Below are 72,089 nucleotides of genomic sequence, written 5' to 3'. Positions count from 1 at the left end.
TTTGCTCTTTTAGCTAACGTGCCCAAGATTGTCGACTTGCCCTCTTTTCTTTTAAAAGAAATGCTTCCGCTGATTTTATAAATAAACTCTGAAATAAAAAGGATTTTCGAGCCTTTTAAACCATTTTAAAAAGGTTTACAAGTTCAAAATTTTGGGGCGTTACAATCGCCACCACCACACATATTGTGCTCCATCGCCAAATGTTGTTTCTTTTTAACACTTGGATGCATCGACTAAAGGGCACATTTAGTGTATATATATAGGTAGGTGCTTAATGAAATATGCTAAATGATACGTGATTGATGAATTTTTCTACTCTTCCGGTATTTTTTTTTTGCAGTTTCAACCCCATAAATGTGATGGGCATTATCGATTTACAAGGAGTCCACACTTCAATCATGTGTTTTCGATGAAAAAAATGATATTTGGAGCCTTGAAAATTTATAAAGATTTTGGACCCTTGATTTCAAATTTTATAAAAACCCACCCATGTGTCTGAATTAAACACTTGCTGGTCCCTATAAAATCAAGTACATAGATCACATCAATACAGTCAGAATTTAAAATTAAAATGAAAAAAAAAACCTGAAAACCCATTAAACATGTATAATTATACATATTTCATTAAGGACCTACCCCTCCCTCTATATATATAGGAAAACATTTGGGAAGGATGTCATTACATACAAGTGCTTCTGAATCTCAATGCACAAGTTGTTTTGTTTCAATCCAAAATCATGGATGGATTCAACAAGTTTAAAATAGTGGAAACTGGCTTTTGGATCATGTTTTTCAATGAAAAATGTGATTTTATGACAGAGAAAGTATCACATGTTTTAAGCAATCGATTTTATAGAAAATGATCGTACGACAAATATAATGTGTTTCTCGAAATGCTCCTAAATTTTTGTTGTTCTCTCCGTATTCAAAATCACAAATAGTCAACTTTGTTATGACCTTTTTAACCCTTGCTTTTGCAGAACTGGCGAAGTTTCTAGATATATCGCTCTGCTCCTCGAGTAATGCAAACTCCCACTTTTTAGGAGTTTAGCATGTTTTTTTAGAACATCATGAAGATCACATAAAATTATGTGTCTCGAACTTTGAAACATCGCACATATCTGACGAAGTTTGCACATATATCATGAAGTTTACATAAAATTATGTGTTTACTCTCAAACTTTGTAACATTGCATATACCTGACAAATTTTGCACATATATCATGAAGTTCACATAAAATTATGTGTAAACCTTGTGTTACTCTCAAACTTTGAAACATCACACATACCTGATGAAGTTTGCACATATGTCACGAAGTTCGCATAAAATTATGTGCGAAACAATTTAGTATAAAAACTTAAACACTACACCCCATGGCTCTTTTCGCATCATTTTTTAGGGTTCTTTATGGTCCCCAACCTGCTTCTCGGTGGTGATTTTTTTGCTCCTCGAGTATTCTAGAATCATTGACGATGATTTTTTTTGGTAAGCACACCTTTAATAGAACCATTTTTTTAAACACATTTTTTCCGTTTTTTTCGATGATTTATATGCTTCTATTATATCTACTAGTTTTGTTATTTATATGTTGCGAATTTTGTATAATAAACATGGTATATTGGGCACAATATTTATTTATTTATTTATTTATTATTTTCTTAATGATTTGAGTTTTTGTCATGTGTGTCTCTTGCTCACATACAACAACAACAACAACAACTACGCCTTCATCCCAAAACAATTGGGGTCAGCGATATGAACCAAAAAAGAAATTCATTTTGGGTCTTCCACATGAATCCTTTTCCTCCAATCATTTCTATCCAACGCCATGTCCTCGGTGAGGTTCAAAGCATTCATATCCTTTCCTATCATCTCCATCCAAGTCTTCCTAGGCCTACCCCGACCTCTTTTAACTAATATATTTTCCCATTTCTCCAACCTTCTAACTGGAGCATCATTAGGCCTTCGCCGAATATGTCCAAACCACCGTAAACGATTCTCTCGCATCTTATTTTCAATGGGTGCAACACCTACCTTCTTACGTATCTCTTCGTTCCGAATCTTATCTTTTATTGTATTTCCACACATCCATCTAAGCATCCGCATCTCAGCTACACTCATTTTTTGAATATGATGTCTCTTGGCAGCCCAACATTCCGTACCATATAGTAAAGCGGGTCTAATAGTCGTCCTATAAAACTTTCCCTTCAACCGCAATGGCATTCTACGATCGCACAGCACTCCAGTAGCACTTTTCCATTTCATCCACCCAACCTTTATCCTATGATTTACATCTCCATCAATTTCTCCATACTTTTGAATGATGGATCCCAAATATTTGAAATAATCATTCACCGGTATATCTTGCTCACCAAGCTTCACTACACTCCCATCACTACTTCGTTGCTTACTAAACCGACATTCCATATATTCAGTCTTACTCTTACTCAACTTAAAACCTCTAGCTTCCAATGTCTGTCTCCATAATTCTAACTTAGCATTAACCCCAGCTCTAGACTCATCAATCAAAACAATATCATCAGCAAACAACATACACCACGGTACATTTTCTTGAATTGATCTCGTAAGCTCATCCATCACTATCGCAAATAGGAAAGGGCTTAAAGCAGATCCTTGATGTAACCCAACCGTTATCGGGAAATTGGTTGTCACCCCTCCACAAGTGCGGACATTGGTTACTACTCCTTCATACATGCTTACTTATATTTTCTGTTTTGATATTATAGAAAATTCTTAATTTCTTTAATACAATATGCAAACTGAGAAAACTATGTTGAAGATGTCTACACTTGGATCATCTTCTACTGTTAGAACACTACAGAAAAAGCCAAAGAAGAAAAATTATGAACTAGGTCATCCTTTATACTATGAAACAAGGAGCTTGCTTGACACGTGGATAGAGAAGGAGACACATCCTATGCCAAGAGTCTGGATGTCTGACATTTTTCACGAAAAAGGCACCCTTCATAAACTCAAAAATATACGCTCAAACACTCAACAGGAAATACAAAAAAAGTTGGCCAAATAACAACTAGTTGTTTCATTGTGACCCATATCTAAGAAAGAATGTGTAGAAAAAGTTGAAGAGTTTGTAGCCATAATCTTGTTTCTCATCCTGGAAGCATCTAAAGAGGGAAGGGTGATTCAATGGTAACAAAGAGTGACCCATTGGCTCCCTCTGATGTTGTTGCAAACTTGATTGTCTAGACAGATAAGGTTGAAGATGTGGCCAGTTGTAGTGGTATTGGCAAGATGAGGATAAAGGCACCTCACTTGCACACATCTATGCAAGTTTGAGTAGTGCGAGGAGTGAAAGAAAATACATGGCCAAGATGTTGGTGTTGTTGAAGGTATGTATTTCGTCATTGTATAGTAAAACTTAAGATTTATACTCAAATATTATTTAACATTGTTGATGTAATATACTATATATTAATCCTTGTAGGTTTGAATATGGGAGCACATATCAAGTACAAAGTCTCAAATGTATAATTGTCTAAGTAGATTTCCATGTGTTGCAATATTTTATCGGTTATACAACGAAGAGATAACTGGTGAAAGATTGATGGGCCGTTAAATTGGACATGCCTAGTTTATAAAATTATTATACAAGTCGAGCAGGGTATATATAAGTTTTGTTGATGATTTTTCATATGTTCTTAAATATAATATGATATATGACTAACCATGAATTATTTAAACTTTTGTATGTAAAGTGGTGCCCTTATGAAAATGTGATGACGGAGGAGGAGAATGTCGATGTGGTTGAAGGGGCGAATGACATCATGAGGACGAATATTTGGTTGCATAACATTAATGAAATTGAGTGCCAAATGACCAACTAAGAAGTCCAACAGTTTGGGTTTGTTCAACAACCCCGTCTGCCTTGCCTCGTATCCAAATCTATCTCGCTGCACACAAAGGATCAAATGAAAGACTACCTCACTTTATTCCTCTCTGAAGTTAAAGAGTGGTTGAACAGTGATGAAGATATCAACTTGTTATCTATAATATATGTCACTAATGATGAGGATATAATTGTTATATCCCAGCTGGTTGCAGTCAGTCCCTCTGTAAAGAAGGTCATTGAGGAGAATGAGAAAGTTGGAGTGAAGCAGAGAAAGACTGATTCTACAATGAATACTCAATTAGTTCTTGCACTAGACAAAATCTACAAGCTGAAGGAGATGTTACAGACTCAAGCTAGCCTTCTCAAAAATGAAAATAAGGTCAATGAAGAGTTACGAGTGCATATAAAGCATCTATAACAATAATGACTGTGAAACCTTCAATTTTTTTTTTAAATTGTATATTTTTATACAAACAACATTGTGATTCATTATATGTTTTTAGGGTTGTAAAACATAAATTTGTTAAATGTTCATAATTTTAAATCTGTTAAATTTTAAGAGTATAATTGAGATTCATTGTATGTTTGTAAATGATTATGTAATTTTCAATTGAGCAGGTTTTGATTTTATAAATGATATGTTTTGTATGAATTGAGCAAGTTTTGATTCTAAAAAAATGAAGTCCACAACAAATATATGTGAAAAATCAAAGTCTGCAACAACAAATATATGAAAAAAATAAAGTTTATAACAAATATATTCAAAAAATGAAGTCTGCAACAAATATATGCAAAAAAATGAAGTTGGCTGACACATTGTGTGTCTTGGATGATATTGAACGGTTATGAGTGTATGAACTTCAACTAAATTATTTTGTTGTTCATTGACTATTACAACATATTATATTTGAATTTTAGCAAGTCTTTGTTGAATAATTTATTATATATATATATATATATATATATATATATATATATATTGTTTAGGACAAGGATATTGGTTTTTACAAAAAATTTATGTTGCATATTCGCACCTAAACATTGTTCCATGGTTGTTCGTAGGATGTCTGGTGTGAGTTTTATGAAAACACTTTTTAAAACAATATTTTTAATCAAAATTAAGTGAAAGTCAGACACCAAAAATATAAAAACTGGCTCGCACAAGTGGTGGAGTCTGGGTCAATCTCAGGGGACAGGAAGTACTTGTATTCAACACACAATCTAAACTACTCTTTATTGCCAAAAAGAAAAATTCAACTAATCAACGTAATAAAGAAATAGTGCAGCCCTCTGCAAAGGACTTTAAACAATAATTAACGGCCTTATTACAAACCCAATTAATTAAATAAATAAAAGCCTAAACTAAAAAGAAAAGAAAAGGCTTCAGTGTTTCGAGTCTTCTTGTCCATTCTTGATTGATTTGCTTTCATTTGTTCTTCCCTCTTTAGGTAATGGTTGTTTTCTTGAACTTTTGATTTTCTGAGGGCTCTCTATGGGCACTTCGAAGGGCTTGAGGGGACCTCAAAGGGTACTTCGAGGGCACAAAAAGGGCTTCACCGCACGTTCAATCGTTCCATGTAAAGAAGACCAAAACATAAAATGCAGCAGCGATGAAACTAAACTAAACAAAAACTAAGGTTAATTCACTAGAAATTCATCAAAAGAATTAAATTAAACTAAACACTAACTAAACTAGAAGACGAAATAGCCTAACTAACTAACAAACAGGAAACAAGAAAAGCACAGATGATTGTAAACAAATAACTAAACTAAAAATTACTCCAACAATTATTCTAGACTAGACGAATTAAAACTAGCAGAAAATTAAACATCTAATTGGTAAAACACTAAAGTATATTAACTATGCTCAAACCAAATTAATTAACTAAAACAACTAATAAAAATAAAACACATATGCTGTAAATACCAATGCAAAACACTAATAATGTGAATGGTAACAGAACTAGCTGGTCAATAAAACTTATAAATCTACCTTAAAGATAAACTAACAAATAAAACTATGCAACTATTATAAATCAAACTACATCAACTAAAAACAAAACACAGCTATGATAATTGAATATGTGAGCTATGTAAAGGCATTTGAAATAGTATATGGTCAATCACAATGGCAATCAACATTCAAGCTTATTCTATAAAACATAAAAAACGTGAATACCTAATCTATGAAAAGGAATTAACTTCAATACCTACAATGAATTTTGTACCTATCCTAGATAAAATAAATTAATTGCTAACCTATATGAAAATGTTATTTGCTAACCTATTAACTTAAGTAATAAAAAAAAAACTATAAGACAAAAGACACTACTACAGAATTTTTAATTCTGGAAACGTTAATTACCTACCATGTGAACTACCCACTAGTGCACGCGTGATATAAAGAGAATCAACGTTTTCATTAACGTCCACTACACTATGTGTGATTGGCGTTAATGAAAACAAACAGCTCACAACAGGCATGAATTAATCTACAGCAATATCGTGATTCATAAATCACGTTTTTATGCTCTTCAATAACTTGATCAGTCAGACTTGATGATGGATCTTGAAAACGCTGGCTCATGAAGGTGCATATCCACCCCACGCAACTGATTCACACAGCACACGTTATGCCTCTTATGGCGTGAACAATATCTGATTGTATTCTATCTTGTGCCTTGTATTGAAACGACGTGCACAAGCAACCACCCTAACTACAGAAATAAATCGACTATCTGCTAAAAAAATAAAGATTTTCACTACTCCTACCACAAAAAAATACAAGAGAAATAGCCGATGTTATATGCAATGCACATGAATGATTGTAATATGCTAAACTATGATAAAAAAAAATTTAAATGATGCTATATGTGATGAATACACAGAAAACTCAGAAACGTGTGCATGCAATGATCCTAAACTACGGAGATGGGGGAGAAGAAGCTCACCTTGCAGATCACCTCCGACGGACTGGTTGAGAGGAGAAAGTGGTTGATCCCAGTTGCATACACGCTGCCCTGGCGAAGACAAAGAAGTTGTCGATGACGAAAGTGTTCGAAGCTTGAAGAAAAAAGGGGAAGAAGAAGAAGGGGAGAACAAGGAGAGAAAAAAATTGGCAAAAGAGTGAGAGAGAGCAAGGGAGAGAAATAAGAGGGAGGGAAGAAGCAAGGGGAGCTTGAGGCTGCTGGAAAAAACGTGTTTTCAGCCCTCTTAATCCTATTTATAAGCCTAATTAGGTTAACAACTAGATTTTTAAAAGAGATATGATAAATTTCTAATAATTCCAAAAAGGTCTCTTCTTGAAAAACAAGTTTTTCAAAAGGGGTTTTCCCAAAAACTAATTAGAAATAATTAATTAAGTTCTAATCTAATCTAAATTATAAATGTTCTATCCAATAAAAATACTGAAAAACACAAGGCCGAATCAAAAAATCTGGTTTTTCCTGAAAATTGCGTTTCGAAGCAAATTCTAAAAAACAATGATAAAGGCAGGTTTTTAATACGATTTTATCATGGATCATGCATAAATAAAGATGAATAAAATACAAATATGTATGCATGATCAATGTCCACCAATTGTTCAATGAAATATCCCAATGACCCTGCTAATCCCAGTCGGGTTCAGTTGGACATTCGTTTCATTTTATTTTGTCATTGTTATCATCGATAATTTGTGCGCAACTCTCCCCTTGTTGGATGCTCAAAGCATTGTCTATCCATTTTTGTTGGTTATCATTCATGTGTCCAAATTCTAAGCTTTAATATCAGTCTGACATTGTGACTTAGTCGACCTATTTTGGATTCGATAACCAGAGCTACCAGTTGCCCTACATGTCGTGAGGAACAAGGTTTGATAATGCCTTGGATATTGAATTTACAGTTTGATTATTGGCTGAAGATTGTTCGTAAAACATACTTCGAATATTGGTCTAAGGTCGTTCAAATATCTTGTTATGTGCTTGATTACTAGATAAGTTCTTTCTTGTGAGCATATTGTCTTTAGTGCTTGTATCCTAGGTTATTCTCGTACCCAACCAACATCGGTTTGGTATTAGAGTGTAGGTTGTCGGGTTTCCTAATTTGTCACGGTCCAAACTTTGCCTCAATGCCGAGGGGTAGGCATGAATGGGGACCATATCAGGCGAGAGCTGCAAAGACAAATAGACACTCTCACGCAGCAACTGACCATGATGGAGGTTGCTTACGCACAACGGGAAGAGGAACAAGTTTGTACAACAAAGGGTGTCAGTCGCGCTTTATTCATCGTCATCATCGAAATGTCATCCTAGCCCAGTACGTAACACCAATTGGGCTGCAGGTATGAAATTGGAATTCTCTGAATTTTTTGGTTCTAGTATGCCTAAAGAGTTCTTAGATTGGATTAGCAATGTTAATGAGATTATGAACTTCAAGGAAGTCCCAAACCATAAGAGAGTTGATCTCATTGTCATTCGCCTCAAGGGCAGGGCAGCCGCTTGGTGGCGCTAGGTTAAGCACACCCAACACAACCAAGGGAAAGCCCTAATCTCGCAATGGCACACATGGAGCGTAAGCTCAAGGCATAATTAATTTTTGCTCCACAATTATCATTGAGAGCTCTATCAAAGGTACCAAAATTCAAAGCAAGGTACATGCAATGTAGATCAATACACTAACGAGTTTCATGAATTTGTGGTGTGTAACAATCTTATGGAAGATGAAGAGAAACTCGTCTCCAAATACATTGGTGATTTAAATTTCCAAATTCAAGACATGCTCAAATTTATTTATTGTTAGACAATTTATGAGGCACACCACCATGTCAAACATTGGAAAAAATCAGCACAAAGAAGGTCAGCTAGTAGGGCAGCCCCTATGGCTAAAGTTCCTAGCAGTTCACCTCCTGCACAGTCTAGCAAGCCAATCCCTCTTAGCTGACTTGCACAAGGTCCTACACAGGGTAAGCATCAAGCACAACTGAACACATCAGAAGCACATACAAGGCCTTCAATATCAAACACAAATATTAAATGCTATTGTTGTGGTGGTATGAGACACTGAGCATCGAAATGTCGATCAAAGGCATTGTTTGTGGATGAGGTTTAGGCATAACCATTGCAAGAAATTGAGGGCAAACCCATATATGATGAAGAAGTGGAGAAAGGGCCTACAAAAAAAATTCTATATACAAACCAAGGGGAAACATTGATCACCCGTCGAAACTGTTTATCACCCTGACAAGAATTAGGAGATAAATGGTTGAGAACTAACATTTTTCACTTTGCATGCACTATAATTGAAACAATTTGTAGGTTCATCATAGATTCAAGGTGTTATGAGAATGTCATTTCTGTAAAAGTTGTCTCCAAGTTGAAATTAGAAACCTGAAAGCATCCTAAGCCATATCAAACGTCATGGCTTCAAAAGAGTGTAAAAGTCAAGGTCACGTGTCCTTGTTTAGTAAAGTTTTATATAGAGAATACATACTTTGATCAAGTTTGGTGTCATGTTTTACTAATGGATACAAGTCATCTCATTTTAGGTAGGCCATGACAGATCCACTATTCATAATGGTTGGACCAGCACATACTCATTTGAGTACGAAGGTAAGAAAATTATGTTAGAACCCTCTAGAGACCAACCTACTGAATCATCTACACTAAATCCTAGCCCAACTAAACCACCTATTGCACTTCTAGCAAGCTATGAAATGGAAGAACCCTTATTTGAAGTGTGTTATTTTTGTTGGGTTTCTGATCATCTTTTACATTTATAGGTTGTATTTGTTGTATTAAACAAAGAACATGTTGATGTTGTACCAAACAAATATTTGTTCTTAGTTAATAAAATTTTACTCCTAGGTTATGCTATTTCAAATAAGAGTATTTATATAGGTCCAGTGAAAGTAGAGTCCCCTCAAGATTCACCTACTCTGACATTTCCTATATTTGTTGTCGAGGAAGAGGCTGCAGAGAAAATTCTATATATAGACTAAGGGGAAGCATTGATCACTCATCGAATTTGCTTAGCACCCTGACAAAAATTATGAGATAAATGGTTGAGAACTAACATATTTCACTTTGCATGCACTATAGATGAAAAAGGTTGTAGGTTCATCATAGATTTAGGGTGTTGTGAGAATGTCATTTCTATATAAGTTGTCTCCAAGTTGAAACTATTAACATGAAATTACCTAAGCCATATCAGATGTGAGAAAATGTGTAAAAAATGAGAAAAAAACTTATCATATCCTTAGGCTTGGTGGTTTCTATGGAAAATATCGCTAGATCGTATGTTCAGGTGGCAACGGCCAAGAAGTGAAAATAACCAAAGCGGCCACCCACATAAAAAAGTTAAAAAGAGTCAAAAGGGGCCACACGTTAAAAAAAGTGTGTGAAAATGAGAAAATTGAGAGGTTATTAGTTGGGGAAAGCCATAACAAGGTGAACTAACTTATATTTTCTTTTCTCAGGTGCATGAAAAATCCCCAAGGTACTTTTCTGTTTGGCGACTTATAGAGTTATAATCACTGTAAGACCCAATATGACAGCCTATCACTATGGTATTTAACTTTGAGCCCCTAAGATTAGTTATCTTTTTATCACTGTTGCAATCTAATAAGGAGGGTGATGGCCAATGCCAAGTCAGTTTTTCAACCTGAAATAATTTTAAAGGAAGATGGAAGGTTGAAATGACCATGTTTCAAAGTCAATCTGATCAGAAGTGTTTTGAACCAAGATAACTGAGGCATACTTGAGAACGCACGACTCACCTATTTTTCATAAAAAAAAACTCAAGGTTTAAAGAGTTCTTGAAAGATCAATCATTAAAGTTTGCATGATGCTTATTCATTTCCTGATATCTCATTCACATGTTACAAAGTTACATAACATTTATTCTCTCATTTATGCATTCATGAGTCAAGTAAAAGAGTAAAATACATAGTATGTCATACCGAAATCATGAATGCACACCAGTGTCATAATCATGTCATATTGAATTTGTACATCATGAAAAGTTGAAATCCTAGCCTACGAGGATCTTTATCAATAATATACCCCTAGCACTTGCCTATGTCTTTGACCTCACTAGCATCATAGTGCTCTTATCCTTCAACACTCGTAGCATATTGAGTGGTCCTCCGAACTGCTATGGCCCAATTTCTTCAATTTTTATTTATCAAAGAATCCTCCTTTGCAATGATTTCAAAAAGAAGTATTTCATAAAAGAGTTTTGAGTCTTTTGAAAAAAAAAGGGGGGTTGTACAAAAAAAAGAGGTTAAAGAAAAAGGATATAATCTTCTATATTATTGTCCTTAGATCTTTGGAACACCATTTTAAAATTATGTCATTCTATACGATCATCTTTCATACATATCTCATGACTATTTTGTCTTTTATGCATTATATCATGAAGCATCTGCTTGCATGCTACTAACACATTTTTCTTGCAGTTGACATAGCTAGCAACCCAATTGTTCTATTAGAAAACTTACTCAATCTTATCTTAGGATTATCCTGTAGATAGATGAACATTAGGTCTATAGGTAGTCTCATGGATTGATAGAGCAATCCAACACCCATTTGAATAGTGCATAACCATCTTTATCTCCAAGCGTTTCTATTGTATCCTAATATCTTTGTCATAAAAGTTTGTCTTTGTCTTTGTCTTTATCTTTTCAAGAAGGTTGTGTCTTTTGAAAAACTTGTTAATCATATTTTGTATAATCTTACGTGACAAAGGCACTTGTTTTGCCTTTCGTCTGACCTTAGTCAACAAAGACTTTTCGTTCACCAGACCGAGTTCAAGTAAAAGACTTAGTGTGAAATAAGGTATTAGCTTAGTCTTCAACCTAGTGTCGTACGGCCAAGACCTCTCTGCTATATAGAAAGACATCATAGAGAGACCCTTGTGTGAAGCTACGTGTATGCCTTAAGTTATGAAATGCATATTCTATTGTCATGTCATTGTCTTTCACTACACTTTTTTGAAAACCCTATTGTCAAAGTCAATATTTTGTATTTGAAAATTAGTGTGTTGACTTATTTGTTATCGACCAAGTTTTGCACACTCAATAACAAAGGAGGGCATCTGCAAACGCACTAATTTTGAACAAACAATTTTTTGAAAAATCTTTCTTTGAAAACAAGGTATTTCAAGATATTTTAAGTTAAAATTAAGTTCAAGTATATTTTTTACCTTCAAAATGATATTCTTGAGAGTTTTAAATATAATAGAATTAAACTGGAAAGTCTTATCTTTCAAATAAGACAAAAATCAGGTTGATCCAACATTTGAGTAATGAGTTATGATAAAAACAAGGTGACACGTCTGACCAAAATTCTATTTTTAAGTAGGCCCCACTTTGAGTGCACTTTTTTACCATAAATACTATAGAATTTGGTTTTGAACTTAAAAGATGGATTAAAATAAAAGATGCTAGTTTTTTAATGCATCAAATTGTGTGCCAATCTGGCACCTGAATACAAAGTTATGGTCAAAACAATTTAGCCTATTATAATGAGTTCGAAGTACAACCTGGTTTTAAAGGTTGAGATCCAAATTTTCTATATTCAATTTATAGGAAGCCTTTAGAAGTCCCATCCACGACCTTAGATCATTATCTTCCCAAAATCTCTATAAGCTACTTAGAAACTTTTCTCATTCTCTTAGTGATAAGTCATTCCTATTATAGGAAGCCTTTAGAAACTATTTAATGAACCAAGACTTTCTTCAAGAATACTAAAAACTCATCATGATATAAAAATCCTTAACCTCTAAACAAGGTAACTTCAGAAATTAACCTTACAGACATCAACCTATAAGATTGTGCCATGCAATATTTTTATCCAATTGGATTCAAGCTGATTCACAATAATTGGATCTAGACCTTTAGATCTCAAATCAATAAGATTAGGATCCATACCCATCTCAAAATCTATAAATAGGGATCCACCCCTCTATCCAGCCATCTAAAATTAGATCAAGGAAACCTTGTCACATTGAAAGCCTAAACCAACCTGAGTGTCCTCACTATGCCAAACTTGTTAGTCCACCTAGCCTAGTTCTTGGTCTGGTCTTAGGATCCATTCTACCAGGTCTAGACTTCCCTGAGCCTTTGCTCTGCATAGATGTTGAATCCGTCACTCATCGAAGTCATCTTAGAAGGGCTACCTAAGCTCATGGTGAGTTTACTTTCTTCTCATTTTTATTTTATTCATTTTATTTAATTTATTTAGAGTGTTTATCTCTAATTTCATATATTTATCTTTGTTTCATGTTTTTTTATTAACATTGGTGGTGCCCCACACCATCAACCTCACATTTTTTATAGGATTTGAGTATGAGATACGAGTCACCTTGCAAGTTGCAACCTAGTTATTGAGGATTTCAAGTTCTTGGTGCAGCTGATCCCTCCTCAGTGGAGACAGAAAGACACACAACTTAAAGTGCGAACCCTACATTTTTCTCGTTTTTTAAACTCTAGATCTGTTTTGAATTGAAAATCAGATTTACCTAATTTTCCATTTTCCAAATTTGGGGATTCACACAACTATGACCCTCAATGGTCATATACCACAAATGGACAAAATATAAGAGATTTTTCAAATAATTTTAGAAATTATATTTAATTTTATTTAAAAACAACTCAAATGATTTTTTAAATTATTTTGAAACTAATGTTTACAACATAATCATGGTAAATTTATTTTTAGTTAACCACTTTCCATAATTAAAGAATAACGCCAATAGAGGTCATAGTGACTGAAAACTTTTTGCTTCTCTCTCACCATATGGTAGTTGTAATCATTATGATGTCTTTATCATTTTATAATGAATTATAATTCTATGATCAGCCACATTTATTATATGAATCCAATGTGCAAATATCCTCCTTCTATGGGAGGAAGAAATAACGAAAATAACAGATGCTGCTTTCATAGTTGTAGGATCCATGAGCAACCTGAAAAGCATTAAAACTCTATGTTGATTCTTGCATCATGTATTTTGCTTTAAATATGCATTAATATCAACAAAATAAAGAAAGAATTAACCTAAATCTACTTTAATTAATACTAGTTGGAGTGCTTAAATTTTTTTATTGGCAAACTGGGGTTAGTCACACCCCTATCAGTTACAACTCAATAGCTCCACACATTACAAATCATTCATGGATGGAAACTAACAAATAAATTCCATTTTTTGGTATTACTGCAAATGAGTAAATGAAGAAAACCCAATAAAGGTAACCTCTCTCTCTCTCTCTCTCTCTCTCTCTATATATATATATATATATATATATATATATATATGTGTGTGTGTGTGTGTGTGTGTGTGTGTGTGTGTGTGTGAATATAAAAAGTCGATCAAGCTAGGTGTAGGACTTATCTCATCTAACAATGAATGACATCCATTCACCTTGGTTTGATGATTTATATTTTAGATAGCCCCACAAATTTGTTCAAAATCTCCATATAATTAACCATGTTATGAGTGCCCCTTACCTAATCATCTCTCTCTCTCATATGTGGGTGCTTCTATTGTGGTACTAAACTACCATAATTTAAAGTATAACACACTTGATTTACATAGATCTAACATCAAAAAACAAATCTAACCATTGGATCATATTTAGTATGTTGAAATTATTCTTTGCATGCATTAAAATTGAATCCTATATATATATATATATATATATATATATATATATATATATATATATATGGGTTAATATTGGCTACTAATGAAGGTATGGAACTAATAAGCTAGACATCATAGGTGCAAGTTGTATCAACTCAATATAACAACATAGATGTGTTCAGCATGGTTTGTTTGTTTTTTTCAAAAGTTTCTAATTTTTTGTAGATCAAATGTTACGGATGTGATCAACATGATTTGTTTAGTAAGAAACTCATTTTGAATCATGTGATTATGACAAGTAATTAGATTTTTAAAGGGGTCCAAAAATCAACGGCCCACAATGTGACAAAATTTCATATGTGTGTGTGTGTGGTTTTTTTCTTATAGATGAAGAATGAAATGATTCATATTTAGCCAGCACAAATTTGATCATGTTGAGGTCTATATCTGGCTGGTCCAATTCACTGGGCCAGATGCTGCCCTGTTTTTGTTCAAGATTGTACTTCGCATTCTCATAAGTTCCAAGGTCCAACTTCAAGTTTTCATCATGCACCTTGCAACTCCACTACTTAGCCATCAAATATCTTTTTGAGAGAGAACAAAACTTCCATTGATGATAGGAAGATGCAATATAAACAATAGCAAGTAACAATAGCAATTCAATATTTTTTTGAAATCGAAAGACCATCATTTACTAATTGGTTCGATGGTTAGAGAGAAGGTGGCTATGACTAGAGCGTGGATGATTCAACCTGATATTCTTTGCCAAATTCTTCCTCACCATAAGATTATTGTTTAAGTTTCTAGAAGAGGTGTGGCTAGCTATGTAAATATGTTGGGTTTCCCTCCTTATGGCACCCATCTATCTTGGAAATGGATATTCTGATAACTGATCATTTATGATATGATCATTAGATCGATGCACATTCATTATCGCGGCAAAATTCTCAAGCACGACACTTGATCTTCTCAAGGATGATTTTTTATATTCGCTGGATAGCGATTTGTGGAAGACCTCTCAGCTGAATGATGATTCAACTATTCAGAGTTTTGAGGATCGGCGATTTGTAGATGGCGATTTGTGGTTAGTGCTTCGTTGGATAGCGATTTGCGGCTTCGCTGGATAGCGATTTGTGCTTAACAATTTGTGATAAGGTGTTTAGGCGCACTGTAACTTGTGGATGACGTTTAGTCTTCCGCATTAAATGCGGGTCTCATTCTCTATTTATAGGGGATATAAGAGAGAGAAGAGGTGAGCGGGAATATAGCAGGAGAGAGTGTGAGATACAATTTTAGGGCACCAAAAGGGTGTGTTGTGAACAAAGGCAAGAAGTGTTGTTACACTTCTTTCAGGACAACTTCGTGAGACTGGTTTTTCATAACATTTGTTCTTTGTTCTTCAGTGAGGCATATCCTCTTTATTTATTTTGTTACACCTTCATGTGTTTGTAAGGACTTATGTTCTTTAGCCACTTTGTAAACTCTGTTTGAAAATAGTAGAAGGTGCTGACCTATTGGTCGCCGTGGACGTACCTCAGTTTGAGAGGAAACCATGTAAATCTTTGTGTGCTTTTGTTTTCGTTGTTGATATATTTTCTCCCATTGTCATCGATATCTTGTTTTCATCAGTTCACACTTGTGGGAAAGCCAAGATTTTTTTTTCTTCCAACATCTGGTATCAGAGTTTTGGTTCATTTAGTTTTAGTTCATTATATTTGTGTGTGAGTCATGGAAAGCAATGTCGGACGTATGATCTGTTTGAATAGCACAAACTGGATGACCTAAAAAACAAAAATGAAAGATCTCTTAGTTTGTAAGATTTGGATGGACTTATAGAGGGTGATAGCGGCAAACCAAAACAGATGGAAGATGATGAGTGAAAAAAGCTAGACAGGAAAGTTGTCAGTTTCATTCGGCAATGGATTAATGATAGTGTTTTTCATCACGTATCCACAGAAACTTTTGTGTATGGTCTTTGGACCAAACAGGAGAGTCTTTATGATAGAAAGATGACAGTGAATAAGGCCTTTCTATTTCAAAAGCTTGTGAACCTCAAATATAAAGAAGGAAGCTTTATTGCAGAGCATCTAAATGAGATCAAAAGCATTGTAAATTAGTTGGCTACAGTGAAAATAACTTTTGATGATGAGTTGCAAGCCTTGTTGCTTTTTAGTTTCCTTCATGAGAGTTGGGAAACCTTGGTGGTCACAGTTAATAACTCTGCACCTGATGGAACGGTAACGATGAGCCAAGTTACTAGCAGTCTGCTGAATAAAGAAACTAGGAGAAAATCATCAAATCCTTCTCTCTTCGAGGCACTTGTGATTGAAAATCGGGGGAGAAAGAGTAAGAGCAAGACTCTGCATTATCATGACAAATTGAGAGGTCACTCATACTCGAGTTCAAAGAAAGACATTGAGTGTTATTATTGCCACAAGAAAGGACACATGAAGCGGGAGTGTAGGAAGCTCAAGTTCAAGGAGCAGATTAAAGATAAAAGCTCAGAAGAAAAGCAAAGTGCCACAGCCGCAGTCACAGATGGAGAGCTCATGGTTATCTATGATGATACTAGCATCAATTTGATCGGTCAAGAGACTGATTGGGTAATTGATTCTGGAGCTTCATTTCATGTTACCTCACAGGCTGATTTCTTTACTTTCTATTTGCAAGGTGATTTTGAGAATGTCTGAATGAGAAATGAAGATATGTCAAAGATTGTTGGCATAGGTGACATTTGCTTGGAAACAAACGTTGGCTGCAAATTGTTGCTCAAAGATGTTAGGCATGTATCAGACATCTGACTAAATCTGATCTTTGTCGAAAAGTTGGATAATAAAGGCTACAACAACACCTTGATGGAAGGTGGAAGCTAACCAAAGGTTCTTTGGTGGTAGCAAGAGGAACAAAGACCTGCTCTCTCTATACTTTTCAAGCAAAGATTTGCAAGAGTGTTGTGAATGCTTTTTAGAATGACTCATCCACAGAGTTATGGCATAGAAGGCTCATACATATGAGCGAGAAAGGACTGCAAGTCTTGGTCAAGAAAGAGCTCCTAGCGGGGGCTAAAGGTACATCCTTGGAACCATGTGTTTATTGCTTTCATGGAAAACAAAATAGAGTATCATTTCATAGAAGCATTGCATCTAGAAAATCTCATGTTCTAGATCTGGTACATTTTGATGTGTGTGAACCTTTAAAGGTTAAGATACTTGGTGGTGTACTGTATTTTGTGACTTTCATTGATGACCACTCTAGAAAAGTATGGGCTTATACACTAAGAACTAAAGACCAAGTTTTAGATGTATTCAAGCATTTTCAAGCTATGGCTGAAAGAGAAACTGGTAGACAGTTGAAATATGTTCGCTCGGATAATGGTGGCGAATACATTGGGTCATTTGATCAGTATTGCATCAATCATGGCATCAAGCATGAAAGGACCATAAGGATGATACCTCAACAGAATGGGGTTGCTAAGAGAATGAATCACACCATTCTTGAGAGAGTCAGATGTTTGTTGTCACACTCAAAGTTGCCAAGATCCTTTTGGGGTGAGGCAACGAGGACAACAGTTGATCTTATCAACTTGTCTCATTCTTTTCCACTGAATGGAGATGCTCCAGAGAAAGTTTGGACAAGAGAAGAAGCTTCTTATGATCACTTAAGAGTGTTCGACTGCAGAGCATTTGTTCATATTCCAAAGGAAGAGAGGTCCAAGCTTGATCCAAAAGTCAAGCAATGCATATTCCTTGGCTATAACCATGAAGAATTTGGTTACAGACTGTATGACCCTATTGATAAAAAGGTTGTTAGAAGTCAAGATGTTTTCTTCTTGGAAGATCAGACCATTAAAGACATTGGTAAGTTTGAAGCATCAGAGTCCAGTATAGGAGATCTTGTTGATTTAGATCCCCTTGATGCACCGGTTGTTCATGATTTTGTGGAGGAGATGCCATCATCTCATAATGATGCATAGGAAGGAAATGTTGAGTCAGAGATTGAGGGAGAGCAGACACCCCAAGAGCCACTTCCTCAGACTCCGATTTGGAAGTCTACTAGAGAGAAACATCCATCCAGAAAATACTCATCAAGTGAGTATGTGTTGATTAGAGATCAAGGTGAGCCAGAAACTTTTCAAGAAGTTTTTGAGAATGAAAACGAATCTAAGTGGTTTAAAGCAATGAAAGATGAAATGAATTCATTGTATGAGAATCACACCTTTGATCTGGTAAAGCCACCTAAAGGGAAGAAGGCATTGAAGAACAAATGGGTCTTCAAGCAGAAGACTGATGGGAACAACTCTCAACCTAGATTCAAGGCATGACTTGTTGTGAAAGGTTTTGCTCAGAAGAAGGGAGTTGATTTTGATGAGATCTTCTCACGAGTTGTGAAGATGTCCTCCATCCGAACTGTGCTCGGTATAACAGCAAGCATGGACTTAGAAGTTGAGCAGCTTGATGTGAAGACTGCATTTCTGCATGGTGACTTGGAAGAAGAAATTTATATGAAGCAACCTAAGGGCTTTATTGTCAAGGGTGAATAACACCTTGTCTAGCAAACTGAAGAAGAGCTCGTATGGATTGAAGCAAGCACCAAGGCAGTGGTACAAAAAATTTGATTCTTTCACGACTGAGCATGAATATTCAAGAATTTGCACAGACCATTGTGTGTTTGTGAAGAAATTTCCAGATGGTAACTTTACCATTCGCTTGCTTTATGTTGATGATATGCTAATTGTGGGTCAAGACATCAATAGGATTAGCAAGCTGAAGTTAGAGTTGAGTGAGACTTTGGACATGAAGGATTTAGGTCTAGCAAAGCAGATTCTTGAGATGAAAATCGTTCATGACAGATCACATGGGCTGATCTGGTTATCTCAAGAGAATTATATCAAAAAGGTTCTTGAGAGGTTCAACATGGATAAAGCAAAGCCCGTTAATTGTCCTCTTCTAGGGTATTTCAAACTTAGCTCAAGTCAATGTCCTGCAAATGATAAAGAAAAAATTGAGATGCAGAAAGTTCTATGATTCGGCAGTAGGTTCTTTAATGTATGCTATGGTCTATACTCGAGCGAATATTGCTCATGTTGTTGAAGTTGTTAGTCGATTTATGTCAAATCCAGAGAAAGAACACTGGGCAACAGTGAAATGGATTCTAAGGTATCTCCAGGGCACTTTGAAGATGAGTTTGTGTTTTGAAAATGGTGAACCTATTCTCGATGGGTTCATAGATTTTGATATGGCTGGTGATGTCGATAGTAGAAAATCTACTTCCGGGTATTTGATTACTTTTGCAGGAGTAGCAGTTGCATGGCAGTCAAAATTGCAGAAATGTGTAGCTCTCTCCACCACAGAAGCTGAGTTCATCACCATTATAGAAGCAAGTAAGAAATTATTGTGGTTAAATAAATTCTTGCAAGAGTTGAGCTTAAAGCAAGAAAGGTATGTTCTTCATTGCGATAGCTAGAGTGCAATTCACTTGAACAAGAATTCTACAGTTCATTCAAGATCAAAACATATTAATGTTTGATACCATTGGATTCGAGATGTCTTGAATGACAAATTGTTGCAACTTGAGAAAGTTTACACTGATGATAATACATCATATATGTTGACTAAGGCATTGCCCAAGGACAAGCTTGAGAAATGTCGGTCTCTAGCAGGGATGGTCAAAGCCTTCACATAAGTCGGGAAGGGAGAGAATTGTTGGGTTTCCCTCCTTATCGGACCCATCTATCTTGGAAATGGATCTTCTGATAACTGATCATTTATGGTATAATCATTGGATTGATGCACATTAATTATCGCGGCAGAATTCCCAAGCATGAGGCTTGATCTTCTCAAGGACGATTTTTTATATTCACTGAATAGCGATTTGTAGAAGTTCTCTCAGCTGAATGACGATTCAGTTGTTTAGAGTTTTGAGGATCAGCAATTTGTCAATGACAATTTGTGATAAGGCATTTAGGTGCATTGTAACTTGTGGATGGCGTTTAGTCTTTCGCATTAAATGCGGGTCTCGTTCTCTATTTATAAGAGATATAAGAGAGAGAAGAGGTGAGCGGGAATATAGCAGGAGAGAATGTGATATACAATTTTAGGGCACCGAAAGGGTGTGTTGTGAACAAAGGCAAGAAGTGTTGTTACACTTCTTTCAGGATAGCTTCGTGAAGCTAGTTCTTCAGAGCATTTGTTATTTGTTCTTTAATGAGGTATATTCTCTTTGTTTATTTCGTTACATCTTTGTGTGTTTGTAAGGACTTATGTTCTTTGGCCACTTTGTAAACTATGCTTGAAAATAGTGGAAGGTACTGACCTATTAGTCATCGTGAACGTACCTCAGTTTTTGAGGAAACCACATAAATCTTTGTGTGCTTCTTTTGTTTTCGATATTGATATATTTTCTCCCATTGTCATCAATATATTGTTTCCATCATTTCACACTTATGGAAAAGCCAGGATTTTTTTTCTCCAACAAAATAGGCTGATTGAAGGGAGAGTAGCCCCATCGAAGGAGCCTTCTGCTTTGATTGATCTTTGCTATAGGTTCCCAAGATTTATATGTCATCGTATGGAGAAGGAAAATAACTACTTGGCTCTCAGTTTAGCTGGTCTTTGCTTTCTTGATTGTGATAGGATCTGGAAAGACAAACCACTTGAATGGTTTCCTGATCCCTATGCATTGTAATGAGCCTTGATCTGTAATCTGGTGGGGCCTGCCTAACACCAGGTCCCCAGCAAGACAATAAAAAAAAACAAAATCAAAGGATAAAATGCTTTCCACGTATAGAGCTAAATGTTTACAGCATCAACTTATTCTCAAAGTCATAATGCTGCCTACTCCATTGTCAGATAATTAGTCACATAGGTCGGTTAGGTTTTATTGAGCCATTGGTACATAGTGCTCACCAGGGGAAATCACATGCATGAGAGAGAGAGAGGTTAATATGATCTGTCACTTTTCCTTATTAGTCTTATGTTACTTTTTTTCATTAAGAAAAATAGATCTATCTAAGGAAAAACTTAACACAGGAACCAATCATTTTCTTTCCTTGAAAATAGCACTCCCTTTCTCCTGTTTTTAGTATCTATTTCCAAGTTAATTTCAATGCCAACTAAAATTAACTATTATGATAAATAGAGAAACCTGCTAGCGATCATTAGAGCTTATTCACACACACACACACACACACACAGAGAGAGAGAGAGAGCACCGGAGCCGTCCTAGTCGTTCAATGAAAGAAGCCTCATTTCGACATTAGTTATAGTTTGCTTCTTTTTGTACATGGAAGGATTTGCTTGATGTAGGGCTTTGTCTTCAGTCATAATTTTTAAATTAGAAACGAAACCAACATCTAATTTATCTCATACAAAGCACAGAAAGGGTTGCAAAAGCTTTTTCTTTTATAGAAGGCAAGCTGGCCAAGTTGAAGAAGGGCAGCGTAGATACTTTTGCAAATTTAAGCATAACATTTATATTCTTTCCACATGTTAAAGTACACCATCAATTATCTCCTTCCAAATTTTTCCCTCATGATTTTTGAGAGAGAGAGAGAGAGAGAGAGTCTTTCTCTTTCACCTGGCCTTCTGCGTATGTGTAAAAAGATGGAAAAAACTTTGCAGAGGAACGGCCATACTGCGTTGCCTTTATCTCTTAAATTTCGCTATCAAACTTGCTAAACCATATGGGCCGGCCAAACTGACACAGCCATCCTACTCTTTCCTTGAGTAGCTGCATTTAGTGGTGGACAGCACGGCATTAATGCCAAGTAGGGTAAGGAAACTATATTGGCATGTTCTGAAGGTAAAGGAAGGTAATGGAGGGGCAGCCAATTTTGAAGTGACTTGTGGTATGAAAAGAAAGAGCTCTTCTAGTTAGAACCACTTACGGAGTTTAAGTTGCATGAGAATGTACTTGGTGATGGATGACCTGAATTATTGCACACGAGTGGTCCGGCCATTTTACTATAGGTAGGACAGCTGATTTTGTGAACTAAAAAGGCTAAGCTTTGTGTGTGTGTGTGTGTGAATGTGTGCATGCAATACACATACCATGCATACTTAAAGTTATACATGTCCTGTTGGCCATTGGACTTATTGCTAAAGGCCCAAGTACGTGCTTTTGAAGCAGCACTAAAGGCTCTAGCGCACTTTTGAAGTGTTGCTAAAGGCCCATCGTGCTTTTGAAACTTCGTTAAAGGCTCATCAACTTTTGAAGTGTCGCTAAATGCCTATCACGCTTTTAAAGTCAGTTTTTTCCAACAAACTCTTTTTACAAAAAAATCGAATAAAAGGCACAGGCAAGAGGACGTTTACAAATGTGTGAGGACATTCATGTGCAAAGGTCAGGACATTCGCAAATGTGTGGGAGAAAATTCACATATTTGAGAGAAAAATTGCAAATACATGAGAAAATTCACATATTTGGATATTTGAGAAGGAAGTTCGCATATAAGAGAAAATTTGCATGTGTGAAGTTTGGAAAAGTTCTTTTATAACCAAAAAGTTGTGGTTTTAGACATGGGCAGATTTTAAAAAATTATAGGGCTTTTCATAAAATACATCATTTTTGTTGTACAGTAAGGTTATTTTTCATTTTTTTAGTTCTGCCTTTTTACTGGATAAGTGGCCGCGCCTCTTTTTTTTTTTGTACTCATCTCTGTGTTCACCCTCAAGCTGGTATCTGGTATATATTAATCTTAAATTTAGGGATGTTTCAGTTTTGTTCAGGAAAAAAGTGTAGTGTTCCTTCCCCCTCTCTCTTTCTCTCAATTGTCATAACTGTCAATGCTCTAAGAGGTTTATCTTGTGGCAACAAGATCCAAATCTCAGCCTACTTGGACATTGGACCATTTTTATTTATCTTGCTCTGGACCACAGTGACAAATATCACGATATTTATCAAAAACATTGTGAAAAAAATGCTATTTTAGTGAAGGTCAAAAGATGTTGATCAATCATGATGGTTTCAAAATATCATGATTTTGTCATTTAATTAATTGAATACATGGCGATTTTACTATGATATATGTTTATACTGGACAATTCTTGCAAATTACCATTTATTTGATTTTCCACATATTTTCTAGTTTTTTATTCATTTTCTTCTTTTGCAGAGATTCTCCCTAAAACACGAAAAAAGAAAGAAGTGTTTGAAAATCTCCTAGATGGCCGATGAATTGCTATTTGAAACTGTGGTCCCCATTGTTTGGACCTAATTAAATCTATCCTGACTCGTGGCTGTATAATGTATAAGAAATGACATCTTCAAAGGGAGAGATACACGGCCGAGTGAATCGATGCCACACATCCTCCCTCCCTCCTCTCAAATATATGGGTGCGGAGCAGATCCAGTGATCGGGCCCGAGTACTTCACTAAGTACTCAGGCCACACAAAATACAGAAAATCATTGTGCGTATAGAGATTTTCTGTGTTTTGTGTTTTACACAGAAAAATCAGTACTGCCCGCGTAGCGATTTTTTTGTATTTGTGTTTTACACAGAAAAGCATTCTACACGATAGCGATTTTATGAGTTTTGTGTGGCACGAATACTTTGTGAAGTACTCGGCTCGATCATCTTATCACGTCTCAAACGGGTGGATGCATGGCGTCCAGTGATTGGACCGATACCTTGAAGGTACTTGGTCCGATCACTGGACCTCCTCTCCGAACCATCATGTTTGGTTGAACTTGAACATGTGACATTGGGTCTGGCATGGTTCCCGTGGATGAAGATAATGCCCTGATCCGAAGTCCCGAAGGTCACATCATGTGACACTATTGACCTTCAACTCTATAAATTTTAACGTGTGAGACTTTATTTCACTCGTCCTTGATACTGCCACAAGTTATGTTACACATTAGGAAGACAATACTTACAAGCTAAAGATTTGCCATAGACCTAATATGACTGATTAGATAGGAACAAGACCATAAAATCATGCTGTTGGTTTGTCCTGTTTCAGAAATAATATTTAATCTTGGTTGAGTAACTGACATGTTTCTACTGGTCATATCTTGGCTTATGTAATTAGGGTGGTAGCTCCAACTATACACATCTACAGAGGAACATCACAAGCACCATTCACCTAATGGAAAAATGTGGACCTTGATTCTTTTTAAAATATTCCTAAAAAAAACAAATTCTTTGCAAAATAAATGTCAAATTTTGCATATAAAGATGGGTATAGAGCTCATTTGTTGTCGAGGACAAACAGAAGGATTTGCTGTTCTGGTCTAACTTTTGCAACCAATATTCAAGGAAATGACGTTGGGAATTCATCATTTTACACTGCATAAGCATGTATATATGATAACGAATTCAAGTCCATGCAACATCATCTCATGTGTACATGGAACTGGCACATAATGTATGTATCATGTATGCACTGAGACATGATATAGCATGTCCATGCATTGATATTGGAATGTCGGTGGATGTTAATAATGCACCATCTATTTGGTTAAAAACCAATGTTGCAAATATGGACATTGGTTTTTCTTGGCTAGTGAAAATCTCTTGACATACTTGAAACATTCATTTGATTTTTTGCGGAAAATCTTGGTAAAATATCAGCAAGCATAAGACGTAAAAGATTTAAAAACATAAAAACTTAAAAAAAGAAGTTAAATGTGTTATTATCATGATATAATCATGACATCTTGCAAACATCCCAATTGTGTCACGATTTCGTCATTTTATAAATCTGTCTTGATAAAATCCAGATATGCTTGAGACATCGTTAATATCAGCCAATATGGTTAAGACAAGATACCGTTCTATTATTGAGAAAAGGCCGGTCCCATTTGTTACCATCCACACAGATTATTACTAATGCTAAGGAGTTTCGTTGTCTGCTGTGTGTGGGCACGTGTGCATGCACATAGGCACATGTAAAGAAGGAATTTAAATGAATTTAAGACTCTGTTTGGGAGCCTTGAATCGGAGGTATGCTGTGGTTTCCTCCAGTGCTCTCACGCTCTCTGCTGTTTGGGTTCAGTGGTGTTGCCAAAAACACTGTTCTGGGAATGGAATTGGCAGCCCCAACACACTTCAACACCATTCACAAGAGGATGGTTTTGACAACTCCATCCTAAACATGGCATTTCGGCAACACGTGAAAATGGTGTTTGTTTCATCTCAATGCAAGGCTCTGAAGCAGAGCCTAAATGAGAATAAGTGGGGAATTGTATGTTACTTTGGAGAATAAGGGAGGGATCGTATGTTACTTTGGGAAGGCATGAGATAGGCTTCATAAAAAGAATGAGACTCTATCTGAATATCCCACCTTTCTGAAGTCTATAATTTTATAACAAGGGAGTTGCAAGCATGTTCCTCCTGATCATGGCACATTTGCACACAAATGCTTAGATGCTAATCTCAAGTAAGAAATGATTCACTGTGTAATGGACAAGATTAATCATAGTTCTTGAGCAATAAGAATGATAAAAAAAAAAGTATATTGAGAAATTTTCAGTCATTATAGGTACCTTCCTGATCTACATCTGAGGATGTGAACATGCAACTTGAGTTGCTTTATTTGGCTGAGTTCCATTTCCTTATAGACTCCCAATCCAAGAAATCTTGCCAAAAATAGGAAAAGAAAAAGCTGGTGGTATTGAATAAAAAATAAATGATGTCAACTAGATGGCTTACCAACAATCCAGACGTGGTCCCACTTTGATATAGAATGGCAACCAGAGAGAAAGAGAGAGAGGTTTTTTTTGCTTAGTTTTAGAGAAAACAATGATCGAGTTGCTAACAATAAATTTTCAAGGATTTGAATTATTCAAGAATCACAAAAGGAAATTTATGTTAAAATACCACTAAAACATCAAAAGAATACTTCAAACGCCTTTTCATTATTTAATATTCAGCACAAAGAAGAGAGAGAGAGAGAGGACCAGGTGCAAACAATGCGATTGCACACTTTTAGTGTGCTTTTCTACCTTATCACCCGCTTGGGATACAGCCTGTGAGCTGTGGCCCCAACAGATGGTGGGTGGTCATTTGCAGTAGCACACTAAAAGCGTACAATCACATTGCACCTGGTATCAATTCAGAGAGAGAGAGAGAGAGAGAGAGAGTCCCTTGAACCCCTTGAATTATTGAATAAATCAAAGCTTTGAAAAACTTTTGTTAGCAAATATTGGAAGTCATGTTTTCGTTGAAGTTAAGCAAAACCATATCTATGGGAGAGAGCAAATGGCATAGAAGCTAGAAGAGAAGAAATGGAAAGTGGAAAGTGACGTCGGGTCCTTGTCAAGGATTTCCAAGAATAAAGGGTTTCAAGTGCTAAGGTATGCACATGGCCATCACCTTCAACACGCATCCTTCGATGCAGAGAGAGATGTCGCCTTCACAACATCAATAAATTCTTTTCCCCTCCCCACATTTTTCCACGCCAACTTTAACTCCCAATTTTAAACTCCGCATCGTCGTTTTACTTTTCCATACTCATTCTCCTTTTTACCACAAATTAACATATGTAACATTTTTAAAAGTTCATACAAACAACAACAACTACGCCTTCATTCCAAAACAATTGGGGTCGGCGATATGAACCAACAAAGAAAATCATTATGGGTCTTCCACATAAATCTTTCTCCTTCATTCATTTCTATCCAATGCCATGTCCTCGGTGAGGTTCAAAGCATTCATATCTTTTCTTATCACCTCCATCCATGTCTTCCTAGGCCTACCCCGACCTCTTTTAACTAATATATTTTCCCATTTCTCCACCCTTCTAACTGAAGCATCATTAGGCCTTCATCGAATATGTCCAAACCACCGTAAACGATTCTCTCTCATCTTATTTTTAATGAGTGCAACGCCTACCTTCTTACGTATTTTCTCGTTCTGAATCTTATCTTTTATTGTATTTCTACACATTCATCTCAGTATACGCATCTCAGCTACACTCATTTTTTGAATATGATGTCTATTTTTAAAAGTTCATCTCAACGTGAAAATGTAAATGTCCTACTCCACCTTCTCATCATCATATTATCATCATCATCATCATTTGGTCTTGGCCCATCATTAATTATTCCATCTGCATGTTAAAGCTCCATAAAAATGCTCTTATCTCTTATCAACGAAGTTTCCAAACTCACACGACATGACATGCAAAATTCTAACTGGGGATGAGTTGATGATGAGTGTCATCATTTCTCACTCATAACACAACTATGCCCTCCTGGATGCTAACGATGGGCATTGTCAACTAGAGAAATAGAAGAAGAGAAGATCCACTACTCGGGGTTGTGAACCCAGTTTTCAGTGTAGCCACGATCAAATTGAGACTTTGGCGCCTCCCTGGTTTTTGACCATCCCTTTATTTTGATAGAAATAGAGGGGCGCTCGCTCTTGTACAAAAGAGAAGCTCAAAAGAGAATAAACACTTAAAAACATCATTTTATTTGATAATATTTTTCACGCACATTCAAAATTATATATATATATATATATATATATATATATATATATATATATATATATATATATATATATATAGCTGCTCAGACGTTAGGTACTCAATGAACGTGCTCAATGTTTTTTTTTTTCTTCTTCTCTGGTGCTTTCTACTCTGTTCCTGCCCTATATAAATGTGTTGGGCATGGCCAATTTACTAAGAATCTACACACGGATCATGTGGTGTTTTCAATAAAAAAAATAATGTTTGTTGAAAAATTACAAAGATTTTGGACCCTTGATTTTCAAACCTTATAAAAACCCACCCATGTGTTGAAAAAAGAACGCTTCAAGCCTTATAAAACCAAGTACATATATCTGTACAGAATTTATAAATAAAATAAAAAAAGCTGAAAAATCCATTGAGCACATTCATTGAGTACGTAACGTCTGAGTAGCTACCAATTACTCTCTCTCTCTCTCTCTCTCTCTCTCTATATATATATATATATATATATATATTTATTGGCATTTCCTACGTACTCCTCACTTTATTTGATAATATTCTTTACACATTCAAAATTACAAAATTCATAAGCATATAAATATAGTGGTGGTGGCCCTTTCTCACTTTTATCGCTCATTCATCTCTAACTCTCAAATTTAAGTTAACTCACTAATGATATGCACCATTATAACCACTACATGATTAATAACTATTACAACCACGGCATAAATTCTTCGTATACCATCTCAACCACTCCACACTTGACACATGTACCACCCTTCAATCCACCATATTTACTATGGGCACTTTTGAAATATAAAAAAACAAGTGATGCAAAATGAAAAATCTGTAATAATTCTTCAACCCTTCCAAACGAGAGAGGGAGACTTTTTAGTTGAGAGAGTTTACACTAGTTGCATGAGTTGTTAAACTTAGTGTTAGTTAACGCATTCAAACTCAACTGGGTCTTGTATAAATGTCATGTTTTAATGATGATACAACATTTATAATTGTCCCAACTTTGTTTGGATCTAACAATATACAGACCTTTTTGACCTTCAGGCACTGCGATAAAAGGTCAATCGGACTTGACTATTGCCAACGACTTGGATTAGTAATTGAAGGCAAAAAACTATCTGAGGTGGGCCACGTACGCAGGGTGATTGTGGGGCCCCCACTTGGGATTTTTCCTCCCTTTCCTTGTCATAAAATAATAATAATAATAATAATAATAATAATAATAATAATTAGAGGCAAAAAATAGCATCCAATCAGAGTGCTCGTCACTTTTATTTACCTTTTGAAACTTCTTTTGACACAAAATTTGGCTGAATTAAGGGTACAATCCGTAAATTTTACTTTTTCAATATTAGCCAAATAAGGGACCAGGATCCTAATTGGATATGCTCGATCCAGGTCCTGTTTGGATTCGTTGCACATGTCCGGATCCTAATTGAGCCCGAAAGTCTGCCACATCACTTGAAACATGATCAACGGGCCAACTCTGGTTGTAAACCCCGAATCCAAACTGCACCGGATCCTGGCTTGCATGGGAGATCCAATTAGACGTTAGCATCACTTTGTTACATTCAACCCGGATCCTGGGCATAAACTTTGGATCACAACCAGGATCCGGTTAGATCCATCTCAAGGTAGCTGTCCAAAACATCCGACACGAAACTCTAACCGAGACCGACCCGTATACATCCCAAAAAACACTGAAAGGAATGTTGCAGTTTCTTATCTCATAAGATAAAAGAAATTCGAGTCACGGTTTCAAAAAGGGACCCAATAACGTATTGCCACCTGCACAATAAGTGTAATTTTACTAAACAGCCTATACCACGTGGCTGACTAAAAACGCGGCCTTGATTATTCGCTATCCTTCAAGATCCCCTTAATAAGACGCGCCAAAAAAAAAGTTTTCCCTCCCTTTTTCTATTTTCTTGAGTTTTTGATTCCCACGAAATGATTTCGTGTATATACCTGTTTTCCGTCGTTTTCCACTTTTCCTCTCTCTCTCTCTCTCTCTCTCTCTCTCTCTCTCTCTCTCTCTCTCTCTCTCTCTCTCTCTCTCTCTCTCTCTCTCTCTCCATTAACCTGCGCTTCAAGAACAAACTACAAACTCACAACTTGCCTGGAAACGGCCGGAACTCGTAGCCGAGAAACTCCGCAGAAGTAGCTCCATCGCCGCGGTATCCGGAAAAATCCTCTAGCTCGCCGCCTCCTCCGAAGCTCGAAAACCCTACCGGAAGCTCGCTCCCGGAGGATCTCAGGCCCGATCGCCATGGGGAGAGGAAAGATCGAGATCAAGCGGATCGAGAATACGACGAACCGGCAGGTGACCTTCTGCAAGCGGAGGAACGGCCTGCTCAAGAAGGCCTACGAGCTATCGGTGCTCTGCGATGCCGAGGTCGCGCTCATCGTCTTCTCCAGCCGAGGCCGCCTCTACGAGTACGCCAACAGCAGGTGAAAAATCCTCCTGATTTAGTTCGCAGCGGATGCGTCTTCTCTGTCGATTCTTTCCTGAAAAGCTTTCTGTTAATTCTCTTCTCTTGATCGTTCGTAAGAGCTATCGTTTAACCTCGCTACTACTTCCGTTTTTAGCGAACGATACAGTCTTTGCATGCATCTTTCTCTTCCTCATCGTCGGATTTTAGTTGATGTTAGAGCATACCAAAGCGCGGGAGTCTTAGGGTGTTCGATCCGATCGCTCTCCATGAGAGAGAGGTTAAACTTGTTGCAGAATCATAAAATTTTATCTTTAGTACTTCAGTTCTGGTCTTTTAGAGAAAGTTAAATTTGCATGACATTTATTTTGTTATTTTTTGGTTTAAGTAGAACAATAGGGAGATTGCTAGATTCCAAGAGGGAGGAAGGAAAATCCGTAAGAATTATTGGTATGATAAAATTTGAACTCTGGTTAAGAAGAAGCGTTAAATGAAGAAGAGAAGATGTTACGAAAACGGAGAATAGTGTTATTTTAAAGATCTACTTGTCCTTGAAATAGAAAATTTATTGATTCTTCTTCTCGTTCATAGCGTTGTAAATGATTATGATCATTTTCGTTCTTCTCTTTTTATTTTAAAAAGAAATTGAAGAGCGGTGTATTTCTAGAAAAGGAGACATTATTGCAGGAGGATGTCCAAGCAGGCAAAAATGCTCTCTCTCTCTCTCTGAGAGAGTTCTTTTTAGGTTTTTCAGCTTTTGTCATGCTGAGGAGATGTTTTTTTTTTTTCGGAATAACATTTTTAAACATAAAATGAGCTTTTGGGAATTTATACGTTTAAATCCCGTTCAAGCTTTACTAACTAACTAGTCTTCTGTTCCTTGTTATTTGTTGGTATTTTTAAGCATTAATTAGGGTCTCGTTTTCTGTTTTTTATTTGTTTGAGTATTTGTAAATTAATATTTCAAGAGTAGATTGCGCTCGTATTTCATGAGTCTCGAATTGATCATTTCACAATAACAATTTATTATGTTTCAGTGTCTACAATTCGAAAGTATGAAGGTTAATTTACGTGTATACATTTCTCATTTTTTATGTACTTTACGCTTTTACGTTTAATATTTAACATGTGGATTTTCCGCTTCTGGTTGTTCACTTTACGTTTAACAAGCAGACACAATGATTACAGATTTAAAGTTTTCACCTTGTGTTTCGGCTAGTTCTTACTTCTGTGAGTCTCTTCATCACCCTTGTATTTTTTTTCTTTATTCTATATATTTTTGTTTCTTAGCTTCTAGTTTTCCATTTACTTGTTTTTGGCTTTACTAGTTCCTTTTTCGATTTATTTATTTATCTCTAAATTGATTTGGGAACTCTAACAAACAAGGAAAAGCTCATAGATGTTGGGCATTTTTTTAATTTCCTGTTATTTTTGTCTCTTTGCATTCTGCATGTTTTCACTTTTTTCATTCTTTGATTTTTTTTTTGAATTTATAACTCGAATAAACCCGGCACTAAAGACCTGGTTGTGCTGGCTCAGCCTGCCATACCTGCGGTCGTCCTGCGGGCAGCGTAAAACTTTGAGGCTAGGACCCTGGGGCCTATGTGCTAAGCATTGGCTTGCGCGGAGGGGCGACACCCATGAGAATGGAACCTTGACTGCCCGTCTAGAAGTCAAGGCCCCACCCCACTACCCCAACCCCCCTTGGGGCTCATTCTTAGATTCTTAAACATGTCAAGGAGTTGCTTGACTTGCATGATCTTTTTTTTTTTATTTAACATTGTTCCCACTGTGTCATATTATTCATCTTTTCTATTTGGTCGCTGATCATATGTGTTGATTTTAGCGCCTTGCCATATTTATGTTCTACAATCAAAATAAATGCTAATATGTTTCCTGTTTTTTACGTTTCTACTTGCTGCATTTCTAGATAAGGAGAAAGAGTTTGTGGTATCATGTGTCATTTGCATTATCCGTTTCGTTTCTGTGCGAGTGAGGGTCATTAATATTGTTATCGTTTAGTTTCTCTTTATCTCCACGAGATTCCATGGAAGCCTTTATGCCAGTAAGATAGCTGATAGGGGTAATGGATGCTTTCGTGCTTGAGTTTTCTCTATTCTATCACGAGTTCACTACGTTGAGAATTGCTCTCGTTTCCATTTTGTTGTATTTCTTAACATATTCCCTCTATGGTTTCTTTATTTATAGGAAGAACACAAATTATTTTCCCCATGTCTTCTATATTCTATGCTTCAGTGGGTAATGTTCGTACCGTAACCGTTTCAGCCATCCTTTGTTCTTCCCACCCTAACCCTTTCCCGATTCCCATTCTCCGTGTGAACTTCCTTTCCACAATGATAAACTATTATATGCCGCATATTCGTTTTAGGGAAGAAGATGAAGTATGAAACTCTACGTATTTTATATTCCGTGTCATCTGTATTCTTTGGATGTCAGGTTACGTTTGAACGCATTGCATCTGAGCTTGAGTCCCATGCCACATCAGCAGCTCCCCGACCTACATCAGATACTCAGAGATGAGATTGAAGACTCTCAAACCAAACCGCCCTTACCAGTTTAGAGTCTTTAGACTTTAGAAAGGCCCAAGAAACTCTTTTTTTTACTTTTCCCCTTCTTCTACCCTTGCTTTTCACTCAGAGAGTGGTGACAATTCCTGATGTCGCAGTCCAAAGTACTGTAGCATTCATGATTTCCAAGTTTTAGAGCATTTAATGCAGCTCCTGTCAATCTTCAGGCGAGGCTATTTTCTGCTGATGGGCAATGATAAGATGGGAAGATCTCATGGTACTACCCAATCACATGCGTTCTATCCTGTCTTCACTCTTCCTTCGCAGAAAAGTTTTTTCTCTCTCTTAATGGCTTGTAGCCGACTCTGTCCTTGCTTCTTTTCTGGTGTTAAGCAATACACCTGAAGCATGAAAACGGTGAGATGGACCTTTTAGGCAGCAATCAGTCCTGTTCTTTCTTTTCTTGTGTTTGGTCATTGACCATGCAACAAGTCTTGCTCCAAAAACTTCGTACAGTTTCTGCCTTATTTATCCGATTAGGAGAAAGTGGGAACCGAGTTTATAATGGCACTTCATGTTTAGAAGCCATTTCTGCTGTGGTGATTTAAAAACACCAGAAAGGGAGAGGCCCTAGTGGCCATCATGAATATCTTCAGAAATATACTAGGCTGAAGAAAATAGGCTCGGCTTTTTCTTTTTTGGATAATTTCCATATAGGTGCCTAACATACGGTGGACTTATATTTAGCCACCTTAGGATTCAAATATTCAAAAAAGATGTCTCATTTTTTCAGAAATTGCTCGAGCCGCTCTTGTTGCCTTTACCCAGATGAAATTATTTACTTGCCTTAGCCGTAGCCAAACATAAAATAGTCATTCAATGGGCACCTATTTCTGAAATCTGAATTACCCCTTTTATTTTTTCCCTAGTTAATATGGTCATCCCGTTGCCTTTTTTTAGCTAGAAACATGCAGTTTACTATTGTGGATAACATAATGATCATCTTTTCATAATGTCACTTCTACTATATTACTTTCTTGGCTGTTGTTAACACAATATCACATGATTGTGAATGGTGGCATTGTAAGCTCTTGATTCCTATTTTTCCATCACGTCCTGAGATGGGCAAAAGCTTACACAAAGTTTTCAACTTTCTGTCAGCCGATCCCTTTGTTGATCTACTTACGATTTTCTTCGTTTCTATGCTACACTCAATAACTTTACATCACTCTCAATTTCTGGGGCAGCGGTAATGAAAGCACGAAACAGAGTGTGGGGGGTACTGTTCTATTGTCAACCGTCACTCGTCACCCATGCCACTGAGCACCTCAATGGGGCCTACCTGCGTAGCCAGTCCCCTCATTCTGAAGACAATTATGTCTCGGACCACTTAACCGAACTCGGCCTGGTCCGACCACAGTAGATAGAAGAACTCTCCTTATTCCATTCATCTGCTCCTGAATCAAATCAATCTGATCCAAGAATTGGATAAAGAACACAATTGGACATGTTGGTGCAAATGGGATCTTCTAGGCGTGATTATATATCTAGCTAGCCCTGTTACACATCATGCCGGAGCCGTGCCAGATTTCCAATCTTACAAGTTAAAACCTAGCCTGACCTAATTTGAACCAACATGGGTAACTCAAGCCCTTTGTTGAGTCTGGGCTTGCCAAGTTTTTGGGTCCATATGTTGACCGTCGGAGTTGAGCATACGTAATTCATTCTCACAAATCCACACCGAGTAATGAATAGGATACCAACTCGGCTAGGTATAATTTTAGCCAATGGTCCACATCGATCTTTTTAAATCATGTCAGGAATTTACCTAGCTTTTAGTTTCACTTTTATTCATTGACCGGTGGGTTTGAGCATACCCCGTAGTTCCTTCACTCCCCTGAGTCGGCTCGACGTGGTGAATCTAGTCCGATACATCGGTCAGCATATAGATTACCCACCTTATCTCCTTGGAGACTCGAACCCTAAAGGGTGGCAAGCAAAAATCAAACATGTCACAAATCTTGTAATTGGTGATTTTCCTATCTAGGAAAAAGCCTGCAGTAAACTGATACCGGGAAGACCTAATTAATGAAGACTCACTTGACTACATTTGGATGCAAGAAAGCTATAAGCAAGATCAAGTCAAACTACACTTCTACATACCTAAGTACTTGCCTTCAGAACAAGAAAAATGGAAACGCGGTAGACAGTTAGAAAAGTTTCTTTTTCTTGAAAAATTAAGAACATATCGGTGCACAAAGTTTTGAATTCTATGAAATTATATAAATAAATAAAAAATTAGAAATATGTTATTGTGTCTCTAATATCCCCATATATATATATATATATATATATATATATATATATATATATATATATATATATATATATTAAAGATATGTGATATGTTGAAAATACGCATATATATTTTTTTAACATCAATGATTTTGCCTCCTTGCCACCACCAATACGAAACCCGAGTCGGGGAGGGTCGTCCCTTGCACTGTCCACCATCTCTTTTAGGCACGCATACATTTCACCCGTCTCGTTCCCTCCGATTCTCAGATTCGTATGGTCGTCCTCTTGTAGCTAAGCCTGCAGGTTTCGTGCAAAACTAAGAAGTAGACACGTGGCAGGTTGGGGTGAGGTCTGGTGATCATGTGTTATTCTGGTGGGTTTCTGAGTTGCTTGATGTTGGCAGCAGTCATCTCGAAGTAGGTGACACCAACGAGACGTGGGGTCTGCTTCTTCTGCATGTGCAGGGGGGTCCCGCCATGGATTAGGACCATTCATATGGCTGAGATGAAGGGACCCCATGAAAAGGTCCCATGCAGGCTAAAATGAATATAGGCCTATCTGGGTCTTCTAGACGTACAGTGTACACTTTGTTTGAGGGTGATGGCTATGACCAATGAATTATGATTTCTTGAGCACGATGGACATAGGGATCAGTAACGGGATGTTTTTGAGAAGTATTAAAAAAATATTTTTTTCACCTGAAATTTTGAGATTATCGTGATATTTTCATTTAAAACAAAAAAACATGAGCCTATTTTGGCATTTACATTTTCATGAGAAAAATATAATAAAAATGAAATTATTTGCTTTCACATTATTCTCTGATATATATATATATATATATATATATATATATATATATATATATATATATATATATATATATATATATATATATATATTGAACATATTAGGCCCCATTTCTTGATCAACCCCTTTCTTCCCATAGGTTTTAAGCGTTTTATGACGGAAGCATGCTCGATTTAGTGGGAATCTATTCTTGGATCATGTTTTTTCAACGGAAAAACATATTTTTATGAGCCAAGAAAAACTGATATCTTCATAGCTATTGATTTTAGATCACTGGAAAAACCTATATACTGGTAAGATTTGGGCGATCTAAACGTCAGTTTCCACTAAACAAAACCTATAGATCATATCTAAGGTGTTAGATGTGAGAAAAATACTTAAAACTACGGCTTTTGAAAGGACCTAACGAAAAAGGCAGCCTAAAGAACTCATTATATATATATATATATATATATATATATATATATATATATATGAGACCTGAACATATTAGGCCTCATTTGTTATTCTGCCCCCTAGGTTTTAAGTGTTTTATGATAGATCTGAACCGCTAGATGTGTTGAGCATGATCGATTTAATGGGAATCGACTCTTAGATCATGTTTTTTCGATGAAAAAACATGTTTTTATGAGCCAAAAAACTGGTACCTGCGTAGCCATTGATTTTGGATCACCAGAAAAACCCATATACAGGTCTGATTCCGGTGATCCAAAAGCCTGTTTCCACTAACAAAAACCTATAGATCACATCTAGGGTATTAAATGTGAGAAAAAATACTTAAAACTATAATTTTTGAAGGGACCTAATGCAACCTAACGAAAAAACGGGCTTAAGGGACACATTTCTCTCTCTCTCTCTCTCTCTCTCTCTCTCTCTCTCTCTCTCTCTCTATCTATCTATCTATCTATATATATATATATATATATATATATATATATGCAAGATTTTTGTTTTTAAATATCATGAAAAGTTGGTAGTTGAATAGTTGCTGCTCACCACTTTTGTCACCATGCATGTTGACCGTCCAAAGTGGATCAGATCTAATCCATAATTGGAACAAATATAGATTTATGGGGTATGATGTGGTTCATGGAGACCACAAAGCCCCTTTTCTGGGGTGGGGGTGGATGGAGCTATGTCGTTCATAGGATGGCATTGTGATAGTACGGAATCAGGTTTTATTTGGAGCGGACCGATTGCCTTGGAGTGATATGGATCACCTCTCTGGGGACACATATTTCTCCAAGAAATCTATTCCACTATATATCTAGATTATTAGCTCTTCAAGCTGACCAGATAATAGGCTCAATACTCCTCGTGATAATACTGAAAGCTGGTGCAGAGGCTAAGGTGCCAGGAATTACTGGTTCTGATTCATGTGGACAAAAGATCCTTTGGTGCTTGTTGCGTAAGATCAAGCAAGGCCCTAAAATAGCCATTCCTATAAGAATGGAAACATAGGAGAACCTCTAGACGGTGTGTGGCTAAACGTATGATAATTTTCCTTTTTTGTAAAGGAATCTAAACGTGTGATAATTAACCAGACAACTAGTGAAAATGATGGCAAGATATCCATCAGATACAGTAAGCAAGGTTTCTTTTTCATTCATTTTTTAGATTTAGTAGCATGCTACCATATAACCATAGGCAAAAGTTATGATGGTTTGGATGACTGAATTTGCATTGGTTCCATTTATCTAGATAATATGGTACAAATGTCTTTATCATGCATGTAGTTGTGCACACTGGGACAACTTTTTCGAAGACAGTACTTATCAGATACAAGCATATGACATCACACATGTGGTCCATTGCTTAAGATGTACTCCTTTGTGCCAAGAATCACTTGTGCGTAAATACCAAAAAAGTGTGGCGTGTAAGCTTATATTCCAGACGTATGACCTTCGTAGATTTGAAAACGGTCTTGCATGAAAATGTTCTGTAGACTCTGCTGGGTGGTTTTGATTTGTAAAATATAAAACAAGGAAAATAGCAGACACATGATGTAGAGTGGTTCAGTCAAGGTGACCTACATCCACTATTCAACTTCTTCTCACGCTATCTCAACGATAGTTCTGAGCTTTCTCTTGTTTTATTAAGTTTCTGAAAGTTTACAAGTCTTTGAAAGTTGACTAAACTCAAGGAAGAAGAGTACAACTTGGCTTTCACAAGATTACAAGATAATTTGGAAAGGTCTTTATTAGCAATTTTGGAGATTTGACTTTCCTTTCCATCAGCTAACTTATAGGCTTCATTTCCTTTGCCAGCAATCCTACCACAATGGTAAGTCTTGTCCTCCAAGTCTCTAGATTCTTCTTTAGTAACATGCTAACTGGATTGGATCCGTCTTCACCATCTGGATCAAGCTCACTAGAGTCTTGAATTTTCACACACCTCTTCAAGCTAATCTCTATGAATAAATCATCCGACTTTTTATCAGTGAAAAGAGCCAAGAAAATCTAAAAGAATCATCCAACAAAAGCAAATAAAATCTATAGCCTTCATTTGAGGGAGATGAAGCCAAACCTCATAGGTCCATGAATTAACTCTAGAGGGTACTTAGCAGACAATTTTGCTTTCTCAAAAAGAATTCACCACACAACTTGAGCATAGGCTATCATTACAATCATCATCACATAAAATCAACTTATTCTTTTCAACCAAACTTGACGTCTTAAAGTTTAACATGACCCAAACAATAATGCCAAATGTCACTGGAAACCTTAAATAGTTTATGGAAAAACTCCAGCAAAATAAGCTTCACCAAGTTGTTCATCTGGCCATGGATATAGTCCTCATCTACTCGGCCCTCTTAGGAGAGTAGTCCTGATCCACTGATCCTTAACACAAAACTTTTCAACATGAAATTCAAAGCAGCAATTGTGCCATGAGGTTTTTCGTAATGCTTAGAACAAGCAACACACTTTTAAGAGATAGCTGATTTCCATGAAAAGTCAAAAAGACATTACCTATATTTGTCACCACCAAATTTGCCATTTTTCCAACCATGACACCTTTAGAGCCATGTTATTTTGATTTACTTGTCATTCTTCTATCATCTGAAGACATGTGATGAGTGGCCCCAGTGTTAGGGTACTATAAGGTATCCTGCATATTTTTCAATGCGATAGTTGCAAACATCTTAAGAATGACATAACACATATGGGCCGTGTGGTTTTTGCAACCACAAAATTGACATACAATCTGACCACCATGCTGGCCCTCACGTGAAGATGTCCTTGGCTGCACTTGGCCATCCTTAGCACTTGAGTTTTGAAATATTTGAGAAAAAAAAGATTGGACCGGCCTATTGTGGCCTCTTTGAGCAAAGAAGGCAGTGGTTGAGGTTTTGGCTTGTTAAGGAGTTTTGAGACATCATCTCAAGTCGGTGTTCTTGATTTAAGAGGCGATTATATCTCAACAAACTTTGTTAATTTTTGGGGAGTTGTCATAGTAGTGATAAAACCTTCATAATTACTTGTAAGACCATTAAAGGTATAACTAACCAAGTCTTCTTCATAGATAGGTTCATCAACAGCACACAGAGAATTACATAAAATCTTAACGTGAATGTGATACTCTACCATATTCTTGTTGTCTTTCTTAACGTTATGAATGTCACATTTGAGTTGAAGTATCCTGGCATATGACTGTTCAAGAGCAAGCCATGCTTCACGAGCAGTCCCTGTCCAAATGATCTGACTCAAAACAGCCTCTGTCACCATAGCTTTAATCCAACTTAGTATAAGTTGATCAGCACTCTTTCAAATTGCTCTTTGCAAAAACATCCCCAAGTAAAGTCTGTGTATCTATTAAGACACTTGACGTGGCTTTGATACCACTTGTTGAATCCAAGTCCAAGCTTTGATACCACTTGATGAGTGATTGATCCCCAGAAGCGAAAATCTGACAGAGCCTCGGTGTTCCTGAGCCAAATTAGATTTAGATCAATATAGATCTGATATCCAAGTGCCAATAAAAATATTCACCAAAATGGATCCAATATCTGAATACTATATACAATACTCATAGATTATACCCATAAAAAGAACAAGGACGCATACCTGACCTACATGTAATAACCAAGAGTCACCAAACCATGCTGAATCACACCGGACCAAGACTGAATCTTATGGAACCGAGTCGACCACACCAACACACACCAATACAAGTATAACACTCACGGAGTGAGCTAAGATAAAAAGAGAGAGAGAAGGCACTAACAATTAAACAAAGGCGTCATTTCTCCAAACATATTATAAAAGAATGTCTCGCATCACATCACATCACAAAGACTCTCACCCATGTTGACCCAAGGGGTTTGGCGTAGTGGGATGGGGCCTTGACCATTTGATGAGCAGTCTAGGATCAAATGCAAATGGGCATCACCCCCCTGTGTAAGCCAAAGCTTGGTGATTTCCTGGGGTCAAGGGATAACCCTCGGAGTTTTATGCTGACGGGACATCAACCATAAGTAAGACAGGCTAAGCCAACGCGGTTAGGTCTCTGCATCGAGTAAAAATAAAAAGACTCACTCATATTACTATTAGTTCCCTCATTCCACTCTTACACACACTTCTACACTTGACACAAAGAGGCCACTACCTCCATTTATAGTCATAATGGTAGGTTCTTTATCACTGTATAAAGACAATAAAAAAATATTAATTCATCCCAATGGATTTGTCATGGGCTTATTTCTTCAATAGGCCAGTGCGGCGCCACAGTCCTTCCTTACCATCGCAAGTCTTCTGGTTACTTGCTTGCTGCTGCATAAGCTTTGATCAATGAGAGTGAAAGAGAGAGAGAAGAGAGGGAGAGAAATTGCAATCACAATGAGGGTGAACAAAAGAAAGCTCAACGCATTGCATTCATTCACAATTTTGCTTGCAGGCACATTACAGTTTAGATCTACGGGCTAACCCTTCAGGGTATTGATCAACCTGAACCAAAGTACAAGGGTGGCCCAGAGAAAGTTACAAGTGACTCGACATTTGACATCAAGACTCAACCAAAGCAAAACAGACTCTAGACACAACTGCATAAAGTAGGTCACATGAGAACAAGCACCTCCCTTCAAATCATGCGCCGCCCTCGGTGCCATCTGCTTCATGGTAGGCCTTGACTTCGGCTGGATAGCGACTCTTCATCCGGAATGTTGGCTCCCACATCGGCTTCACTGTCTCCTCTCACTGCACTAAATATTTTTTTGCTTTGCCCAAGTAGTTGACCCTGTGGCGAAGGATTTTGTTGAGACGTTTCTCGGCATGTTATGCTGCTAAGGGCCATTTGCAATATAAGAGCGCGTTGTGGCATGCTACATTTCGGATCTCCCTCATCCGCATAGAACGGTTTCAAGTTGCACACGTGAAACACCGGGTGCACCTTGAAGTCCGAGGATAGGTCCAGCTTGTATGCTTTTCTCACTTTCTTGGTGATGGTGAATGGTCTTTCGTACTTCCTGATTAGTCCGTGGTACCATCCACGGAAGATGCTTGTGTGATTCGGGTAAAGTTTCACCAACACCTGGTCCCTAACATGGAACCCAGCAGGTCGACGATGCTTGTCCGCCTACTTCTTCATCCTCTTAGTGGCTTTGTGCAGAAACACCTTCGTCTGCTCGGTCTGCTTGTGTCAATCTTGAACAAATTGATAGGCAAAGGATGACCTTCCATTCTCCTGTGCGACTAGAGTTTGCGGGATTAGTGCCTGCTGTCACATAGCTATCTCGAACAGGTTGTGGCCTGAAGACTCACTCTTCTAAATATTGTAGTAGAATTGAGCCACATCTAGGAGCTTCACCTAGTCCTTCTGATTAGCACTAACAAAGTGCTCGAGGTACTGCTCGAATAGTTCGTTGATGTGCTCTGTCTGCTCATTGGTCTATGGATGAAAACTTATTGAAAATAGTAGATTAGAGCTGAGTAGCCGAAACACTTCAAACTAGAACTTGTCTGATAAGCGAGCATCGCACTAGCTCACAACGCTTCTTGGTACACTCAGTGCTTCACCACATGCTTGACGAACAACTTTGCAGTCTTCTCTGCAGGGCATTCCTTTGAAGATGAGATGAAGGTGGCATATTTAAAGAAACAGTCCACCACCACCAGGATGGAGCTGAAGCCATCTACCTTTGACAAGCTAACTATGAAGTCCATGAAAATGCTTTTCCAAGGACGTTCTGGGATAGGTAGAGGCTCAAGGAGGTTGACACTCTTCTCATTGGTTCCTTTGTCTTACAGGCAGACGAGGCACGTTCGTATATACCCCTCCACATCGTCTCTCATTTGCGGCCAATAGTAAACGCGCTCAAGTAGTGCTAAGGTCCGCTCCTGACCTGGATGACTGGTCCATAAAGAATCATGGCACTTCTTAAGCAATTCGCGATGAAGACTTTCTCATTGCGGCACAAAGTTGCGTTCTTTAGTTATGAGGAGGTCGTTTCATAGCCAGAATCGCCAAGTCTTTCCTACCTGTGCCAGAGAGATAAGGTGTTACGTTATCGTGTCATGTTGCATTCTTTCGTGGATGTGGTCTAGCAATGCACCCTCCAAGCAAACTTCGAAAGGCTTCACCCATACAGTTGTCAGTTCTGCCTTGCGACTAAGGGCATCAACAACAACGTTGGTCTTTCCCACCTTATACTCCAAAGCAAAGTTGAACTCAGCTAGAAACATTTGCCATCGAGCTTGCTTGGGTGTTAGCTTCTTCTGCATCTAGAAATAGCTCGTGGCGACATTGTCCATCTTGACGATGAACTGGGCACCCAGAAGATAGTGTCGACGGGTCCTGAGGTATTGCACAATAGCCATCATCTCACACTCATGTACAATGTAGTGTCATTTTGCATCCTTTAGCTTTCAACACTCATAAGCAATCGGATGACTCTCCTACATAATAACTCTGTCGATGGCGAAGTCTGAAGCATTTGTGTGGACTTTAAAGGGTCTTAAGTGGTTTGGCAATCGCAACATTGGTTCCCTCACCAGGGCCTTTTTCAAGCCATCGAAGGCATCTTCGCAAGCTTCTGTCTAGAGCCATACCCGATTCTTCTTTATCAAATTCGTGAGGGGCACAACAATGAGAGAGTAGCTTTCGATGAATCATCGATAATAGTTGGCTAAGCTAAAAAATGATCGCAACTCTAGCATCTTGGTTGACAGATTCTATTCTTGAATGACTCTTATCTTTTGCCCGTCCATGCGCAACAAACCACGCCCCACGACGTGGCCAAGGAAGCTTATCTCCTCCTGGCCGAAGAGACACTTCTCTTGCTTGACATAAAGGGCATTCTCCTTCAACACCTGAAACATTGTTCGCAAGTGCCCTACATGTTCCTCCATGTTGCTGCTGTAAATCACGATCTCGTCGAGATAGACTACCATGAACTTATCTAAGTAAGGGTAGAAGATCTTGTTCATCAACGTCGTGAATGTTGCCAGAGCATTAGTTAACTCGAATGGCATCACTAGGAATTTGTAGGCACCATAGCGAGTGACACAAGTTGTCTTGAGCTCATCACTGTCAGCAATTCTCATTTGTCAATAACTCGATCACAAATCTAGCTTTGAAAAGACACAGACACTGCCTAGCTGGTCGAACAAGTCCACTATCAATGACAACAAATACTTATTTTTCATCGTGACCTCGTTCAACGCACGATAATCTACACATAGCCTTTTGCAACCATCATGCTTCACCTAGAAGAGCACTAGGGTGCCAAATGGTGCTTTTGATGGATGAATAATGCCTACCTCTAACATCTCATCCAACTGTCTACACAACTCCTTCAATTCAGCCGGCCCCATGCGATAAGGGACCATGGCAGAGAGCTTAGCTTCAAGGGTCAACTGTTAAAATGTATCTTATATATATATATATATATATATATATATATATATATATATATATATATATATATTACATCAATACCCGATAGGGGTATTTTTGTAATTTCACTAGTTGTTTTAGAAAACAACTATTTTCAGATTTTGTTAAAATGTATTTTTTCTTTTTTATTTTTTTCATTTATTTTTTGTATTTTTTATATCACAAAAGGGGCTCCAACCATAGAGTCGTTGGAGCCCCCAACGGTCACAAATGTGACCGTTGGGGGCTCCCAACGACTCCATGGGAGCCCCCTTTTGGGCTCTCCTTTTGAGGCATTTTGCCTCCCCTTCTCTCCTCTCCCTTTTGTATAAATAGGGGTGATCCCCTTGTATGTATTTCATTCTTGAGAGCTCTCTCTCTTCTCAATAAGAGCCTTTTTATATTGTTGCCTTCTTTCAGGCTTGTGCTTGTATTGTCCCTTTGTGGACTTGTGATATTCTCTCTTTTTCATTGTTGTAACTGCTTGTATGCACTCTTTATATTTCCGCAATATCTCATTACATGGTATCAAAGCCACTCGATTCTTGAAGGAAAAGTGTGGTTTGTGTATTTCATATTTAGTGGATATCTTCTCACTTCTTGGCATCATCATGGAGACAAAGATTGACCTATCTTTCAAGCTCAATGGAAAGAACTATATGATATGGGCATCGACAATGAAAAATAATCTCAAAGGAAAGAAGCTTTGGGGTTTTGTCATGGGTACCGTTCCGGAACCTAAGCTTATGCTCACAAAGATGGAAGAAGGTCAAGAAAAGGCTCTTGAAGGAGATGCTCGCCTCAAGGCCATTGAAAGTCATCAAAAGGAAGTGGATGATTGGGAAAGCAATCACGCAAAAATCCTTGCATGGTTTATAAACAATGTGGAGCTTAAGGTATGTGCTAATATAGCTAAATTTCGTAGAGCCAATGAGGCTTGGTCCTTTATGAAGGGTATGTATACCCACAAGGATCTTGCAAGGGCTTATTTCTTGCAAGAAAAGATTAGAACCACCAAGCAAGGTGATTCTAGCATTCAAGACTATTATAGTGCTTTAAACCCACTATGGGATGAATTGGCTCTCTTGGAGCCAAAATGGGTTTCTATGAAAGATATTGATTTAAGGCAAAAACAAATGAAACAAGAGCGATTGTTCCAATTTCTTTTTGGGCTACGTCCCGAATTTGAGCAAGTGAGATCTTCACTTCTCCATAGATCTATTTTTCCTCCTATTGAGGATGCTATTGCCGAAATCACTCAAGAGGAGACAAGGCTTGGCATGAGTAAGCATGTCGATGAAGTCCTTGCCGTATCAAAACCAGGTAATAATGTTAGAACCTATAAACCTCCTCATTTTGGGAAACAAGGAAACTACAATGGAGGAAGAAAAATGATTGTTTGCCATTATTGCAATGAGCCGGGTCACATTAGACCCACTTGTTCAAAGCTTATTGGAACCTTCAAGCCTAAAGTGGCTTCTCTTGAGGAAACCACCACCAAAGAAGATGAAGGCAAGAACAATGACATCAAAGAAACTCTTGGACAAATATTTATGGCTCTCCAACAAATGCTAAAGGTTTCTTCCTCCACATCGGGTGCGGCTATTGCTTCATCATCTTCACCCGGTACGTATTCTTGGATCCTTGACTCCGGAGCTTCCTTTCATATGACCCCTCATGAAAATGCACTTGTTGATGTTTGCACCAATTCAAAGGACTCGTGTTTCTACGGCCGATGGAACCTTTTTAAAAATTTTAAGTATTGGCTCTTTTAAAGATTCACAAAATTTTTGTGTTCCAAAAGTAAGAGTTGTTCCCAAACTAAATTTAAACCTATTTTCGGTTTCTCAAATTGCCGACCATGGATGTGAAATATCATTCTCATCTAATGGTTGCTTTGTGCAGGATCTCCGGTCCGGGAAGCAGATTGGGCAAGGCCATAGAAAGGGAGACCTCTATTATATGGACCATCTTGATCTCCCTACAAACTTTTTTTGTTCTTATGTCCAAGAGAAAAGCATGGAAACTTGGCATAAAAGACTTGGTCATCCAAGTTATTCTAAAATGTATCTCTTTCCTTTTGGAAACAAATTTTGTAAGGAAAAAGAAATTAATTGCAAAGATTGCATTTTTGGAAAAATGAAGTCTACTCCATTTCCAACTAGAACTTTTCTTCATCAAGGCCTTTTGAATTGGTGCATTCGGATGTGTGGGGGGCCTCTCCGGTTATGTCTAAAGGGGGTTATTCATATTATGTTACGTTTATTGATGACTTTACTCGGTATGTTTGGATTTATTTCCTTAGTCATAAATCGGAAGTATTTGCTTTCTTTAAAGATTTTCATAAAAAAGTTCAAAATCAATTTCAAAGTAACATATCCATGTTAAGATCCGATTCCGGTGGCAAGTACTTATCTCATGAATTCCAAAACTATTTAACCCAAAATAACATTTGCCATCAAAAGTCATGTCCTAGGACTCCCCAACAAAATGGCCTAGCGGAAAGGAAACATAGGCACATTATAGAAACCGCTAGAACATTACTTATTTCTAGAAATATTCCAAAGAAGTTTTGGGCCGAAGCCGTTCTAACCTCAACCTATCTAATCATTAGAATGCCCTCTTCTAAGTTAAAAAATGTTTCTCCCTATGAAAAACTCTTTAAATTTTCACCCGATTTCAATCGTCTTCGTATTTTTGGTTGCAAATGTTTTGTCCTATTACATAAAAGAGATAAGTTATCTCCAAAAGCAATTGAATGTGTTTTTTTAGGATATGGTGAAAATCAAAAAGGGTATAGATGTTATGATTTTAAGAATGATAAACTATATATTTCAAAAGATGTAACATTTCTAGAAGAAGAAAACGGTTTTGATAAACTAGAAGAAACAAATGAAATTGACTATATATTCTTATATGATCTTATTGATGACATACAAGAAGATTTTCTTGAAAACATTGATCATTCTCATGAGGTATCCCCTCTTGACATAACTCCCTCAAATGATAGTGATTTGAATATAAATGTTCATGATAGTGATACCAATATAAATGTTTACTCAAGAAGAAATCAAGAAAATCCTATTAGTGCCCTCGAAAAATACTCTCAAATTTCAGAATCCACTGAGGAACCACAAATTAGGCATTCTTCTAGAATATCAATACCCCCAAATAGGTTTGTATCCTATGATTCCTTAACTCCCAACTATCGGGCATGTTTGATAACCCTACATTCTTATTTTGAACCAACACACTATAATCAAACTAAATCGATACCTCATTGGGTTGAAGCAATGCAAGTTGAACTTAATGCATTAAAAAAGGCCAATACTTGGGAAATACTTACTCTACTCTCACACAAAAAACCTATTGGTTGTCGTTGGGTCTTCAAAGTTAAAACAAAAAGCGATGGCTCTTTAGAACGATATAAAGCTAGATTAGTGGCTAAGGGATACTCCCAAGAATATGGCATTGATTACGAAGAAACATTCGCTCCCGTAGCTCGAATGACTAGTGTCAGGACCTTAATAGCTGTTGCATCAACCAAAAAATGGCCTATTTATCAACTTGACGTAAAAAATGCCTTTTTAAATGGAAGTTTAAGTGAAGAAGTTTATATGGACCCGCCACCCGGAATAAATATTAAGCAAGGTCAAACTCTTCGGCTTTTGAAGGCATTGTATGGCCTTAAACAAGCGCCTAAGGCTTGGTATGATCGTTTCAGTGATATCATGATAAAGTTAGGATTTCACTCTTGTTATACTGACACTGCTCTTTTTGTTAAACATGCAGGTTCTAGTATCGTAATTTTGTTGCTTTATGTTGATGATATGATTATCACTGGGAATGATCAAAATAGTATTATTGATGTTAAAAATATGTTAAAAAATAATTTTGATATGTCTGACTTAGGATTTCTCAGATATTTTCTTGGAATTGAAGTTGCATATTCTTCTAGAGGATATATTTTGTCACAGATGAAGCTTGCTGCGGATATATGTTCTAAGTCTGGGATTTCTGATGATAAGAAATTAGAGACTCCCGAGGTTATTAATGCCAAATTGCGGTTGGAGGATGGGGTTCTTCTGGAAGATCCCACACCTTACAGACAACTCATTGGGTCTCTTACCTATTTAACCATCACCAGACCAGATATCACTCATGCGGTTCACTCTGTTAGCCAATTTCAGCATGCTCCTACAACTGTGCATATGAGTGCCGTTCTCCGAATCATCCGCTACATTCGGAATACCATCAATAAAGGGATATTTCTATCCTCCTCTTCTTCCTTGAATCTTCTTGCTTATACTGATGCAGATTGGGGAGGTAATCCCAATGATCGAGTCTCAACTACTGGTTTTTGTGTTTTTTTAGGAGACTCTTTGATTGCCTGGCGATGCAAGAAGCAGCAGAAAGTTTCACTGTCATCCACTGAAGTTGAGTACCGGGCTATGGCAACCATGACAATGGAACTTGTATGGCTTCGCAGTTTGCTTAAAGACATGGGAGTTGATATTACCGAAGCCTCAAAGCTATGTTGCGACAACAAGAGTGTCATCTATATTGCGAGCAATCATACTTTTCATGAGCGTACAAAACATATCGAAATGGATTGCCACTATGTTCGTGACGAATTCTTGCGAGGAACTATTGCTCTTCCCTATGTCACTTCAGAATATCAGTTGGCGGACTTCTTTACTAAAGCTCTTCCGGCTCCTTGCTTCATGTTTCTTCTTGGCAAACTTTCCGTCATTTCTCCGTAAAATTTGAGGGGGGGTGTTAAAATGTATCTTATATATATATATATATATATATATATATATATATATATATTCTGTATATTACATCAATACCCGATAGGGGTATTTTTGTAATTTCACTAGTTGTTTTAGAAAACAACTATTTTCAGATTTTGTTAAAATGTATTTTTTCTTTTTTATTTTTTTTATTTATTTTTTGTATTTTTTATATCACAAAAGGGGCTCCAACCATAGAGTTGTTGGAGCCCCCAACGGTCACAAATGTGACCGTTGGGGGCTCCCAACGACTCCATGGGAGCCCCCTTTTGGGCTCTTCTTTTGAGGCATTTTGCCTCCCCTTCTCTCTTCTCCCTTTTGTATAAATAGGGGTGATCCCCTTGTATGTATTTCATTCTTGAGAGCTCTCTCTCTTCTCAATAAGAGGCTTTTTATATTGTTGCCTTCTTTCAGGCTTGTGCTTGTATTGTCCCTTTGTGGACTTGTGATATTCTCTCTTTTTCATTGTTGTAAGTGCTTGTATGCACTCTTTATATTTCCGCAATATCTCATTACATCAACTCTATATTGTGGTCGACCTCGCATCTCAGCGGCAGACACTTTAGCAGTTCTGAGAGCATCACTCCCTGAAACTCAGCTAATAGTGGGGCAAGGGTCGGCGGCACTGTTGTTCCACCTTTCCTTCTTCGGTGCGCACGACGACTAGGAACATTTGCTCTCTCCACTTGACACCCTTCTTCAATTATATAGTAGATAGCATTAAAGACTTGCCTCCAAGAGTAAGGCACTACACCATGTGTGAAGAGTTTGGCCTCATGATTGTCAACGAGTTAAACTTCGGCAGCAGCATCACGTTCTGGCTACGAAGAAATTTCATGCCCAAAATCATCCTAAAGTCGTCCAGAGACACCACTGAAAAGTTGGTTTTGCCGGCCCAACTCCCAATTTGGATAGCCACATCCCTTGCTTCACCAAGAATTGTCTTGGCCTCAGAGTTTACCATCTTGATGGTCCTCTACTTTGGTCCAGGCTTCAAGCTCAATCGCTTTACCTCTTTTCACGAGACAAAGTTATGTGTGGCCCTAGAGTTTACCATTATCGTAATAGACTTCTCATTCGTAATGACTTCTAGATACATGAGTTCTTTGCTAACTGACATGCTCTCGGCTGCACAACTTCTAATTGCATTTGTGGTCTGCATGGCCCCCATCCTAGGTTGCACGATATCAGCGTCATTACTCTTTGTCTTCACTATATTGACCTATCTGTCGTCCCTCATGAGGCACTTTGGCCATTGCCTAGCGATATGTCTATCGCCACAAAACCAATATGTCATAATTGGCCCTTTGTTACCGTTATTGTTGTGCTTTTTATAATTCTGCCTCTTGTTAGAATGGTGTTGGGTCGACGCCTCACCTTTATTGTCGCGTTGATCCTCCTTCTTACCTCCATGGTCTGGCTTCTTCTCAGCCTTAGTCAATAGAGTGAAGGACTTTCATTGTATATTCACAAACACATTTTCTAAAGTCTCAAGATTGCTCATTTCCACTTTGGAGTGTGCCTAAGGTTGTAGTCCCATAATAAAACAGTTGAGTCTGTCTTCATCTGACATATTGGGTACGTCTAACATGAGCTTCTAGAACGTCCTGATGTAGTCTATCAAGGCTCCAGTATGCTTGTGTTCTGACACCATTCAATAAGCTTGGCCTTATATATTTTGTGGCATAAAGTAGTTTCGTAGCTCAATTTTGAAATCTTCAAAAGTATCAGTCTCACAGTGCCTTTTTTCCATGTCGCTACGTTTTTGTCTCCACCAGACTATAGCATCTCTGTCAAGTAGAGTTGTTGATGCCTTCATCTTATGGTCTTCGGCCAATACATTCTGAATGTCCAAGTAATCTTTCACCTGGAACAAAAAGTTCTCTATGACTTTTTTATCTCTGTAACCATTAAACTTAGTTGGCCTTGACACATCTATCTTTAATGGCCTATCGCCATTTTTGTCATTGAGGGTCATTGTCCGCTGCAGAGTGTGATTCTTCAACTGAAGCTCCCCTACTTCAGTCTGGAGGGAGGTCATTGTCGTAGTCAGCGAAGTAACCAGTCCCATCAACAAGTTTACTTGTTCTCATAGGCTTATCACCTCGTCGTTCAGTCCTCTGAACGACTTAACTGCGTGTGAAATTGCTTTCAAATGCGAAGTAACATCAACCACCAGTCTGTTGACAGTCTCGACCATCTGCTCATGGCCCTGAGGTGAGGCCATCTCCTCGGCTTCGACAACTGCCTTACCTTTGGTGCTGCACAAATTGTATCGGGGCGCCATGATGTCTTGCTCACAAATCGCGACTTGTTGACACATCTCTCGACACCAACTCCTGAGTCCCTTCCTCAGCTTGAGAACAGGTTCTGGTACCACTAGTCATGGGCCTATTTCTTCAATAGGTCAGTGCAACACGACGGTCCTTCCTTATAGCCACAAGCCTTTTGATCGCTCGCTTGTCGCTGCAGAAGCTTTAATCATTGAGAGTGCGAGAGAAAAGAGAGAAAGAGAAATTGCAATCACTCAAAAATAATCACAAAAAGGGTGAACAAAAGAAAGCTCAACACATTGCATTCATTCACAATTTTGCCCACAGGCACATTATAGTTCAGATCTATGGGCTAACCCTTCAGGGTATTGATCAACTTGAACCAAAGTACAAGGATGGCCCAAAAAAAGATACAAGTGACTCGACACTTGACATCAAGACTCAACCAAAACAAAACAGACTCTAGACACAACTGTACAAAGTAGGTCACAGGGAAACATGCTCAATATCTTACAAAAGTTGGTATGCAACGCAGACATGCTTGACCCTTCTAAAAAAAAAAAATTACTCTTTACAAGTCGGTGCCACACACACCGTGTCTAAGAGCCAGGCGATGACTCTTACAATGTTTAGTTTTTTTACTCCCCAATTTCCAAGTTTTAACAAGGGTTAATTAGTTCGAGTGGCAACAATAGTTTCTTTTCTTGAGTAATGCATGTTATGTTCTTTTCTATGACCAATATCAGTCACGTGTATGTGTTCACACATATCAGTAGTGTATAGGTCTTAAACAACCTGATCTCCTAGATCATCTTAAACAGCTTAAAAAGGCATATGCCTAGGTGTTTGCTGAATCTGAACCTACATACAAAGTGTCTAGGACATTCAGGGGATAAAACTGCTTAGCTACTCATTTTCACGTGTGTGAAAATAAATGTCATGAAGTTTTATTTTATGTAGTTTGTATTCTAGATGAGCCTAATGGAAAATATTCAGAATAATATTTGTCTCCGAATAAACACTAACTTCAGTCATCTTGTGCATGTATGGGATGCAGCATTAAAGGCACGATTGAAAGGTACAAGAAGGCATGTGCTGAGAGCTCAAACGCCAACTCGGTTTTAGAGGCAAATGCTCAGGTAAGTACCTTAACAACCCCCAAATAATTGAATGGTAACACACACGGGCCATATGAGGGACCTGATCGACTTGGTCAATCCAAGTAATTGGATACTTGGCCACTGAGCTCCAGGGCACAAATGTGGTCATGGATGATGCAGATTGAGGGTCCTCTGGGACCCAGTTGGTTCTTTTGCTTGGTGCACATATCTTCACTTGTCCAAGAATCATCCTCTTATGTTCTGTTTGTGGCCTCTTTAATTTCCAGTATTATCAACAAGAGTCGACGAAGTTGAGGCAGCAGATACAAATTCTTCAAAATGCAAACAGGTATGCATTGACAGTGTTTATAAGCACGCTCCCATTTTCTTTATGGTCTATTTTACCGCCGCAGTTTGAGAAGGAACTTATTATCACCAATACACCTAGATTAATTTATGTTGGTTTCTCAGTAAGAAAAAGTTGGGAGAAAACAATTGGGTTGCTGCATGGATACAGTGACAGCTGAGCTTCAGGTGAATGCAGTAACTTCTTGTTTCTTTATCGTCGCTTGCAGGCACTTGATGGGAGAATCTTTGAGCAACCTCAGCGTGAAGGAGCTGAAGCAGTTGGAGAACAAGATAGAACGAGGCATAACAAGGATCAGATCGAAGAAGGTATATATCCCTCCTTTTAGCTGGGATTTGGATTCCGAATTGGAATTCCAAGTCTGTCCACAGGTCCTGTGTTTGGAACGATTACCAAAAACTACCAAACGTACTTTTTGAAATCCTAGAGGTTGACACAATCTAAACCCTCACCTTAACCTCTTGACCCTCCAATTCACTTTGGTAGTTGAAGGGCTAACTACATGTCCTAAGTAAGGATGATAATATGTGCATGTTAACTTGCATGCATCATTTTCTTAGGGTAATTCCAAATTGGCACCTAAGTCAGCATAATTAAAAAATACACCTACGTTTTTGAAATTTTATCAAAAAATGCACCTAAACTTTGTTATGGCTAATAAAAAAAGCAAGAATAGTTTTGGCGTTGACTTTATGGTGAAATCTCGAATATGATCTTTTTAAAATCACTTTTGCCTCTTCTACTTCAAACTTCAAACTCACTTTTCTATAAGATGAACCAATTTCTTGTGGCACATGATTCACAAGTCTTACAAACCCAGGTTGGCATACAAGACTAAGAGTATATTCTAATTGTTGGAGGGTAAAACGGTAATATCAGCGTACTAGCCCAACATAGCTTAGTAGTAGCCACAGTTAATTTTAAGATAATTTGCATTTAATCTGCATAAACGAAGCTTTGGTGTCATTTTGAAAATTCCCAACTCCCAAGTAATCTTGCTTTTGGATAACGTCAAAAGGTTACGTGCCACTGAAAGATTTTGCCCTTCTTATTTCTTTTCTAATGATGCTACTGCATGCATCAAAATATTGCTCGCTCTCTCTCTCTCTCTCTCTCTCTCTCTCTCTCTCTCTGTGGTGCTCTATTTCCATTTTTTTTTTTTGTTTATTTAGATTCAGATATGAGCTGTTGAATAAGGTTGTACATTGTTTTATAGATGTAGCATTAGCTCTTCTAATATATATATATATATATATATATATATATATATATATATATATATATATATATATAGAGAGAGAGAGAGAGAGAGAGAGAGAGAGAGAGAGATGCCAACGCTACTCCATGCCAACCACATCCAACGATTCAGCGCCGTTTATCATGTTAAAATAATTAAATTTCTTTTAAAATGTAGTATTTAATTTTTTTAAATGTAGGGTTACTTTTAGAGATCAAAAAAGGTAAATTTGATGAATTCATAAAGTTAGTTTTTTGAGATAAGAGCCCCAAGTTTGGAAGCTAGATAGAATGACAGTAACTCTTGAAAGGATTATTTCCTCAATAGTGCTACATCGAGAAAATATTTGGGGTTCCTCGTAATTTGTTGGTGCTTCCTGTTGTATTTTGGCAATGTCATGTCCTAGCAGATGCTTACTTTTTCTTTTTCGGTTCTGTGCAGAATGAACTTCTGTTCGCAGAAATTGAATATATGCAGAAAAGGGTAAATTTCTTAATTTTTCTTCTGATTTCACCGTGCTTTCTCTTATGTAAAGCTGATCTTAGCGCCTCAGACGCTAAGGTATTGCTGAATTTGGATGCCAAAGCTCTCGGAACTAAAACATGGCCGCTGCCAATGTTGTAATTCCGATGGAACTAGTCATGATTTCGAGATATTCATCTAGCCTTCACCTCAAATCCAAACAGTTGAGGTGAAGAAAAGGCAGGATTTTGAGTTATTCCTGCAGAAATCCACCATGAAAATCTAGGATTGCTTGGATATGTTGATAATTATTGGTAGAATATAAATTTATAATGTTGATTCCACTAAAAGAATTCCCCAGATTATCCATTGTGGGAGAGAGTTTCAACACCTAACTGAACAATCCAGAATTTCCCCCAGATTATTTAATGTGAGAGTAAAAAACCTAACCTTATTCTGGATGTTGGTGGCACAGCAGTGCATATTTGAGCTCTCCAAATTCTAAAATTAACCATGCATTAACATTTAAAAGGTTTAGCTTTGGAGTTGAAAAGGTAACTAATTCTTTGTGTTTGAGAAGTATCTTCTTGGTTTCAGCAAAAAAAAAAAGAAAAAGAAATATCTTCTTGGCTCAATAAAAAGAAAAAAAATATCTTCTTGGCATTGTGAAATATGCACGATCCTTTGTTGATCAATGTTGTTGCATAGCAGAAAAAAGCTACACGACACCTTTTTTGTTCGAGAATCTGCAATCAGGATACTCTTCATATAAAAGGCATTTATAATATTTCTCAGTATTTCTTTGATTTATTTAATTGGCCTTCTGCTCATCTTTTGTCTTCTCCCTCCTGCCATTTTTGTGCAGGAACTGGAACTTCAAAGTGATAACATGTATCTTCGAGCTAAGGTACACAAGAACTGAACCTCTTTGTCTTTCAATGGCAAGATAGTATGTCACAGAAATGTATGTTAAGGATTGAACTTGTGTCACTTAAGCATTCTGATATGATCATCGTGCATTGTTGCGGTTATGCCCTTTCAAGAACAGGAATATATTTCGTCGATTTTGGTTTGCTGAAATTCATAAAGTTCAGTAGTGAATTAAAACCGTGCCTAGTCTTGACTTTGTGTAGTTATAGTATAGCATATATTTTATGAACTTTGAAAGACAAGGGATATAATTTTTCTCCTAGTGCACCTAGTGGAAACTTAAAAAATGAGAGAGAGAGAGAGAGATGCTTTGGTTGTCAAGATTATGGTTACAAATAAACTAGTGTTAGTCTTCCCATCAGTTTTGACCAAAATAGGGATGCCATTATATTAAGAATATGCTTAAGTTTACATATGCCAGAATTTCCTAAAAAAACAAAATTTTAATTTATTACAAGTTTTTCCCTTGCTATGAAAATCCTAATGCGATTTGTGACATGCACGCACACTCCTATGATACATGTGCACACTCCAAAACAGACGATTTTAGCACCCATGATCTCCACCTTTTCATGCTCCTTGTGATAACCTTGCATACCATTTTCCTTATTGCTGCTACAGTGGTGGCCTAACAGGTTTGAAACACTGGTCTCAGGTTGCAGAGAGTGAACGAGCAGAGCAGTCAAACATGTTGCCAGGATCCGACTACGAAGCGATGCAGACGTTTGATTCCCGCAACTTCTTTCCAGTGAACATGCTCCACTACTCCAACCAGGACCAAACCGCCCTGCACCTTGGGTAACAAGTATGCGTTATGTTCAACTCTATGGCACCCACCGCCGCGGTGATTACCCATGTGGTCAGCGGAGTCATGTGTTAAGCTGAAGTCCTGCTGGCGCATGAGTGCTGCGTTGCTTTATCGTGGTTGGGGCACGTAAGGCTCGGTGGTTGTGTCCTCAACCTGGAGTTTTACCTCGCAAGGAGACAGACCCATTAAGTGATCCGGTTCTGGGTGAGGGTTCACTCAGTTAGAACACGGATCCCATAATTTGAAATAGGATGGGTTCCATCCTACATTCAATCCTAGCCATCCAATGGCTAGATGGTTCTACTGGATGGCTAGGATTGAACGTGCGTGTTCCTCAGTTACATGATGGAGTTTCTGAGGGACCCAATATGCTACAGCTGTCTTGGGTACAAAACTTGACTGAACCCGTTGAGACTGAGCTTAGACTCCGCTAATGGACTCTACAAGGGTGCATTTGATCGTCCTAGAGATTCTTGGATCTGTTGTCTCGAGGTGGAATCTGGCGAGGGGACCACGCCAGATCCAACCCTCAAGCAAACGAGGGATCTCAGACCCGATCCGGATATCTGAGATCCCTAAAATATCACAAATCTAAGGTTCTATGGATCGATTAGAGGGGAATGACTTCATCGGACCAGAAAACCTGGGATTTGAGATTCTAGGATCTCAGATCCAAGGGCTCAAATCTGAGATCTGAATTATAGCGCTTATCAGTGTTGTTCCCATTTGGATCATGACATGGTCACAGTGTTCAGGACCTAGGTATGGATCTTTCATGGATCCAACTATGGTTCACAATTCAATCTAACCACATGGGCCGCCTGCCTAATTGAGTCCTTGAAGCTGTACAGTATCAAACCCAAGCTGGGTTTGCATGGGCTCAATCTGGCAACACCGAAGTCCGTTCCAATTGGGTTCGCATTGAAAAGACAAGCATGTGAGTGCATCACATGCACACCCAGCGCAGGTAAAAATTGGGTTCTGATCCCATGCAGATTGGCCCATAAAGTTTATTGAGACCCACTAGGAGACTCAGGATGGAACCTATTCATGATTGACAGCCCACTTAATTAGCCTCCCAAACTTGATTTTTCCTACTTATTCTCCGATGCAAATTGCTTATTGTAAATACATGCAGGTCGATCCCATGGAGCAGTGACCCTGTATTCTACAGGCAACGGCGATGATGGCAATGGCGTGCTTATGTAAGTTCCTTATCTATGTACTATCTAATATTATATAAATAATGCACAATATAGTATGTTGTTATCTAAACGCTCCACCAGTGTGAAAAGAATGGGAGCAAAAGAAAATGGTTGGCCTTTATTACCGACTTGTAATAATAGACTGTTATTGTATGACGTATTTCTATGAATTGCTTAATTGAATTATTGTTGAGGTATGCAAGAGCGCTCCACTTTGGACGGGTGAGATTATTCGCCTCTTATATGTTGGTACCATTGATAGTACCATACCATCTAGTAGAAAGCCATAGTTGCAGGAATTGCAGGAATTATTTACCCGGACCCTATAGGTCATGATTTGTTTTACTGCTAAAACTTGCAAGAATAGCTAGATCTTTTTTTTGTTTTCCCTTTTTTGTAAATGTTTGGTGCATTGTGTGTCAATTGACTTGTATTCTTTTGAAAACCTGTTTAAAAAGTTTTTATAATTTAATACATTTCTTAGTCAAAATCTACCAAGAACACATTATATGGTCAGATTAAAAATGAATTCATTGTAGGTGGTATTAAAGGGTTAATATTTGGTGCTATTGAAGGCACCAAATTATATTGAACTATTGAGCTGAAAATCATAGGTTTCAGATTTTTTTTTAAACTAAATCTTATGATATGATCTACAATGTTTGTTTAGTGGGAAAAGAGTTTTGAATCATATGATTGTGACATATAAGCTGCATGTTTTTTAAGAGCTTCAAAAATTAACGGTCCACAATGCACTGAAATATCATGACTCAAAAGATCATATTTTGCATTGAAATAACATGATTCAGGGTTTGATCTTTAGCAAGCAAACCTTCCCAACACATCTATGTGGTCAGATTGAGTTGATAAAGCTTGAACCCATGATTTCCAGCTCAATAGTTTCATATAATTTGGTGCCTTCAATAGCACTAAATATTAACAGTATTACCAACTAGGGCTCGGCTTGTCTGATAGGAGCAGCTTGTGTTGAGATGTTGCATGTTCAAAACCTAATGGCATAGTGTAACTGGTAGGGGTCTGCCTAACCCAGCTTGAATTTAAAAAAAAAATACTAACCCAGTATTAAATCAATGAAAATCTTAGATAATATGACGCCATAGATAGTACCACATATAATTTTGATATTTAACAAGGACTGCAAATGGACGGAATAAGGTTAGCCCCAGTTACATTATGGACCCAAACCCAGTTAAATTTTTTTTTGTACACCAGGTTTTCAAATGACTGGATAGTGGCAAAGTATCCAGTCAAGATAGTCCATGGTCAAAACTGAAACCCAATTTGACAGGATTTTCTTGTCAGATTTCATCCAGCAAATGCAATTCTACTCTCCTAAGAGCATGATCAGTTTGCCAACACCGTGGCAGCTGGGATGGGAATTTATGCACTTGGTAATACATGGTCAAACTACCTTGGTGGTGGGTGCTTGGAAACTAGTAGCTGGGATGAGAATTTATGCATTTGGGAGATGAAGTGAGACTCTCATTTATATTTGCACTAAAGAGTGAATTTGGCAGCCGACACTTTTCTAATATGACAAGTAATTAGGTTTTTAAAGGAGTCCAAAAATCAACAGCCTTCTATGTGCCAAAATTTTGTAACTCAAAAGATGACATTTTTACATAAGAAAATCATGATTCATGGCTTGATCCTTAGCAAACAAACCATGCTGAACACATCTGTGGTTAGATTAAGTTTATACAACTTGCACCTATGATTTCTAGCTCGAGAGTAACAAATATTTTCACACACACACACACACATATATATATAGAGAGAGATAGAGAGATGACCAGGGTTTAGAACATAAAACTACTTTTGAGCAACTAAACCATCCACAATCTCTGTTAAACAAATGGTAAGTTCATGAATGATTCTTTTTTGTCCAACTTTTAAAGCAGCTTCAAATGCGCCAATATAGGAATAAAAAATTTCATTAATTGCCAAGAATATATTCTGCATTATTAATTTATAGCTAGATTAGCATATATAGGATCTGTTTAGAAGGGAGAGAGGGGAAGGATCAGGAAGAAGCCTACAGCAGGGTTTCCTTTGTTGTCTACTTTTCGGCTCTCTCTAGAAACGTTTTGTATTAAGAAAAAATATTTGAGTTCAACCTAGATATTTTCATCTAATAAATCTCATCACTTCAATATAAATAATGAACCTGCCAAAACCAGAGAGAGAGAGTTATATCACCAAGATTGCATTATAATAAGATCTCAAGTGTATTAAAAGGAACTACTAAATATCAATTAATCAATCTGTCGATTCCTTCACCAAATGAGGAAAGGATGGCACATAATCGCATGACCACCCATAAATTAAAAGAATCAGATAATTCTGGTGCGAGGAATGGAGAATCAAACAGCATCGCATTAAATAATGCAATGCTACCTAATATATTCCATTGCTAAATTAAAAAAAAAAACAAGAGCCCTGTATTTTCGGATACAAATTAGTCATCGTATGTACAAAATGCCCATCATCTAACTTTGTTCAAGTAAACCAGCTAGTTTGATGCAGACATCCAGCGGGCAGGGGGTTAAGTCCTAGTTCTATGGTAGATGCTGCTGACTGAACCATGACCAGGTTTGATCCCCATTGGACCTCATTGAGAATACAGCTTACACATTCATTCTCTTGAAAAGTTAACCAATAAAACTGGTACAGACAGTAGAGCAACAACTCGGATATCTGGTTAAAAGGGAAATGACCCTTATGATGCAGTATCAGAATAAGGGGCAATACGTGAAAATATATGTATACTGGAATAGAAAAAACCAAAGCGTTTCTGAACCCAGCTGATTGAACCATTTGCAAGGTTGTGCCCCAAGATGGTTATCCAGCATATAAAACAACAGGCTTCGAAAATATAAAGCATAAACAACATTTTACTGAAATAATTGCACCATGATAAACAGAACCAGAATTCTGATTATGATCTTAATGCTCTAAAAAGATAGGCCAAACTAAGAATAAACATTAATTTAATAAGATGCAAGTCTGTAACCAGCTCAGAAAAACTAATGTTAATAAAGGGAGTACCAAGTAAAACTTTTCCAATAATATCTAGTAATGCAACCGAAATTTAACTTGGCAGAGGATTCAGAAAAAGAATTAACAATGGATGAACGAGAAAGCCGACACAGGAATGTTCTGAGTGACAGACGAAATGCTTCAACAAACTCAGAAGCACACACCAGAATCCTTGACCCTTCTTTGCTCCCACCAGCATATCCAGCAATAAATTCCATTGAGACCCCAAACCATGCATGTGTGGCGGTTTTCAGCACATTTTCTGGTGTATGTGAACTTCCAATTCATGCACGTCAGCACCACAATGACTATCTTATTCCTATGTCAAACCATGCCTCCCATTGAATAGCAAACACGATAGAGAATAAGCAGATGCTACTGAAGCATTAGTGTATATGGTTAACGCCCAGTTTTAGCACGCTTCATCCCAGAGCTGTTAAAGGGAGAGACACTGGGACTCATGTGCGGGCTCTCCTCTCTAAGAGTGCCATTCAGCAAAGCCAGTTCTCTCAATTGCTGCTTCTTGTAGTAGTCAAAGGATTCATCCTATGAACAAGTAAATGAATATACAAATCAATACAAAATACACACACACATATATATATATATATATATATGGAGAGAGAGAGAGAGAGTTGCAGAAAACAGTATGAAGAAATTGAACTAGGTATGTGACTCATCCTGAGACCAAATATCTGTCACAATATAAAAAGCTGCAATATGTTCGGGCTCCATTCCCCTTGAGTATGAAGTCAACCCCCGAGTATGAAGTCAACCCCCGAGTATGAAGTCAAGAGTGACACGACTTGAAATGTGAACAAGGACACCACCAACTCCGTATAGCTCAACCAAATCCACATCAAAGGTCACTGTGATTTTGTATTGAACTAGCTACCAGCTTCAATTTGGTCGAACAGAAGTAAGATCTACCCATAGACCTGGAACTCAGCTCCAGGGCATGAGGAATTCATCCCTAGTTGGTTGAGCTCAGAGAAACTTGGTTTCAACTCCAGGCAGCGGAATCATTGGATCATACATTTCCAAGTTATAGTTGCCAAGACTGAGAACAGAGCCAGCTGTAGGTGTCTAAGAACATTAGGCCCCATTTGATTACAGGTTAAAAGTTTGGAAGAAGGAAAAACTTCTTCCAAAACAGGTGGGACCTACCATTTTTCCGTGTTTCCATGTTTCTAGCAAACACGGAAAAAATTTAACTTCACTTTTTTGGCTGTTTTAGTTTATTGTTTTGGGAAAAAAAAATCGGATGTAAGGACATACGACTTTTTTCTCCATAAAAAGTTTTATCCTATTTTTTTCTTCCAGATGTTTTCCAGATTGCAAAAGGGGCCTTAGTGATAAAAGTCAGCTTCAATCTGATAAATCACCAGCTGTCTCTACTTAATTTGATTTGGTTATGAATAATAGCGAATGAATGACATTTTAGTACCACTGGCTTTAAGAGATCCTCCAATATTCCAACAGCCTGATTTAGTCGTGAATCAATCACATTAGCAGGTAATTTAGCCTCCACGAGAACATGTAATGGCTCATTTAGGTGTTCATAGGCAGGTTTGTCCCTCAGTTTTTCTTCCTGCATATACAAATAGACCCATTAGAAGGTAAAAAATATATAAACAGTCAGGAACATGTTTTTTATAGCAACGTAGACAAAACTAATCAGAATTTCCATCAGCCTTCTGTGCGTACTGAAGCGAAAAAAGGAGGTTTGACAAATAGAAGTTGATGAAGCTAAGAGTGGAAACAGAGCATTATCGACAAGAATAGTAGTAGGCTGGTCGGCAATTTGGCATATCAATGAAGAATGGTTAACCAGGTTGGTGTGGATCAAGCAGTGGATGGTACATAAACTCATGTTCAATCCCCATCTTCAGCCCAATCATAGATGAACCATACATTATAGGAAGCAACTGCGGCCAAACATCAAGAGCTTCAAGATGGGTGATTTATTATTTTAGTAAGCAGTAAGCCAGGACAAATTTTCAATCACCATAAAGTGAATACCTGTAATTTATTTCTTTAATAACTCCTAAACGGTTATAGAATAAGGAGCAACTGCAGTCAAATCTGAAATATCTACCTCCCAATGTAACTCAGAAAATATCTCAAGAAGTAGTACCTTTACAGAGTCTTTGACTGAGCCTCGACCTCTTATATACACTCTACACTGTGTTGTAGCTTCAACCCTTTTCAAGGAGTTCCCCCGTGGTCCCAGTAATCGACCGACAAAATTATACTAGAAGAGAAGAAAATAAGAGGAAAAACAGGAAAACAAAGACAAGATCAGCAAAACAAGGAGACCAATGTGAACATGTTTTTATATTTGGAGATCAGATTTATTTTTTCATACATACGTTGGGGAACTTATCCACAGGAACATCCAATCTTATAACTTTTGTTACAACAGGAGTGGTAGGAACTCCAGGTGCTCCATGCCAACCCATCGATGATGCTTGCAAAATACTCATCCTCTGAAGGGATCCATTTTCCTGATAAAATGAACCCAGATATGAGGAAACTAATTTAGCATATATGATTTTTTGATATTCAAAAGACAATTAGACAATCAGGACTGTGTTAAAAAATATATATATCAGAGCTGCAGGGAAGAATTAACATACCATGCAGACGGTTAGTGTCAATTGCAAAAACTACTGCAAACTACATCAATAGACCAGGTTTTCAAAGACTTGTCAGCAATCCAGAACTCTGAGAGGCAACTAAATTTCTAGTTATGATGCAAGAAAAAAGACCATGTGGGTTCTTTTATTGTTAACATCTTGCAGAAATGAACCTATTGCACAACACTGGTTTAGAAAGATTGAGTTTCCTTTGTTCGCTAACAATATAAACTGTCACAGGCATCTCAAGAACTAGAGTACATGTTTATGGAGGAGATATATGTAGACATTATTATACCAAGATATGCTCAATCCAATTTGACAGCTGGACTGGCAGAGACTACTTTACACAAGGGTCAAGGATTATAGCCAATATAAACTGTCACAGGCATCTCAAGAACTAGAGTACATGTTTATGGAGGAGATATATGTAGACATTATTATACCAAGATATGCTCAATCCAATTTGACAGCTGGACTGGCAGAGACTACTTTACACAAGGGTCAAGGATTATAGCCAATATAAACTGTCACAGGCATCTCAAGAACTAGAGTACATGTTTATGGAGGAGATATATGTAGACATTATTATACCAAGATATGCTCAATCCAATTTGACAGCTGGACTGGCAGAGACTACTTTACACAAGGGTTAAGGATTATAGCATAGCCTGCTTGGAGAACTGATATCAGCCCATGATTTTAAAATTTGAAATCAAGATCACGTCTGGAATGCAATGTGTTTAGGCTAAGAAGGAAACCAATCAAAGGTCTTAAAACGAAATTTACCCAAGTAGCAGTCAAGCAAAGAAATGAAATTGGATTAGAATCAAGATTTTTATTGTTCCATTGACAACAATATTCTATACAAGCTCACTTAATTTTATCAAATTTTGCTAACTTTCTTTGAGTTTTCGAAATTCTGAACTACAAACAAGGACAGGCTTTTTAGACAAAAGGATGACTTAAACTTCCACAATATGCAGGCCACTATGTGTCTTCTGCTCTCAAAACCGAACACCATTATTATGACCTAGCTCCTTTACAACCATCACTTGGATCGTCTCTATTGTTCTCCAAATCAATCTTTGCACCACAGTCCAGCTCAGACTTCTGTTTGTCCACCCTTTCCCCTATAACTGCCACCACATGCAGCTAGTTGATGCGCCGTTGTGGTGGATCTCACACCATTAAGTAACTAGCCATAACCACAATACACCTCAATCATCAACCTGCCTATAAGACTGTGTCCCCATGTTCTCTGATTGGGAGAAATTCAAAATCAAAATAACAACAAAAAATTTCCCCCACAAATGTCCTACAGCTATACCCTGACAACACAAGTTGACAGCTATAATGAAAATTAGAGCTCCTTTCCTCCTCTTCCCCCCCAAAAAAAGCATGAGTTAAAAGCAATATTGTGGATTAGCATTACCTCTGTCTGCATGCCTGACCATCCCTCCAAATCCATTGGTGCTCCATTTGAGAGTAAGCCTACTGATCGCAAGGGGCTTCCATGATCAATCCTTTCATGATCAACAAAACCCTGACCAGATGCCAGCCCAGATGCACGAACAATTTCTGCAGTAAGGAAAACAACTCAACAATAACATCCTTCTCATAAAGAGTAACCATTGAAACTATTCAGCAACTTCTTCGTATGTCTCCCTATTGGTTAATCACAGGTTCGTAACCCCAAAGAAAAAGATCTAATAGTTACTGATAAGCAAATGCTCCTGCCATTCCGCATATTATGATCATTCTGCAAATGAATGCAAAAAAAATGAAAACAAAATTAAGCAAATGAATGAAGAGACAAAATCCAAACCTGTGATTGTGGACTAAGGCATGCACTACCCTGGCACACAAACCAACAAAATTGTCCAAGATGGCAAAAATACAACACAAAGATATTACCTTCACACTATGTTACATGGACACTTCACCTAAGCTGAAGTGTCGGTGTCAGACAGTTCCCGACACTGACACTCCTGGACATGGCACCGACAGACCGTTTTTAAAATTAGAAGTGTCCAAAAATTTGGGCACGCGTGTCGGGTGTCCAACACCTTAAATTGTGTTTGGACACGCCGTGTCCAAGGAGTGTCCATACAAGCGTCCAATTTCTTGCATAAAGGACAGGGGTGTCCAGCTTTAGTGTCAATTAATCTAGGGTGTGGAAGATACTTGGGAAGTATCCATCACGCATTGACACTCTCATTAGTCTTGATGATTTGTTCTTGACTTTTTGTACTTAAAATTTTACGTGCTCATAAAACTGTAGATTATCAAGGATCAAATTACAAATGGGAAAAAATATATATATATTGTTGTGTCCAAGTATCTAGTTTTTTAAGAACCACCGTGTCCACCACTTTTTCCCATGTCCGACACCGACACTCATGTTAGTGTCCAAGTAACATAGCCTTCACATAGTTGAGAATGTGTACTCAATAGAACAAATCAAACCATGATAGACAACATGTGAAGTAGCCAAAAGTAGCACAAAATCAGATAACTGCATAATAGGTGCACATACAAATTGAAGTAAATGGGCCCATATGAAGCTATTTTATAGAAACAGTAAAGGATGTATGTTTTCTCATTTTAAGAAAATAGTGGCCATCAAAAAGTAAAAAAAAGTAGCAGACAGATTTTCAAAAACCCTTCTCATATATTTTAAGTATTCGTTTTCTGATCATAACTCCCACCAAACTCTGAATTGTTATCCTAAGTATTTATTAAACAGGATGACTTGATAAGACAAGACACCCAACTCAGAGAAAAACTCCAAAGCTTAACTAGGGCCTGCAGCAGCTCAATCAGAGTCTTCTGGGAACCCCTAAATCAGAAGCAAGGTTGTAAAAAAGGTGCCAAAAGAAATATAAACAAACATTTGGCAAGCTAAGTCAGTCTAAGTTTATCAAAAGGAAAATGATTAAAAACATATAACTCAAGTAAGAGAAAATTTACTGACAAGATACCAGTAATTCGATAAAGATACCACATGAACAATGAACCACAATATAAAAGTGAAGCTACAAACCCAGATATGGTATCAGTGGCCAACTTATGATGGAAAAAAAAACTGCTCTTCCATTCGCCTACCCTCAGAATCCAACATTAAGGCTGGATGCATTTACAAATAGAAGCCAACTATGCAACTATCTCATAAATATACATAAAAATAAGAGAATTTAAGAGCCAAATACAAATCCAGATTGTGGGCGAAGGGCTGACCTTGATTCAGCAAGCGATTGCAAAGTGGCAGAACTTGCATAAATGGCCCCAGTTTCTGCCTCTCCGCAAACAATTCAGCCAAATATCTATTGCTGTGCCACCAAATCAGTAGAAACCATAAACCAACAAGAGGTGGAAAACAAATTGACCACCAACAACGAGCACTTCATATAAAGATAGAAAAATAACCAGAACAACTCAATACTAAACCATTTAACTGCGAACTCTAATGCGAATGAAATGAAAAATTACAAAAAAAGAAGCGTAGGAGTAACTAAAAAGCAAAACCATGAATAAAAAATACAAGAATCAACCAGCCACTGATTCTCTCAAGAGCAATAGAAGATAACACAGATGACTTAACAACTAATCAAACACAAATTTGCAAAACCAATATAATACTACAAAGCATGCAAATGGCTAGAATCTATCGACACAGCCTAAACACAAAGAAACAATCTCAAACCTCAATCCAAGAGCATGGTAGATAGAGATGGAAGAAGAACAAAAACAAAATCATGAATCAGATCAGAAACACTCAAAGAACAAATCCACCAAATAATGAAAAAAAAAAATTGAATCCAAAGCCATCAAAATAAACTAGTTAAAAAAGTTGAATAAATATCCACAATCAGATTACACGAATTTACCCACAAAATCCCAAATAGGTATCCAAAAATATTACTCAAATGAAAAAATCCAAATCAGAAAACCCCCAAACCAATTCAAAAAAAGAAATACAGAGACACCCAACAAACCAATTCCACCAAGAAAGAGAAGAAGAACCCAAGAGCACACTGACCTCTCTCGATCCATCGACGCCGTCGACGGCCTCATTGTGTTGTACGGAGACGATTGAACTCTGGAAGGAGAGTACTGGAAGTAAGTGCCCGGCGGGATTCTCTCATTCATAGCCATGGCTGCTGTCACTGTTCCCTCCGTTTCCCACCCTTTTCCTTTGATGGGTGTCTTCTCTTTTCCCTCTTCGAGGGAAAAAAAAGTTAAACTGGTGGACAGACGGACACAGAGACAACGATCGGAATGAGAAGCAGAGGATTGTGAGACCAACCCTAGATTTTCTGCGGGATGACCTAACTCTCCCTTTGTGTGTGTCTTTTACAAACTGTCTTCTTTTTTTTTTCCAACTTAAGAGAGAGAGAGGACACTCCCTACAGCAAGCAAGGGGCAAGGGCACCTCTTCCTCCTGCGGAGAGGTCCAGTGCCCTCCAAAAGAGGCCCTTGGATACGCTCGCTGCAGTACATTGAGCTCCTCGGCAAGTGCGAGACGTAGGCTTTTGCATAGGTATCATGTCATGCCCTGCATGGATGCACACGTGCGTGCCATGTCTCCAAAATGGGATTGCAATGATGCCATGCATGACGCATTAGTTCGATCCTCGGCTAAACGAGTCAAACGAACCGATACTTTCATTATTTGTTTATATCGATTGTTATCGCGGAAAAGGTCAGTTTTATTTCTAATATATTTTTATTTATATATATTTACAAAAAATTCTGTAAACTTTAATCAATTTATTTATTAATTTTCACCGATATTCTGCCAATAAAAACATGTAAAAACAAAGAAGGTTCATGTCTTAATTTTTTTTTTACCGTCTGATTTTAAACTTTTGTCACTATGCCTTTAGGATTGATGCATAATTACGGGAAGCTTTTTGTTACTTGGAAGCTTACTTCTGAAGCAGAAAACTCCTGGCTTGTCTTAAAGGAGAAGCATTGAGAAACTCACTTCATTGGGGTTGGTGTAGTGGGGATGGGCCTGGGCTATCATACCGGGTTCAATTCCTATAGGTGTCACCTCTCTGCACAAGCCGATGCTTAGCATAAGCCCTGGGTGCAAGGATCCTAATTTTGGAGTTTTCTCTTGGGGGATTAATCTATGATCTGTCTGTTCTCAAGCATCGTATTTTTCTGTGTTACTAATAAAAAATAAATAAATAAATAATATATTAAACTTCATTTCCTTTAGTGGTAAGTTCGTTTCCTTTTTGTTTCTTAAATTGATTTCCTTTTGTTTTTTTTAAGTTTTTCTCTTGTTTATTGTGGATTCTCACTTGCTTCCCTCTCACTTATGTTTTTCATATTAGAAAAATATATATTTTTATGACAAGCTTTTATGTTGGCACTTGCATAATCGCTTCTTAACTGTATCCCGCTTCCCGCTTCATAACATTTTTTATCACTTGCTTTCCGCATTCACTTCATGCATCATTTCTCGTATCCATTTTGTTTCCTGGTAACTATGGTTCGATACCTCCGACCTCGAGCTGAGTTTCTCTTAAACATAACAGGAATTAGACATGCTCCAACCGAATGTTCTATATCCTCTCTCTCATATATAGAGTGGAGTAGGTATTAGATGCCTACCCCCAAAGGGCAAGCAGATATGCTATATATATGGTGAACAAGTCTGTACAAGTATCCTTTCTGCTCGATGCAGAGCTGATACACCCCATGGGCTATATCCCGTTTGCTGACTGCAGTAAAACAGTGAGATGCAACCGTGTTGGTTAAAAATGATACCTTTCTTTTATCTTCTAAGTTAAATGATAAGGAAATACAGCGCCAACTTTAATTTTTTCTCAAAAAAAATTGGAGAAATACCAAGGAAAGAGGAAAGTGTTAAAAGAAACCGCTTTAATTACTTGGGATTTTTTATTTCAATAGTTAAACGAATTGTATTATTGTCATTATCAAAATCATGTTAAGATAAAGATGTTCTTCCTTTATTTTTTTTCTTTTTTAAAGGAGTGTGGTAGGAGACACTATTATTTAATGTATGAAGATGTGATCTTAAAGAGATGGAACTTGGTTCAATTAAAGTGTTTTTTAATGGCCCACAACGACTTATAAACGTCAGCTAGTTGACTGGGAATCACGAGTTCGAAACTCACAGGGCATGTCCCTTATAGCAATGTCGAAGCTGGGTGTACTCTTCAGGGATCTCAAGGGTTACCAACCAGAGGCTTGTCAATATGCAGTCGATGATAGAAGGGTTTTTCCTTGGTCTAGTAAAAAAAAAAAGTGTGTTTGAATGCCTTCTGCATTGGATTTGAAAAACCAGGATCTTCAGCCTGCAAGTCATGCCAAAGTTTGGGCCGGCTGGTCTCTTTAAGATTTGAGGCCACCGCCTAGGGCTTCAAATGAAAAAATATATAACGCTTATATTTCACAGGGTGAAGGCCTCCAATGAAACATGGCACATGCTGAGAGCCTCCAATGAAAAAATATGGGCCTCCAATGAAATATGCCTAAGCCTCAACTTCTCTTGAGCTGCCCCTGCCAAAGATCCATTAGTTTTCCTTCATTCAAAAACTAATATCAGATATTCACAAGTAAAGATCAAAGATATGACATTTTTTATTGATTTATTACACTAAAAAACACCCCCAGGATGGAGAACTAGTCGTGCTGGACTTAGCCTGCCATATATACGGTTGTCATCATTATAAAACTCTGTGGGCATACTCTTTACCCCGAGGGGTGTCAATGGGTTGGGTTGGGTTCAGACCCTGGTGGAACCAGACCTGACCTCGATTTTTTGGGTATGGTATCAGGTCAGGATTCAAGTCTAATCAGACCCACCATAAGAGAAATCATACTCGGACCCGATAAGAACAATATGAACTAGACCTGAGTCATACCAAGTAAAATAATATTTTTTATCATTTTTACATTGAAAATTTGTGGGTTTTAATAGGAACTGGGGTCGGGCCTGGGTTTGTTATACAATTTTATAAACTGTATCTGGCTCCATGTATTAATCGGACCTTTGGGTCGGGACCCGAGTCTTAATCGGGTCTTCTTATTTATCACCATACCCTAACCCTATAGGGTTTGGTATGGGTTGGGTCCGAGTAAACCAGACCGGTAACCAAATCTGACCCCCTTAAATCGCTAATTGTGGGCAAAGCTAAGTGAGGTTAATCTACGTGCATTCGGATCTAGTGCATGTGAATCTAGGTCTGACTCATTAGATTCGATTTTGGAACTGGATCTGGTGTAGAAGTATTGAAAAAGTTCTGGCTCCAAACGGAACAGAGTGAAACAAGATTATTCAGTTTCCAAGGGAATGCAGATCTATACTTCACAGGGGCGAGTTATGAAGCAATGTTTTTTTAATGACAAAACCCTCACCAAAGCGAGGAAAACTCCAGGTGGGACACCACTCCGAGAAGTAAGGGTGGGCATCGAGCCGGGCAGCTTGATGGGCCAAGCCTACCCGGCCTGCCATGGGCCGGGTTTGAGCCATGTTTTTAGGCCTGGGTCCCTTAGGTACCGGACTGAAACCCCAAAAAGAGAGGCAAAAAGCTTGTTGTCTAACATTTACCATAAAAATGCAGGTTCGATAATCACTCACCCGAAAAGGAACAGCAAAAAAACAAATTAAATGTTGACCAAATTTCAATTAACAACTCCTGCCTCCTGCCTAACACAAAATTGAAGAAATAGAATATGCAAAAAATGATGAAAAGTTTGTTGCCAGAATCATGTCTCCCATCTTGAAAGCATCTAAGGATAGAGAAGTGAAGGCAGAGGAGGACTCAATGAACAAGAAGTTTGACTCATGTACTCACTATAAGGCTGTTGCTAACCTCAATTACCAGATAGATGAAGCTAAAGATGTAATAACTATAATTTTTAAATGTTAAATAAATTCATTATATGAAATTGAACCTTATAGATCTTAAACCAGATCTGGACATTATCTGAAGTTTAAAAGCTTGATCCAGATAATATTCAGATCTAAATATTTTATAGGATCTGAATACTGATCCAAACCCATATCCAAAAATAATATGAATCCTTTAACGGATCTGAATATTGTCCAAATAAATATTTTTAATGGATCTGGATATTATTAAAATAAATATTTATAGCAGATCTGAATATTTATCTGAATCCATATTTTAGAGGCATACTTATAAATATTTAAATTGATCATGAGAAAAATGGTAAAATCTTAGATGCTTAATATGAAATGCTAAAAATATATAAACTTAACTTCTGAAATTTATATAAAAAATAAAAAATAATAATAATAAAATAGGAAAATATTAGGTATTAACCAATGAGTGGTAGTTTCATTTTAACCTCCTTTTCTGGAGGTGACACCTAGGGGGGGCTATAAATACTCCCTTTAGGGTGGTTTCTCTCTTAAGAACACTTCACTCCCTCAAAACTTCGCTCTTTTCTCTCTTCTCAGACCTTCTCTCTCTGATTTTAAATACCCCAACATCGTCCTCTTACCTATATCTCCTTCTTTTTTACCTCATACCCATGTCTGTCTAGCTAGGATACCTGCTATCCGTAAAAAATCCGATCATTTACAGTTCGATAGCGAAGCTCTGTCTTTTTGAAGACAGATTTAAGATCCTACTATGGAAATCCTGCCAAAATTTTTGCCCATCGTCGAAGATTTTAAGAAAGCATTATAGAAGCGCTGCTCAAATTTTTAAAACAAGGTATATACTCGTAGAACTCATTTGAGTCTTTATATGATTTATAGAATCTCCTAGCTCTCTCCTGAACCCTTAGAATTTTTTATAGACCAAAATGCAGTAATTATGTTAAATGAATAACTACCTCCAACAACACCAACATTCTCATGATGTTTATTCTTTCAGTCCTCACACTACTCAGATCTGCATAGAGGTATGCAAGTTTTACTCGCCATATGTATTGGTCAACGTGATCCAGGTTTGCTACCAATTCAATACATGAACTATCAATCGACTTCCAAACACGGTCGATGAATACGCATGTGAACGTTCATATCTCCAGGGGGTGTTTATTCACATATTTTATTTTACATTTTACCCATGGCTAGAAGAGACGTCGGCACCAGAGCCAAGGAACTCTTATCAAGAATTCTCGTGATTGGCTATGATCGCAAAGCAATTGCTCAACACACGTACGCGGTTTGACCACTAGCTTTTTTCATCCGAGCTCAAAAATCTCTCTAATTCATCATGGTTGAGAGAAAGGATTCATTATCCTTTAAATTTCCTGATCATGGATTTTCATCCTCACAGGGATCCTGATCTGGAATTTCCATCCTCAGAGAGATCTTGATATTAGA

At 37.5% G+C, this 72,089-nt stretch overlaps 2 protein-coding genes across 2 annotated transcripts; one reads left to right on the top strand and one right to left on the bottom strand.

Annotated features, from left to right (window-relative positions):
* The first annotated feature begins 30,201 nt into the window (after positions 1-30,201).
* Positions 30,202-57,213, top strand: LOC149838175 (agamous-like MADS-box protein MADS1). Its single transcript, XM_090006435.1, has 8 exons — positions 30,202-30,383; positions 51,996-52,077; positions 52,326-52,387; positions 52,614-52,713; positions 54,084-54,125; positions 54,970-55,011; positions 55,690-55,839; positions 56,981-57,213. The coding sequence occupies exons 1-7, from the start codon at positions 30,202-30,204 to the stop codon at positions 55,834-55,836; spliced, it is 657 nt and encodes a 218-aa protein (XP_089862561.1). The 3' UTR covers positions 55,837-55,839; positions 56,981-57,213.
* Positions 57,214-60,041: 2,828 nt separating this feature from the next.
* On the bottom strand, positions 60,042-67,260 carry LOC149838174 (KH domain-containing protein At1g09660/At1g09670-like). Its single transcript, XM_090007610.1, has 7 exons — positions 66,789-67,260; positions 65,987-66,078; positions 64,182-64,327; positions 62,480-62,614; positions 62,245-62,361; positions 61,555-61,698; positions 60,042-60,653 (listed from the first exon to the last, which is right to left on the bottom strand). The coding sequence occupies exons 1-7, from the start codon at positions 66,902-66,904 to the stop codon at positions 60,507-60,509; spliced, it is 897 nt and encodes a 298-aa protein (XP_089863736.1). The 5' UTR covers positions 66,905-67,260; the 3' UTR covers positions 60,042-60,506.
* Positions 67,261-72,089: the final 4,829 nt, after the last annotated feature.

The sequence above is a fragment of the Nuphar pumila genome, chromosome 5, assembly GCF_984573655.1.
Source record: "Nuphar pumila chromosome 5, dmNupPumi1.hap1.1, whole genome shotgun sequence".
Classification (NCBI taxonomy): Eukaryota; Viridiplantae; Streptophyta; class Magnoliopsida; order Nymphaeales; family Nymphaeaceae; genus Nuphar; species Nuphar pumila.
The sequence above is the reverse complement of the archived record's forward strand: the minus strand, read 5'-3'. Positions and strand labels throughout refer to the sequence as shown.

Bases quoted from the DNA above. Each gene is read 5' to 3' on its own strand.
- LOC149838174 (XM_090007610.1), bottom strand. From the start codon at position 66,904: ATGGCTATGAATGAGAGAATCCCGCCGGGCACTTACTTCCAGTACTCT. The intron at 62,615-64,181 runs GTAATGCTAATC...TCATTTTATCAG, and splicing joins GGTCAGGCATGCAGACAGAG to GAAAATGGATCCCTTCAGAG. The intron at 62,362-62,479 runs GTATGTATGAAA...CTTCTCTTCTAG, and splicing joins CTGTGGATAAGTTCCCCAAC to TATAATTTTGTCGGTCGATT.
- LOC149838175 (XM_090006435.1), top strand. From the start codon at position 30,202: ATGGGGAGAGGAAAGATCGAGATCAAGCGGATCGAGAATACGACGAAC. The intron at 52,078-52,325 runs GTAAGTACCTTA...TTTAATTTCCAG, and splicing joins TTTTAGAGGCAAATGCTCAG to TATTATCAACAAGAGTCGAC. The intron at 55,012-55,689 runs GTACACAAGAAC...CACTGGTCTCAG, and splicing joins ACATGTATCTTCGAGCTAAG to GTTGCAGAGAGTGAACGAGC.